The sequence below is a fragment of the Arvicola amphibius genome, chromosome 7, assembly GCF_903992535.2.
Source record: "Arvicola amphibius chromosome 7, mArvAmp1.2, whole genome shotgun sequence".
NCBI lineage: Eukaryota > Metazoa > Chordata > Mammalia > Rodentia > Cricetidae > Arvicola > Arvicola amphibius.
Genome location: NC_052053.1, coordinates 108,830,367 through 108,894,588, shown reverse-complemented (window position 1 = coordinate 108,894,588; position 64,222 = coordinate 108,830,367). Strand labels below are relative to the sequence as shown.

The 64,222-nt window shown below is 42.5% G+C and overlaps 2 protein-coding genes, 1 long non-coding RNA gene and 1 pseudogene across 3 annotated transcripts; 2 read left to right on the top strand and 2 right to left on the bottom strand.

Moving 5' to 3' along the window:
- Positions 1–8,774: 8,774 nt before the first annotated feature.
- LOC119818999 (nuclear export mediator factor Nemf-like) lies at positions 8,775–14,703 on the bottom strand. The gene is made up of 5 exons (XM_038336953.1): positions 14,633–14,703; positions 14,393–14,495; positions 12,831–12,956; positions 10,450–10,598; positions 8,775–8,845 (listed from the first exon to the last, which is right to left on the bottom strand). Exons 2-5 carry the CDS (start codon positions 14,417–14,419, stop codon positions 8,824–8,826), a joined length of 324 nt encoding a protein of 107 aa, XP_038192881.1. The 5' UTR covers positions 14,420–14,495; positions 14,633–14,703; the 3' UTR covers positions 8,775–8,823.
- Positions 14,704–21,566: 6,863 nt separating this feature from the next.
- Positions 21,567–23,813, top strand: LOC119819155. The gene is made up of 2 exons (XR_005286233.1): positions 21,567–22,254; positions 23,610–23,813. It is a non-coding gene; the product is annotated as an uncharacterized LOC119819155 (long non-coding RNA).
- An 11,255-nt stretch (positions 23,814–35,068) lies between these two features.
- LOC119819916 lies at positions 35,069–35,764 on the bottom strand (annotated as a pseudogene).
- Positions 35,765–40,169: 4,405 nt separating this feature from the next.
- Positions 40,170–44,124, top strand: Arf6 (ADP ribosylation factor 6). The gene is made up of 2 exons (XM_038337206.1): positions 40,170–40,326; positions 40,427–44,124. The coding sequence occupies exon 2, from the start codon at positions 40,896–40,898 to the stop codon at positions 41,421–41,423; it is 528 nt and encodes a 175-aa protein (XP_038193134.1). The 5' UTR covers positions 40,170–40,326; positions 40,427–40,895; the 3' UTR covers positions 41,424–44,124.
- The last annotated feature ends 20,098 nt before the right edge of the window (positions 44,125–64,222 follow it).

Here is a 64,222-nt window from a genome sequence, read left to right as displayed (position 1 = left end):
TGTTTTTTTTTTTTTTTTTTTTGGTTTTTCGAGACAGGGTTTCCCTGTAGTTTCTAGAGCCTGTCCCAGAACTAGCTCTTGTAACCAGGCTGGCCTCGAACTCAAGAGATCCGCCTGCCTCTGCCTCCCGAGTGCTGGGATTAAAGGCGTGCACCACCACCGCCCGGCTCAACTGAGTTTTTTGAGTCACAACAGAGTATTTCCTATAAAAGATAAGTATAGAAAAAAAATTACAAGAAGCAATACAAAAGCAAGAGAGACTGCCCCAGAACTAGGGTGTATAGTCCAATAGTACAGTATGAATGTGTTATGTTCAAGACTCACATAAACAAAACTAAACTAAACAAAACTATACAGACAATAAACAGATAAAAAGATATTTTATTTCTGGAAGTCCAAATAAGATCAAAATAATACAAGGCTGGTGAGACTGATCATGAGTAAAGATGTCTGTCACCATGCCTGACAAGCCTGAGTTTGATCTAGGACCCACACAATAAAAAGAAAGAGAAATAGTCCGCTCCTGCAGGTTGTCTAACCTTCTGAATGCTATGGTACCTTCCCCGGGAAACAGATACACTGTTAAACAACATACAGTAGTATTTATATGCTGCTGCTACCTTTCCACTGAAGTTGGAGGTTTTTTCATATAGTCTTCTGCCTTCTGCACGCAAACCAGTACTTTTTCAATATCTAATTGAGAAATAAAACAAGGGGGAAAGGAATGCCAATAAAGTGGAGTACCATTATTAAGTAATTATACATTATTTATTTATTTTTGTTTTATTGAGGAGGGTCTCACTATGCAGCGCCACCACACTGGCTTAATATATTATTAAAAAAAATAGCAGAAAGGTAGCTGAGTATGGTAATACAGGCCTCAAATACCAGCACTAAGGAGAGCTGAGGCAGGACAATCATCATGAGTTCAAGGCCAGCTTGGGCTATACAGTAAGACCCAATCTCAAAAAGACAAAAAACTGGGATGCTGTCAAGTCTCCAGGAAGTGGAAAGAAGACCAACTCCTAACAAGTTGTCCTCTGAACACACACACAAACTCAATAAATGTAATAATAATAAAACACACACACACACACACACACACACACACACACGCACACACACACACAAAAAAACCAAACAGGCCAATAAGATAGTTCAATAAGCCGGGCGGTGGTGGCGCACGCCTTTAATCCCAGCACTCGGGAGGCAGAGACAGGCGGATCTCTGTGAGTTCGAGGCCAGCCTGGTCTACAAGAGCTAGGTCCAGGACAGGCTCTAAAAAAGCTGCAGAGAAACCCTGTCTTGAAAAACCAAAAAAAAGAAAAAAGAAAAAAAAAAAGAAAAAAAAGAAAGATAGTTCAATAAAAGTGCTTGCTACAGAGGCCTAGAGACAGGAATTCAATCTCAAGAACCCAAAATAAAGGTGGAAAGAGAATAGACTCCCACAAAGTGGTTCTGAAATCCCACACAAATGCTATGGCATGTGTCTTTGCCTCCCCACATATCAGGCACACACATACACAACAATTTTTAAAAACTGAAAAGAAAAAGGAAAAGTATTTATGAGATAATTACCTGCTTAATAAAATGAGATCATTGTTTCATTTGTATGATTGGGCATATATGTGTGTATATTATATATGATTATATTTGGTCAGCATATTCTAAATTATCCACCTTTCTTACAAAAGGATTCTTTATTCATAAACCTAATTTCCATATATACTTGTTTGCTGGGTTCTTTGTAAATTTATCCAAAAAGTTACTATTCAATTACTACAACTCATAATAACATTGTAAACCTGTGGAAAGGTTATATATCTAACCAGAGTTGTCCCAAGCATTTCCTCCCCATGCTGTTTGTTCCATGAGAATCTTGTTCATTGAAAAAATAACAACAAAAAAACCCACTACCATATGTTGTCACTAGAGACAAGAGAAATACATGGCATTAGTTTATTTCAGAAATATCTTGATTTGTATTTCATTTGTTTTTTGAGACAGGGTTTCTCTGAATAACATTTCTGGCTGTGTAGAACTTGTTTTGTAGACCAGGTTGACCTTGAACTCACAGAAAACCGAGCTACCTCTGCCTCTTGATTGTTGGGATTGAAGGCATACATCATCACTCTGCCTGGCATTGCTTTGTTGTTTGTTTATTTATTTATTTATTATGTATACAATATTCTGTCTGTGTGTATGCCTGCAGGCCAGAAAGGGCACCAGACCCTATAACATATGGTTGTGAGCCACCATGTGGTTGCTGGGGAATTGAACTCAGGACCTTTGGAAGAGCAGGCAATGCTCTTAACCTCTGAGCATCTCTCCAGCCCCTGCTTTGGTATTTTAAACAAATAACATTTCGTTTCTAAAATGAAAATTATTGCAATACCTTAGGAAATGATTAATAACCCTCAAACACCAACACTACTGATGTTTCAAACATCATACAGGGTTAGAAAAGTTAAAGTTTTCCAAGACAAATATTCATTACATGTTGCTGTTTCTTTACTTTTTAAATAACAGCTTTAAAGATTTATTATTTTTATTGATTTATTGTGTGGTGTGTGTGTGCTTCAGTGTAGTATGTGGAGATTATGAGGACAGCTTGCAGGAGTCAGTGTGATCTTGGATCCTGGGATCAAACTCAGGTCATCAGGCTTGGGAGTAGGTACTCTTCCACTGGGCCATCTCCCCGGCCCTTTCCTTACTCATCTTATTCTGAAAAGTGAGCTTCCGTAACAACGTTAGCAGAACCTAATTGTCATCATGTAGCCACTCTACAGAACTGTAAAGATTCAAATGTGTGGTGGACATTATTTCTAGATGCACCCGTTGCTATAAGTCAGAAGCTAGTAATCCACCTAATCGAGACGTCTACTATCCCAAGCTCAGTAAAAACTAGGGTAATGAAAGAAAAGTATTAGAAAGTCCAAAGGTATGAAGACCAAAGTGGCTTATTAACAGGGGTAAATGTTCACAACGAAGGAAGAATGGAGGAAAACCCCGGATTGCAGGATACTCTGGTCAAATTTTTGTTCACTATTTATTTATTTGGTTTTTTAAGACAGGGACTCATTACGTAGTCCAGACTGTTAATTATTTCTAGAAAAAAAAAAAAAGAAAAAAAAAAAAAAAAAAAAACAAGGGCCAAAGGCTCAGCAAGTTAAAGAGCACTGGCTGTTCTTCCAGAGGACACAAGTTCAATCCCCAGCACCCACCATGGTGGCTCACAATGGGTTCTAATTCCTAGTCACAGATCTGACACCTTCTTCTGGCCTTCCAGCAGCACCAGGCAAGCATGCAACAAACAGATACAAGGAAGCAAAACACTCATGCACGTTAAAAAGGAAAGAATAGAAGAGGGAAGGACGACTAGGTGTGCTAGCACACACATGTACCTCAGCATGCAAGAGGCTGGGGAAGACTCAGAGTGCAAAGAGGACGCTGCGCTACAAGGGTAAGAGAGACATTATTTCCAAAAAAAACAATCAAAAAAAAAGAAAATAAAGTGTTTATCAGCAGTACATTTTTCTAGCACTTATGGGGTTTTAGGTTCAATTTCCAGCACAATGAAACTTCAAGAAAAAGGGCCAAAGGAAAAAGGAAACAAATTAAATCTGAACAAAATCTGAACCATACAGACATACCTTTGCTTTCAAATTTTTCATCCACTTTGACATACCAGCGAACCCGATTTTCTATAAGACAGTGTTCAATGAGAGCTGGTCCATAGCTATAAAAGCGAAGAGTATTGTTACTATTTTCCTATAAAACTTCACATTCAAAACACTATAAATTATAGTTCAGTATGAATAACCTACTCAATATAAAAGCCAGTGAAAGTAATTTTAGTTCTTTTCAAATGGTTTGAGAATTAAGATCTGAAGTAATGAAAAGGAGTCTGAAATTACAATAAGCAGAGAGTTGGTGCAATGTTACAGGTATTTAACAGTATTAAGAAACACATATAAGATTAACTAGAAATATAGTTCAGTGGCAAAGTAAGTACTTGCTGAGCACACAAAACAAACAAACAAACAACAAACAATAAAAAAACCCTAGGCTTGATCCCGAATACTACAAAGAGAATCATAAGGAAAATTATAAACCATGACCAGGAGGATTTATCACTGTAATTCAAGGTTCATTTGTTTCTAAAATTGACTAAAGTGTTCCAATTAGCAGTGTGCAAAACTTAGACACTTTTTCAAAAGATACACAATGGCCAAAGTTATGAAAAATATGTTCAACACAGGTTGAGAAATAGTTCAGCAGTTAAAGCCCAAGTGTGATTCCCAAGCACCCACATCAGGCAACTCACAACTGAACTGAACTGTAGCTCCAGGAGGAGCCGACGCCTCTGAGCTCTAAGACAATGCACATATATTCACACACCCACACTAAATAAAACAAAATAAAATAAAATTGTACAAGATCGCCGATTTTTCCACAAAATGCACACCAAAAACAATAATGAAGTATCACCCCTATAAAATGAGTTACACAGGACAACCAGCACTACATAGAGAGACTGTAATGTAAACCACACATTAATGGAATCCTGTCATGCTGTCATTTGCAGTAAGAAGAATGGGAACTGTACATTATTATGTTAAGTGAAATAAGCTAGGTATAGAAACACAAGAACTACATGATTTCACAGTATATAAAATCTAAAAATTAAACCTCAGAAACCTAGAGTGGTTATCAAGGGACTAGGCATGACAGGCTAGAGAAAAGTTGATCATGTGGTACTGAGAGTATAAAGTTCTGGTACTTTACCGCACAGTAAGGGTGACTAAACATAACACTAATGTATTGTACATATGAAAAAGCTAGGAGAAATTATTTAGAAAGTTTTTACTCTAGAGAAATGAAAAATATTTAAAGCAATAGGTAAGTAAAAACGCTGTACATGTATACTAAATCTTGTTATCCTTAATAATACATACAATTTTTATAGATACTAGATTTTAAAAAATGTTGGGCACGTTGGAACATGTGTGCTATCCTAGAAGGCTGAAACAGCAAGATCCCAAGTTAGAATCCAGGTTGTGCTACACAGTAGAGACACGTCAAAAATTTAAAAGCGGGTGTGTGGGAGGCTAAACAGAGATGGCTCAGTGGTTAAGAGAGCCCTTACTCCTCTTGCAGAGAACCTAGGTACTGTTCCCAGAACCCACAGGGTAGTTTACAACCATCTGTAAGTCCACTTCCAAGGGATTCAGTGCTCTTTTCTGACTCCATAAGCATTAGGCACGCACGCACGCGCGCACGCACATGCAAAACACTGAAGCATAAAATTAAAAAAAGAGAGAGCCCAGGATATAGCTTGGTGTAAGATGGACGATTTGATCAATACAACTCAGGCGGGGGGGGGTGTTAAATTAAAACAAACAATTGGCTAATAAGATAAAGCATATTCCCAGAACACAGTCCATATTCATAGAACCATATATTAGTGAGATGCAGAAAAGCCACCAACCAATTCCTATTAAAAAAAAAAAAAAAAAAAAACACTCGATAAGCCAGGAGGTGGTGCACACCTTTAATCCCAGCACTCAGGAGGCAGACACACATAGATCTCTGTGTAGTTTGAAGGCCAGCCTGGTCTAACGAGGGAGTTCCAGGACAGGCTCCAAAGCTACAGTGATATCCTGTCTTAATAAATACAAAAAAACACAAACAACAACAAACAAAAACCTCACAAAGGAACCAATTTCATCTGGTCAATGAATACCAATTAAAAAAATTATAGGGCTGGAGAGATGCTCAGAGGTTAAGAGGCAATGACTGCTCTTCCTGAGGTCCTGAGTTTCAATTCCCAGCAACCACATAGATGGCTCTCAACCATCTGTAATGTGATCTGGTGCCCCTCTCTGGCATGGAAATAAACAGGCAGTAGGCAACGTTGTATATACACATAAATAAATCTTTTTTAAAAAACATAAAAAAAAAACTATAGTATACCCTACTTACTAATAAAACATTAATATATTCTCTCTCAGATGAGGTAAAAGATAAGGCTATTTATGTGTTTTTTACCACAGTTATTCAGCATTGTACTAGCGATCACAGCTAGTGTAATAAAATAGAACTAACTGGGGCTGGAGAGATGGCTCAGTAGTCAAGAGCACACTTTCAGAGGCTTAAGTTCAATTCCCAGCACATACATGGTGGCTCACACCCATTTATAGTAGGAATCTGATGCCCTTTCCTTGTTTGTGGACAAAGCGCCCATATACATAAAGTATATAAATAAATTCTTAGCAGACACACATGCAGTTGAAATACCCATACACAGAAATTATTTTTAAAAAGATATAATTATTCAAAAGCATTCAGAATTAAAACAGAAAAAAGTAGCTTTATTCTCAGAGAGGATAAGACCTATATGGGAAAAATTCCTAAAAACACATACAGCACACAAGTGCGTGTGCACACACACATACACTCAATCTTCTAGACTAATGACTTTATTAGCTCTGAAGATAAAAAAAAAATCAAGTTTATATAATTATCAAAATATATAAATATCAATTGGGGGGACTAGAGAGATGGTTCAGTAATAAGAGAACTTGCTAATCTTTGAGAAGATGTTCAACAACACAACAGCTCACACCACTGTGATACCAGTTCCAGGGGGACATGACTACCTCTTTTGAACGGTGTGGACACCTAGACATACATGGGGTACACATATATACATGAAGGTACTCACACGTGTATATAAAATAAAAACAAATCTTTTAAAAATCAATTGTAAACCGGGCCGTGGTGGCGCACGCCTTTAATCCCAGCACTCGGGAGGCAGAGGCAGGTGGATCTCTGTGAGTTTCGAGGCCAGCCTGGTCTCAAGAGCTAGTTCCAGGACCAGGCTCTAGAAACTACAGGGAAACCCTGTCTCGAAAAAAACCAATAAATAAATAAATAAATAAATATCAATGTATTCTTAAACAAAAAGTGGAATTAAGAAAACAATTCCATGGACTAGTGAGATGGCTCAACAGGTATGGTTGCCACTACCAAGTCTGATGACCTGAGTTCAATCCCCAGGACCCCACATTGGAAGAAGTGACTTCGTCAAGTTGTCTTCTGACTAATATCCATCGTGCACCATGGCATGAGTGTGCCCACTCTCACAAATAAATTAACATAAAATTATTGTTTGTTTTTTATTTTGCAGACAGGATCACACGATGTCATAGCTGTCCTGGAACTCCCTACGTAAACCAGGCTAGCCTCAAGCTTTACAGGGATCTGCCTGCCTCTCTTCCAAGTGCTGGTATTAAAAGGCTTGAAGCTATCATGCTTAGTATTTTTTTAAAACTAACAACACAAAAAGAAAATTCAGGCACTTAAGAATAAAATTTATATATAAAAACTATAAATTCTGAAAATTAAATCTAAATAAGTAGTGAGAAGTTCTTTGTTCACCGAAGACTCTGTAATTAAGACTGCTGATCTTGTTCTCTCCATAGAACCAGTACAACCTCATCGGAATCCTAGCAGATTGTTGTTGTTGTAGAAAGCATAGACCCCAACCCTAAACTGTATGATGAAACTCAAAAGGACAGTCAAAGGCTTCAGGAGGAACAAAGAAAGAGCTAAGAGTATTAAACAACCTCAATTCAAAAAGCCATAAAACATGCCAAGATAAACGGTAAGCAGGAAGGATCACCGTGAGTTAAGGTTGCCTGGTCTACATAACAAGTTCACAGGCTGGCTGAGCCATGCCTGTGTCAAAACAAAACCAGCCCAAACAGACAAAAGGACAATGCAAAGCTTAAAAGCTCGGAGAGGATGAGTATCTGGCAGATGCTATCAGCCTTGAGGTCCACAAATTTTATAAGAAATAAAATAAATAAATATAAATAATTAAGTTAAGTGATTATTAAATGAGTTATTTGGAAGAAAACCAAATGATCTGAATTCTAACAATACTGAGGTACTGATAACATATTCTATATCACTTTTATTCTTTTAAAAATATGTGTTCTTTATGTGTCTTATGTTCCACGGGTTGATTTGCATCAGTACAGACCAGAGCCCATGGAGGCCAGAATAGTGTCGAAGCCCTAGGACTGAAGCTCCAGGCATCTGAAGGCACGTGTGGTGCTGGAGCTGAACTAATCCTCAGTGATCAGCCAGCACTCATCATCCACTAAGCCATCTCTGCACGCACTACAATTACGTTTCTGAGAAGAGGGCTGCTCATACATCTATCCCAAGCTGGCCATGAGCTGACTACAAAAGGGCTGACTTATACTTCTATCCTCCTGCCTCGCAAGAGTAACCGCAATTAACGGTGGTGTGTACCACCAGGCCACTTTTATTAATGCTGGGGAGTGAGCCCAGGGCTTTGTGGATGCTAAGAAGGCACCCTTACTAACTGGCTATATTCCCCAGCTCCACCTGCACTGTTTTCCAATAAGACTCAACCAACTATAAAAATCCCCCATCTTTTAGGGACAATGAGACTTAGTGGTAGATGGATGCTCATTACCAGAAAGTCATGGCTCAATGCTCAGCATCACAAACAAACAAAAAAACCTCTTCTTGAGGAAACCATACGTACTCAAAAGATCCCTTTTAACTTCTTGCTCAGAAAAATAAAACAATGCTTCTTTTTGTTTATGTGTACACGTGTGTAATGTATGCCTCATGACCCATGAAAGCCAGCAGAGGGTGTCAGCTCCTGGAACTGGAGCTGTAAGGGCTGTGACAGTGCGTACACAAACGTCTCAAACGAGCGCAGCAGTACTCACGAAGTTAGCGGATTAAGAACCTCTCTTCAGCAGTTCACCTTTAGGAGCACTAGTTAACTACTTCAGTTAATCTGTGACAAAATCGGCAGGACTTTTTATCTTACATCAATAACCTTATAGCATCATTCACATTCATATTACCTTTATATCAATTTATATAATCTTCACAAGAGTCTGAAGGTAACAGAAATTGTCCTTGTAAATACAAAAAACTAGTTCAGAAAGTAATTTATCCATGGGCTAGAGATGGCTTCAGAGGTTAAGAACACTTGCTCTTGCAAGGACAGAGTTCAGTACCCAGCACTCACAACTGGTAGACCACATACATCTTAATTCCAGCTCCAGGGGATCTAATGCCCTCTTCTGCCTCTGTGGCCACACGGATACACACAGACACAGACACACTTTGAAAGAATTTTTTTTTTAACAGCTCGAGCTGGGGTGTGGTGATATATATGCTTAATAAATGTTAGTCGGAGATAGAATTGAACACCCTGAGTTCAAGGCCAGACTAGGCCTACACAGACCCTATATCAAACACCACATAAACATGCTTATAATTTATCAACAATTAGAAGATTCTTAAATGGTAACGTGAGACTTAAATCCAGGTTTCCTATAAGAATCAGTACTTTTCAACAAAGTCATGATTGGTCTACCATCACTGTAACATGAAAAATGCATTTCTATATGAAAGTTACATGTTGTTTGTAAATCTACATACCATATCTGAACATCTGCAATAGTAAGACCTAATTAAAGATTTGCTAAGAACTCTAGCCGGGCTGTGGTGGTGCACACCCCCAGCACTCGGGAAGCAGAGACAGGTGGGTCTCTGTAAGTTTAATGCCAGCCTGGTCTACAGAGCAAGTTCCAGTACAAGCTCCAAGCTACAGAGAAACCCTGTCCTGAAAAACCAACAATAAACAAAACAAAAACAACAACAAAAAAGATTTACTAAGAACTCTTAAGGATTCTGTTTGTTTTGATGCAGCCCCAAACTAGAGAGCCTGTTATAAATAAATGCACCCTCCTGACTCGACTGAAACAGCAAAGGTGGAGCAGCTGACAGTCCAGCAAACTCCGAATGCTGAGGAATGTGGAGCTTCGAAGACAGACCACCAAGTAGACTACTAGGTAGCAAAGTCTGATAGTCAGAGATGTTATAATTAATTAATCATTACCTTATCCTTTCCTTTTTTCCTAAATAAACCAGAATGTCTACCCCATGCTGCATTCTTCCTGCCTAATGTATCTGTTTTTTCACAGAACAGTGAAGTCAGCAGCTCACTTTGCCAAGAAATCAGAGGCATTAAGTAACTCAAACTGTAGTATAGAAAGACATACACTTGAGGGCTCCCTGGGCATGGTTGTGTATGCCTTAATCCCAGCCATCTGGGGTATCTTTGTGAGTTCAAGGCCAGCTTGGTTTACATACAGAGCTCTAAGCCAGCCAGAGCTGCACAATAAGACCTTGCCTTAAAAAGGAAGAGCAAGAGGGAAGGAAAAGAAGGGGTAGAGGGAGACATTTGCTATCCACAAATAAAATTGTTTATATGAATGTTTATACAGTTCAGTATAAACTTGAATATAATAAGTATATAATTGAATTTTTCTAATTCTGAAACATAATCTAGCTTACTTTTTAGTACAATATGATTATATTAACACTTACCTTTCTAAAGTCAACAAAGGTTCAGCAGCTCTAGCATGATCAATGGGATAGCGTTCACGAACAGCAAACTTAACATCATCTGCTTCGTCAGTTCGAAACCTTAGGATATTTAAAATTAGGTACTCATAATCTGTGAGAACAATGTTCCCCTGCAATAGAGTAAAATATGATTTAATGTTTTCCAAATCAGTCTTAAAACATCTTAAAAACTGATAAAGATGTCTCAGAAGACCCATGTATAGTTACAGAAATGAAGCTGCAAAACAGAAAGCAGCAGGCACATCTAAGAAGGGCTCCTTGCACTGATCCAATAGGCTGTGAAATGAATTCTAAGAGCTCCAAGTTGGAAGCAACCTAGAGCTAACCTACAGCAAAGAACCTAGAGCAACTTTATGTTCTTTGTCTGGGTACTGCACAAGTTAACTGAAGTTTTCACTATGAAAACCTAACAGTTGAGTGCCTTTAATAAGTGTGCCAAAGCTAGGCATGATGGCACACGCCTATAATCCCAGCACTTAGAAACTGGTAGGAGATCCATGAGTATAAAGTAATTCCTGCCTAATATAGCAATTTGAGGTCAGACTCAAGTATGTGAGTCTGTCTCACAAATCAACAACAACAGTTCCAAGTTTCAAAATATTCAGGTGAAGAGAACATGAAATGCAAATGCATGGAATTATGAAATAGTGTAGTCTGTCTAAAAAAGGACAACAGTGTAGCCAGCAGTGCTGGGGCAAAATTATAATCAACACTCAGGAGGCTGAGGAAGATTCCAGATTCCAGGCCAGCCTAGGATACATAGGGAGCACTGTTTCTGAAAATAAATAAATCAATAGATTGAAAGCAGGCTGGGGAAATTGCTCAGTGCTTAAGAGTACACACTGCTATTGCATAGGACCTGAGTTCAGTCTCCAGCACTCATGGCAGGCAATTTACCACGCCTCTTACTTCAGTTCCCAGGGAATCTGAGGATTTTTTTTTCCTCTGTGGGCATTTACATTCAAATGCATGCATATATTTGCACATGTAAATACACACACAATTAAAAATGAAAAATTTTCTTTTTAAAATATCCATTTAAAAAAATTAGGAGGCTGGAGAGATGGCTCAGCATTTAAGAGAACTTGTTACTCTTCCAGAGGACTAGTGTTCAATTCCCAACACCCACATGGTGGCTCACAACCATTTGTAACTCCAGTTCCAAGAAATGGCACCTTCTTCTGACGTTTGCAGCAACTAGGCAAAGGTCTTTTTTTTTTTTAAAGACAGGGTTTCTCTGTATAGCCCTCACTGTTCTGAAACTCACTCTGTAGACCAGGCTGGCCTCCAACTCACAGAGATCCTCTGCCTCTGTCTCCTGAGTGCTGGGATTAAAGGCGTGTGCCATCACTGTCCCGCTAATGAAAATCTTTTTTACAAAATTTAAAGCACCAGTTAAATAATCCCTCCCCTGCTATGCTGTTTTCTGATTTTGTTACTTTTCTCAGAGCTGTTCCTACTAACTAAGTATAACTAAAAAAAGTTTTTAAATTGTATTATTCTGTGTGTATGTACACATATACACTATATATGCTACGTATACATTATGTATATGTATGTGTGTTGTATATATTGTGTGTGTGGTGGAGGAGGTAGCTATGAATGTGTCACAGTGTGTGTGTAAAGGTCAGAGGGCAGGTTTGTAGAGTTGGTTGTTCCTGCCTTCCACTTTTAGTGGTCCCAGGGAATGAACTCAGGTCTTTAGCTTCATGGCACTTTTAGCTGCTGAGCCATCTCCTGGCCCAAATTTTATTGTAAATTTGTATTTCTCAGTTTCTTAAGTTGATCTTGAGTTACAGTAATCCTCTTTACAACACAGTCTAATCAACCCTAAAGCATCAATCCTTCACATTTTCAGACAGGAAAGCTAGAAGTCAAATTCTGGTACACAGAAGGAAAGAGCAATTTTAATTTATTTAAATAGATTCACAATATTTAAATATATTCATTTAAATATATACTTAAGTATCAACAACTAACCTCTTACAGATACCACAATGACTAAACAAAATGTTCAAATGCATACTCTCATATATAAATTCTTAGTATTCACCCCAAAGTCATCACTACTGGGGTTTTCTTTGAGTTCAAAGCCAGTCAGGTCTACAGAGTGAGTTTTAAGACAGTCAGAGATACACAAAGAAACCCAGTCTTGGAAAAAACTAAAAAGAGAGATAGAAAAGTATTAGCAAAGATGCAGAATTAAAATAATGCTTAACATCATCAAATTAAAACAATAGTACAGAATGAACACAATGAGCACCTTAAACACAACACCGAATGGAAGTGAAAAACAAATAGAGCGTATTATTCTATTCCTTTGCTCTCTCAATTTAACTTACCCTATCATAGAGCTCAATGATTAAATGATAAGCAGCTTCATCACTTCCAAACTGGAAATCCACAATTCTATCCACACCAAGTTGTTTCGCACTGACTAATCTCCGACTCTTCAAATGTTTTCGACACTAGGAAGAAACAGAAGAAAAAAGCACTTATGCAATAAAAGTAAATTCCTAACCACTTGGTACTAGTTTATGAAAATTGTTATGTCATTGAGAATATTTAAATGGTAAATAAAACAGTATGGTCATAAAAGAAAAGCTTACAAATGATAATCAGAAGAAATTTTTTAACGTATTTATTTATTTAGGGTGAGTGGTAACACATGCATGCCACAGTGTGCATGTGCAGTCTGTAGACAACCTGCATGAAGAGTTCTCTCTGTACTGCAGAGTCAAACTCAGGCCATTAGCCTTGTAGTTTCTGTCCACTGAGTCATCCTGACAGTCCCCAGTGGGTGGGAAAGTCCTTAAGTCTTTATTCTAATAACTTCTAACTGAAGCAGCTGTATTGTATTCTATTTTTTAGAATAATGATGAGAACCAGGGAAACCATTGATTTACCATATACTGGGCACTGCCCTGCTTATTTCATACACCAGTATCTCTTTATTTATTTAATACCTTCTGCTATACTGCAAAAAAAAAATCTTATTATTTAATAGACTTAACTCAGGAGAGCCAAGAGTTTTGCTATTGCTTTCTCTTTTCTGAGGCAAATGTCACTCAGCAGCTCAGACTAACCAAACCCAACCACTCTTTAGGTGACACTGACGGCAACAGGAAGAAAGAGCGTCCCAAATCTGAGGTCAGTCTGCTCTAGGTAACACACTCCAAGCTGGGAATGGAGCCACGTGCCTTTGTTCCAGCACTCGGAGCAAGGAGGCAAGGCAGGTGGCTCTCTGAGTTTGAGACCATCCGGTCTACAACAGAGAAAACCCTGCCTGGACAACAACAACAACAACAAGGAGTAAATTCCAGGTCAAAAATGCTCTACAATATTATTCTTTGACACTGTGTGAGATATGTCACCTGTGATTGGTTATATAAAAGCTAACAGCCATAGCTAGGCAGGATTTTCAGGGCAGAGAGAATGCTGGGAAGGGAGGATGTAAAAAGCCAGACAGATGTCAAATGACTGGACCTCATAAAATGGGACAGGAGGTAAAAGCCATGAGGTAGAACACAGATTAATAAAAATATGGGTTATTTAAGTTATAAGAGCTCGTTAGGAACAAGCCTAAACCTATCGGCCAAGCGTTCATAGCAATAAAAGTCTCTGTGCGGTTATTTGGGTTATTGGTAGGCAGGACAGAGAAAGACTACTATACCAGCACGTTATGGTACATACACCAAGTCTGAAGATCTGAGTTGGATCGTAGCTCCTACCACCCTCATTTTATAGCAGGAGAACTGACTCCCCACACATTGTCCTGACATTCACTTGAGAGCCCCAACTTGTGCCTGTCTGTTGATTCCACTACATACACACATTTCCACATTAATGAAATGAATGAATGAATAATGAAGTTTAAAAATTAGCTTCAAACTTAAAATTTTACCTTCATGGCAAAACTAGACGGCATCATGTTCTTAGGGCCCTCAAATTCTGTTGTGTGAATACGTATACCAGATTCAAGTAACAATGTAGCTTTAAAATCAGGTCTGTTCAAGAGAAAACCAAATTTTCTTTAGAGATTTGCCAAGTTCACTTTCTGGGGGAAAAAAAAACTAAAACGCAGGTTAAAAAAACAACAACGTCATATCTATTTAACCAAAATAAGCCTATAAAACATTCTTACTTTTGAAGTCGAATAAGATATGTCTTGTTATCCAATCATAAAACGTTGTTTACTCTCATTCCTAGCAAGCTGTGAAGATAAAAAAGAAACATGTAACAAAATCAGGCTCTTGCTTGAAACAAAACTTTCCGTCATTTAAGGTCGAGGACCGCCTATTAAGGTTACCAACCCTCCCCCAATTAACAGGAGTCATTTAAGCATCAGGAACACCAGACAGCTTCCTTCAATTGAACCGGCCCGTTGCTGGAGAAAACAACCTAAAACGAATCTAACCTGAATTTATTACGAGGGGGATGGGAATGACCGAGCCCCACAAAAAATACGACAGAGCTCCCCAAGCTTGAGGAGATAGCCAAGTCAGAATCCGGTCCCGGTCTGCGAACCACAACTGAATGGCACTGCTCCCTCTCTTTGGGATTGAAGGTGGGAGCTCCGGAGAAGCCAAACCTTCGCTTGGGGACTCAGGCCGCCCTGGCAGGAGGCCGACGGACCAGTGCCATGGAACGGCAGCACGCGGGCACGCGTCCCCGGGACACACTGAGGGCACCGGCTCCGAGGGTCGGCCTCCAGGCCCCACCAATCCCCCGAGTGCACCGGTACGAGCGTGGGGATCCCGGGCCCGGCATCGCGGCCGCCCGCTGCTCGGCATCCTGGCGCGAGCCTGCGCACCCGCACCACCATAACCTCGCATTCAGCTCGGCGAGCACCGCGCGAAGATCAACGGTACTGAGCGCTCTTCATGGCTAGGGACGCGTCGCTACCGCAGTCCTCTCAGCTGCTGACCCGACGCCCGCCGCTCTTGGCTCCTGCGCACGCGCGCTCAGCTCGTCGCTAACTGCAGACCGGACGACCTACCAATATTCTTGAAGCGAGAGGCGTCCTGTAACTGAAACATTTTGTGAATCAGGGTTCAGCTCTTTTTTTTTTTTTTTTTCCCCCCACTGTATCAAAACAACTCGAAATAGAGCCACTACCTTCTCGAATCTGCGTTCCTCCTTCGAACACGATAGGATTAGAACCGCCCCCTTGTCTCCTTGCGTTTTGGGGATGGATCCATGTCAGCCGCCTTAGCGCCCTGGGTGCTCAGTGACAATCTTGAAGCGAGTTGAAGAAGAATTTCCTCCAGGAGGGCGCTGCGCTCCGGGTGGAAGAGCAAGGGCTCTGTTCCGAACGCGAATTTGAGCCCAGAGAAAACCGAACGGTTGGCGTGTCCGCATCCAGACAGCCCTAGAGAGGGCTCCTATTTGGTTGGCTGGAATCCGAAGTAGGCTTCTTTCTGCGGCGTACTGTTAGATACCTTGAATGTGGTGGATGCTATAACAGCCTGGGTTTCATAAATCCCTGGCACCTCAATATTCAAGAATTTCGTTAAGATGTCGGATAAAAATAAAGCGAGAGTTCCCGTGGGAGAACGAGAATAATTACTCCTCGCCCACATTCTAGCCTTCTCTGAACTTCTGATTCTGCGATTCATGATTATTCCGGGTTCAAATATACGCTAGTCTATTTTTTCTTTTTTAAAAGTTCTAGTATTAGTAATAAAGTTAAAACTAAGAACAAAAATGTATTCGTTTTGGACAGTGGAAATGGTGTGTGTGTGTGCGTGGTTGTTTTTGAGATGGGCTCTTGCTATGTAGCCCAGGCTAACCTTAGAATTCTCTCTTCTTTTGCCTCAACTGAAATTACTAACACACTTAACAAAGTGAACAAATTTTACACTAGTGAGATATGTACTTAGAAGTTAAAAGTCATAAAGCATTCAAATGAAACCCATCTGAAACAAACACCAAAAATCAGGAAAGGATTAAGGTATCTAAAGACATAAGGATTATTGTAATTACTATTTTGGGTTTTTGAGACAGAATATGTTGTATAGTCAAGACTGCTCTAAACCATATAACTCAGAGTGGCCTCAGCCTCCCTCTGTCCCCAGTCTCCTTGGTATCAAAGGTATAAACTGCCATGCCCAGATCATAAACCATTAACGCTGGCAAATGTCTTCATCTGTTTTCAAATGTTTTCATCTGCCAAAGGTTACATGATAAAGTTCACTTACTCCACAGTTTTGAGTGCTGGAAACCTGAGACTAAGTGGTCTTGCCTGTTTCAAATTTAAGGAGGGCTGTCACGGCGACATCACCGTGACAGGGCAAGGACAGGACAGGTGAGAAGGGAGCTGCAGGGAACCGGAGGCCAGGCTGCTGCTGCTGCTTCTCTCTCCTCCTCCTCCTCCTCTTGTTTTGTTTGTTTTTTTTGAAACAGGGTTTCTCTGTAGTCCTGGCTGTCCTGGAACTCACTCTGTAGACCAGGCCTGGCTCAAACTCGAAGATCTGTCTCTCTGCCTCTTGAGTGCTGAGATTAAAGGCCTGTGCACCACTGCCTGGCCAGGCATCTTTATAAACATTTTTCTCTCATGGGAAGTGAAACTGTTTTCTCCCAAGAATAGTACTGATTCTGAGACCACAGGATTCCAGTTTCTAACCACCTACCTGGTACATCTAAGCCCCAACTGTGAAAGATTCTGTCACCTCCACTCGACTCTATGGGGCATCAAGATTCCAGCACTCAAACTGTACCCATATCACAGCATTCTGTAGTGAACATTTTTTTTTCTGAACTCGGACAGTGGTGGCATGCACCTTTAAATCCCAGCACTCAGGTGACAAGCCTGGTCTACAGAGCGAGTTTCAGGACAGGCTCCAAATCTACACAGAGAAACCCTGTCTCGAAAAAAAAAAAAAACAAAAATAATTTCTGTCCTAAATACAATTAGAAGGTTAAGTGTATAGCCAAAACACATGCAGAGGTATAGACGCAGGGGAAAGAACTGACATAAAAAGTGACTGACATAGAATATTTAAAATAAAATACAGGCATGTGGCAGAAGAGAGCAACAGACACGAATCTGCTCAGCTCTCAGTTTTGCTGCATTACCCGTAGAGCTTCACTTCTGCTGTAAATGGCTTCTGTTGCTGCTACAAGACCAGCCACAAGTTGGAGAGATGTAAAGAATGCAATGCATTACGCATGCACAGGCATCCAGGATGGATCTGACTAGGGCAGTGGGGGATGAGGGAGAAGACAGACACCCCAGACAGAAAGCTGGCATCAGATGGAGGAAACTGCAGCCCCTGCCTTGAGCGCAGCATGTTTTACCTATTTATTTATTTAGTTAGTTATTTTTTATTCAGAGTTGAACAGAGAGGTAAGAGTTACTACATCCAGTTGAACAGGGAGGCTGAGTTTATGGTATACAGCTGGATCAAGGAGACAGGTTTAGCTCATCTCAGTAGGAGAAGTTTTTGTCGGGAAGCTGTCTTCAGCTGTAAACATCCAGGGAGAGAAAAATGGTGGTGGACACCTTCGGCATACAACGTCAACATCCATACTTGGACCAGATGGAAGACTGCCATGCCTCAGAACCTCGTCCTAGGGGGACGGCTTTTGCCATTCCTTCGTGGTCTCAATGGGCAATCCTTGGAGTCCTTGCCATGCTGTGCCTATATCAGCAACACATTCACGTGGGGGGCTTTTTTTACTCCTATAAGACAAGTTTATTCTCTTAGCGTTCTGGAGGGGTCAGAAGTCATAAAGGGATCTGCAGAGCTGCATTCCTCTACGTGGATGTGTCTGTGTTGAGGGGGAGGTGCTGTCTCCGGAAAATCTCTTGTATTTCTCTCACAGCTCCAAAGTAGCCATATGCCTTCATCGGTGATCCTGAATGGTTCTGCTCTCTGCTTCCGGGCTGTTATCTCCTTCCATAATTCTAGAGCTTTTATCTTTTTAAAAGGACCTTGGATTATATTTGGCCCATCGGAATAACCTTCCTACCTCATGATCCAAAGTTAATGGAATCTTTGAAGTATTCTTTTTTTCCCTACAGTGTCAAATGTTGGAAATACTGACATCTTTCGAGGAGAGAGGAATTATGCCATCTTTCATGGTTAGGTTCCATAAAGCTGAGAAGTTCTATAGGTTCTATAATGCCAGGGTTAAGAAGGTAGCTAGCTACTCTGATGTAGTGTTTACAGGCACAGCTAAGCTGCTGTGGATCAAATTCAGGGATCTACTTAGAAGAGGAGAAAAAATGGAATGAGATACTAAAAATTGTTTTGTCTCTATTTTTATAGTAGGGAGAGGGTAAGTTTGTTGTTGTTTTTAAATACTTAGCATCTCTCCTGTTTCCATCCTAGTAAAATATGTATGACTTAAATTTCTTCTGTCCTTTTGATAAGGATTTGGCGTGGCTTCCAAGTTTTTAAAGGGTGTTTCTGTATACAACATCTGCAATAAGACTTAACACAAATGAATACAGAGGCATGCATTTAAAAAAAAGCTAGAAAGACATTATAGAAATGACAGAAAAATCTCCAGCTAAGGGACTGAAGTCGGGACACAGACATAGCTAAATTTATCAGTTGCCACTTTAGAGGCACAAGTTACTTGAGAAAGTATGTTTTAATGAGACGGCAGTTTTTCTCCAACCGCTTTTAAAGAAACTAGCAACCCCTGGCTGGTTCCTTGGATAATACATCTTTTTTGTGATATGATTGACTATACTCCGGTAGGAGTCAGTAGTGAGTCGCTACGCGTCCCCTGAATAGCTTGAGCAAACCTCTTAAGTTTTAAACCCCTGTGTTGGCCAACTCCTTTGAAATAAATCTTGAAAATAATTTCTTAGCGAGACGCGGGAGGGCCGTTTAAAAGACGCAGTGGTAGGCACTAAAAAGAGACGGGGTCTCGCTATGTTGCCCAGGCTGGAGTGCAGTGGCTATTCCACAGGCGCGATCCCACTACTGATCAGCACGGGAGTTTTGACCTGCTCCGTTCCGACCTGGGCCGGTTCAACCCACCCTCCTTAGGCAACCTGGTGGTCCCCCCGCTCCCGGGAGGTCACCATATTGATGCCGACTTAGTGCGGACACCCGATCGGCATAGCGCACTACAGCCCAGAACTCCTGGACTCAAGCGATCCTCCTGTCTCAGCCTCCCGAGTAGCTGGGACTACAGGCGTGGCGCCACCGCGCCCGCGATCGGCAGCGCGGCCGGGAAGATACTAGAGGTTTGGCTGCAGTGACGTCACCGGAGGCATGGCGAAGCCTTTGGTTCAGACACGCCGCAGCGCCAGGCTGTCTAGAGGCTGAGGGGCCGCGTGATGTCACCCTAACCCCGCCTTCTTCCGCTGGAGCCTTGCGTTTTGTTCCAAATCGTGTGTTATAATTTCAAAAATTGCCCTTGTGTTTTCTTAGCCCGTATGCTGTATATTGCCGCAAGAGGGGAAGGGAGAGCCCCAATCCTGTTGCTCTGAATCGCGTTGCTTCTCAGGCCTGAAATCCCTGCTGCATCTTTTGGGAGATGCAATTTACAAGCGAGCACGACCCCTAGTGGCAGAGGTTAGGGATGTGCTAAGGTGCCAAGACTAGCCCGGTCTCAGCAGGAAGGAATGAAACCTAGAACTTCTATCACTGGTTTTCGGTTTCTCTGTTGGAGGAAAGATAGTAAGTAGACTGGGGTGGGCGTGGATTCCTTACAGTTGTGTTGTGTTTTGTAGTGTTTTAGAACAAGCATGGGTTAAGAAGGCATTTAAGGGGAGAGAAAAAATTCCGACCATAGATGGGCTTGCAGCAGACCCCTTCTGAATTTCCCCTGAGCCTCTCCCCCCCCCCCCCCCCCCCCGTCCTTGCAGCAGATAACTTCACTTTTTGGCCTTTTAGAAGGAAGAAGTCTTTTAACCCTTTCCCATTCCCCGCCTCCTCTAAGTCTAAGCTTTAGACCTTCCTGGAAGGTAAACCCTTCGTGGTCTCTAAATTCAGTAAAATCTCCTTCACCAAATGTTTCTATCTCCTTCCCCTTCTCCTTTCTCCCACTCCACCCTAAGATTTCACTTTAAAACAATTATTCCCTTCACGCCTCTTTCCAACGTAAAACAAAGCTGGGACCTGAGGAGGAGCGTGCAGTGATTTTGATTGAGAGCAACAGAGACCCAGTGTAAACTAAAGAGCTCCTCTTAAGGAATTAAATAAAAACGAGGGTGTTGCTGAAGGTTGGTTGTACCCAAAATCTCTTGCCCCTATTATTACATTAATACATTTTGGTTTGATATCCCAAACATTTCATAATTTCCTAACATTTCGCGTTCTCACCAATGGCACATAAATGAAAAGTGGTGTGATTTGTAACATTTTTAAAAATAAAAATTCCAGGGTGGCACACTCCTGGAATCCCAGCGCTAAGTATGCGACTTCGAAGGTCAAGAGCCATCTTCAGCCACACGGAATTTAAGGCGCTTCTCAGAAAACCCTTCTGTCCATTTGCTTTGCTCCAGCGCTAGAGGGCGCCAATGAAGACTAGATGCAGTGCCCCAGCTTTAACCTAGCCTGCAAATCAGGACATGGGACAGCCTTAGGAAGAAAGATACCAGGGTCTAAATATGAGTAACGTTGAGTCACTCGGCCAGCTCCGGCTTTTAAATCACTATATTTGGGGCCCTCTGTATCATCACAGTATTCTCTATCTCAGTGGTTCTCAACCTTCTGAATGCTGCAACCCTTTAATACAGTTGCTCATGTTTGGTGCCCCCCCATGATGTATTTTGTTGCTATTTCATAACTGTAATTTTGCTACTGTTATAATGTAAATTTCTGATATGCAGGATATCTAATATGTGACCCCTGTTGCTATAACTGATACAGGGACATTCACAGGAAAAAAAAACCCCTACATAACTAGAATTTGGAAAGGTGAAGAACTAGCCGGGCAGTGGTGGTGCACACCTTTAATCCCAGCACTAGGGAGGCAGAGGCAAGCGGATCTCTGTGAGTTCGAGGCCAGCCTGGTCTACAAGAGCTAGTTCCAGCTCCATAGCTACTGAGAAACCCTGTCTTGAAAAACAATAAAGAAATAAAAAACAAAAGGGTGAAGAACCAAAAGAACTCCGGCATCTACAGGACACCCGTTGGCATGTCATCCTCAACCTGTAAAAGCCAACTTTCTAGTTACTCCCGCAATTTCTATTTATGCACAGGCCATACCAACCTTATCAAATGAAAAATTATTTTCCGCCTTTCTTGTTACTATTCTTTAGTAGCAGTAAATATTTAATTTTATTAATCCTTATGGTTGTGTAGGTTGAATCACTAGCGGTTACTATAGCTACCATACACATTTAACTTGTGTTATGAATTAGTGACCGATATAATAGGGCTGTTTAGTGGACTGTACATAAGCGTAGTTGGTTGAGTTTAAAAAGGGTTTGAGGTGTTGCCCAGGTTGGTCTGGAATCCCAAATTAAAGCAATCCTACCTCTGGATCCTCAGTAGCTCAAACAGGAGGCTGTCACCGGGGACAACAGTTGTTTGCTTCTTAGTGCACCCAAAGTAGTATCTGCTGGAGTGGGGTTTTCTTCCTTTTCTTTCCTTTTTTTTAAAAAAATTAATTAATTAATTTATTTTTTAATGAAATGGGGTATCACTATGCTCCAGGAACTTCCTATGAAGGTCACGACTCACGGAGATCCGGCTGCTGCTGCCTGCTGCTGCTGCTGCTGCACGGGAGCAGCAGGACGGGATTTTTGAAATGTAACCTGTTATACTGGGGAATCCTGGGCACGGAACATTGTCGTAGGTAACACTCTCGCCGCAAATGGAATGTAGACCTGTCTACGAAGCACACCTTAGGACTCATGATGTTTCTAAATTAGTCCAAGGAAGACATCAAACCTAGAGGAGCGAGGGGTCTAATGGAAAAGCTTTCTGCAGGGTCTTGGCCGTTAGACAAAAGCAGCCACCTGGGCAGCCGCACAGGACCAGGGGGAAGCTGGACACGGAGAGGACGCTGGGGAAGGACGGCTGCAGGCAGCACAGAGGTTATAGACGAGCTTGCCACGGACGGATTCAAGGGGTTCAGTTCCCAGCCCCAACTCAAGGGACTCAGGGCCGAAGCTTGCAGGGCGAGGGGGGGGGGTCTCAGCAGAAGGGCGGGTCTGGTAACGGAAGGGCGGGGCCAGGGAGGGGCGGGTTAGGGCCCCTCCTGAACGCGAAGAGCACTGATTATTCGGCGCGAACTCGGTTGGCGCTTTTAGCTATTGTTCGTCTGTGAGCTTCGCCCTCCAAACCAAGCCCTTGCTTCCCCACCGTGGAAGTTCTGCAGTTCACCATAATGAAGTCATCTGATACTGCATATAGGATATTTATTAGAACAGACTTTATTTGCATTTTACGGATGTGTACCTTGTAATCTGGCCTTGACTCATTACATTTAATAATACTTAACGAAATAACTAGAATTACACTTTAATATAACACACGTTTGCTTAATGGCAGCACCTTGTTTGGAGGAATTCATTTTAATGGCATTAATTTTTTTTATCAAAACAAAAACTAGGCTGAGAATGTAGAGTAGTTCACTAAGTGCTTGCCCAATTTGCGTCAAACCCTGTATTCCGAGGTTAGATCCCCAGCATCCCATAATCTGATTCACAGTGGAGTGCACCTGTAATCTTAGTACCTGAGAGGATCAAAATTCAAGGTCAGCCTTAACTAAGTAGCCGACCTGTTGCCAGCTTGAGGAACTATCTCAAAAACAAAAAACCAAAAACGAAATTTTTGTATCAAGTTAACTCTCAGGCTAATTCCCAACTGTTAAAAGTTACTTAACCAAACTGGGCGGTGGTGGCGTGCTCCTTTAATCCCAGCACTCGGGAGGCTGAGGCCGTTGGAATCTCTGAATTCGAGGTCAGCCTGGTCTACAGAGTAAGTTCCAGGACAGGCTCCAAAGCTACAGAAAAAAACCCTGTCTCGAAAAACCCAAACAAACAAACAAAAAGTTACTTAGCCAGTGTCATAGTTGTTAGGCCTATTTTCTCCCACTTGAATATATTTTGATTTGCATTTGGCAACCCTGAACAAATGTTTTGATGTCTTAGAGTTTAGCAGAATTCCATTAGAGTGCAGCTGTTTTTTGTTTTTTTTTTTTTTCAGCGATTCTGATCAGATGTCCCTGATATTTAACAGAACGTATTGAGACTGCCCATTCTGCTGCTTCACAGTGGTATGGCAGAGGCTGTTGGCTATTTATTTTGAAAATCATCCTAAGACTTTCTTTCAGTCAACCAATGTTGGAAGGATTCTTCCTCGAAGATGTTCCTAAACCTAATGTCACAGTTAAAATAATTGGCATATCAATTTGCCTTTCCGGAATTTCTATTCTCAAGTCTAACTATTTGCCACAGTTAATGTATTTAGACAGGCTGAGAGTTTAAAACAGAAGAACAAAAATACCTTGTTTTTACGTCTACATCCAAAGGCTAAGCATAGCAGAGTTGTAAAAATGGAGTCCCACTTCATCCAATTCGCACGAATGCTAACGTTTACTCTTGGAACAGCCTGGGTTTGATAGAAAATCAAATTCTTCAGATTGCACATAGCTTTCACTTACCAAGGTGAGAGATGAGGATAACTCTGTCCAAACCAGTGGTTCTCAACCTGTGAGTCTTGAACCCTTCAGGGATCCAATGACGCTTTCATAGAGGTCACTTAAGGCCATCAGAAAACACAGCTGTTACAGTTCATAACTGTATCAAAACTACAATTATGAAGTAGCAACAAGAAATAATTTTATGGTTGGGGGGTCAACACAACATGAGGAACTTGTATTGGGTTACTACTGCATTGGGAAGGTTGAGAACCACTGGTCTAAACCCTTCTATCTATTCATCCAACAAATACATAACACCAAGACTCTGCTGGTCTACTGAGACTCTAAGTGTCCTGAAGTGCTAATTTGGGGGAGAAGTGTTAAGTATTGAAATTAAAACTGTAATCAAGGAATAATTTTCTCAACATGTTTCAGTCTAACCATGTATAAATTCATGTCTGTTCACCTTGAATCCCAGAGAAAGGGCATCATTACTGAGTAAGGACTGAAAATGTGTAGAGTCTTGTCAACCCTTTGTTCTTGACCATGAGTAACACAAGGACTTTCTTTCTGTGGAGGTTTTAGGGGAGTAACATCTTCCTAGAGACCTCCTCTGCTCAAGAACTGACTTAGAATATTGACACTGCAAATAGCCTCACTGGGCTGAAGTGGCAACCCACTTTCCACTTCTTTTATTGTGGAGGGGGATTTTTAAGCTTTTCTGTGTGTAGTTAGTCAACTTAATATTCTGTTTCAATTTTATGTTGTCATTATTGAGTACATAGAGTCAAGGTTCATGCTAGGGCTGCTTCCCAAATACTGAACCTAGTTCACATTGTCAATAATTAAAAATGTTGCATTACACTGTGGACTCTGTTCCAGTTTTTATGACCCCAAGGATTCAATCTTTTATAGCACAAATTCTAATTGGTATTAATAATAAAAACCCAGAATCAAATATAAGGGTGAATGCTGAAGATCAGAGAAGCAAAGTGACCACCCACTAGAGAGTTCTTTTACCTCTACCAAGGCTTAGACCAAAGGGGCGGTCCTGTCCTCAGACTGCATCTCAGACATGCATCTGTCTCCACCAAACCTCAGACTGCACTGAGCTCCTGTCTCCTCCTGCCTTATATTCCTTTCACCGCCCAGCCATATCCCTCCTGTCTCCACCTCCCCAGTGCTGGGATTAAAGGGGTGAGCCACCACTACCTGACCTCTGGTGGCTTAGTTCTGGGCTCTGATCTTCAGGCAAGCTTTATTTGTCTAAACACACACACACACACACACAATCACTATAGTCTTTCCTCAGGGGTTGGATTTAGGGCTAATGCCCCCTGCAAGCAACCCTATTTACATGTAAAATACAGAAGGCACAGGCTGCAACTGACCTCTTCCCCACTCCGCGGTACAATGGCACAGCTCTGATTCATTTTGTATTGCGGTTTATTCCCAAGGAGGAGCATAGTGGAAAAACCCACCACAGACAGACTACATTCTGTTAAGAGTCGCTGTGATGTACAGTTTATTCCCAGCACTCAGGACACAGGCAAGTCGAGGGCTGACTCAAGACCCACCTGGTTTATATAGTGAGGCCCAGGCCAACCAGTGCTACAGAGCTGAGACCTTGCCTAAAAACAAAGAAAGAGAGATGGACAATCTATTGCTGCTGCCATATACAGACAAACAATGTTGCATGTGCATATGACGGAAGGGCACGTGTATATATAATATATACTTATAGTTTTCTAAATTATAATTTATTATATTGAAAACTAATGTTAATGCTTTTATTTGTTATTAGGAAAGAAGAAATTTATCTACTCTGATGGAAAGGTTTATTAATAGCTGGGAGAAGTGGCAGATGCTTGTAATCCCATTAATGAAAGGTGGAGCCAGACTAGCTATTGAGAATCCTTTTCTACATCTGGAGTTCAAGGCCTGCCTAAGCTATAAGCATCCATAGGTCAAAAACCAGGGCAGGCAGGTGCTTCACACCTGCCACCAACTGAACAAGCTGTGGCATGCATTACCTCTAGATAAGTAAATGAAGTGTTTTTAAAACTTTAGAAAAATACTTCTGCTTTTTTCAAGAAAAGCAAAAACAAAAGTACAATAAGATGCAACTCCAAGCCCACTATGACAACTGTGATACTCTGTGTAGCCTTAGCTGTCCTGGAACTTGCTCTGTAGACCAGGCTGGCCTTCAACTGACAGAGATTCTCTCTGCCCCTTTGAGTGCTGGGACCGAAGATGTGCTGAACCCTGGTGTTCATTTGATCTTTGAGGTAGGGTCTTACTATGTAGTCAAAGCTAATCCAAAACTTATTATGCACCTTAGATTGGCCTCAAACTTCGGACTAAAGGGATGTATGCTCTTTCATGCTCAGCTTCCCATGCATGCTTTATAATGATCTTTCCTATATCTTAAAAAAAAAATCTTGCCAGGATAGCTGGATGTAGTAGTGAAACATATCTGTAATCCTAGTGTATAGGAACCTGAGGCAGGAGAATCAATTTTGGGGCTCATCTGGGCTACATAAGTTTTATGTCGCCCTGGGCTACACAGCAGGATCCTGTCTTAAAGAAACAAACGGGTAAGCAAACACTGAAAAAAAATTCTTTCCAGCATTTTTATTTTGAGACAGAATTTTATCATGCAGCCCTGGCTGGTCTGGAGCTCTCTCTGTGGACCAGGCTGGCCTTGAACTCACTCATAGAGACCTGCCTATCTCTGTCTCCCAACTGCTAGGTTAAAGGATGTGTACCACTACATCCAGTCAGGAGTTTGTTTTTTTGTTGTTGTTGTTGTTTTTGTTTTTTTTTTGGGCAGGATTTTATGTGGGTTAGGCTGGCCTTGAAATTACCTTGAAATCACTTTGCAACTGATAATGACCTTGGAATCTGGTCAAGTGTTATGTCCTTACAACATGTACCATGATGCCCACTTAGGGGGTAGTAGGGACTGAGCTCATCGTTTCGTGAATATTAGGCAAGCACTCTACCAGCTGGGCTCCTGGGATTAAAAGCATAAGTCACTACACCCAGCATCTACCTTCTTTATTTCTGCTAAGACTTTTTTTTTTGGTCAAGATTTTATATTTTTTTCAGTTCTTTGAAGTATGTTCACAATTGCTTACTACAGCATTTTTATTCTAGCTGTTGCTAAGACCTTTGTTGAATAGTCTAACATGATTTTCATCTTGGATTGACATTTATTATCTTTTTAAACAAGTCACTTTTAGTTCTTATGAAGAGTAGGTTTGGGTTGCAAGTTGAATGTTTTGAGCATTATTAAGTTTCTAGACTTATTAAGTTTACGTAGACTTCTGTTTTTAGCTGGCTTCTTCTAGTGCCCCTGTAACAGTGAAAGTGTTTCTGGAATGGCTCTGGATCACCCCCACCTCCCAGCTCCCCAGCCCTTGAGATCTCTGATAAAAGAATCAGCTGAGTAGTTGGGGATGTAACTCAGCCAGTAGAGCGTGTGCTTAGCAGGCAAGAAGCCTGTGTTTGATCCCAGCATTCTGTAAACTAGATGCGGTGGTTTGAAAGAAAATGGTCCTCAAAGGGAGTGGCACTAACGGAAGCTGTGGCCTTGTTGGAATAGGGGTGGCCTTGTTGGAGGAATTGTGTCACTGTGGGAGTGGGCTTTGAGCTACACCCAATGAGACCACTTCCTGTTGCCTGCAAGTCAAGATGTAAGACTCTCAGCTGCTTCTCCAGCACCATGTCTGCCTGCCACCTTGTTGCACTATGATTATAATGGACTAAACCTCTGAATTGTAAGCCACTCTAATTAAATGTTTTTCCATTATAAGAGTTGCTGTGGTCATGGTGTCTCTTCACAGTGATAGAAACCCTAACTAAGACACTGGGTGTGGTGGTACGTGCCTCTAATAGAGCCCGTGGGAGATAGAGGCTTTCAAGGCCAGCCTTGGTTGTACTATCACTTGAAGGCCAGTCTGGGAGAGAGGGGAGAAAGGGAGGGAGGGAGGGAGGGAGGGACGGAGGGGAGCACTTGCTGCCAAGCCCATAGACCTGAGTTCAATTCCTGGAACTCAGTGGTGGAAGGAAAGAACTGACTCTTTTAGATTGTTCTCTGATCTTTACATTCACACTGTGAGAACACACACACACACACACACACACACGCACACGCACACGCACACGCACACGCACACACATATACACACACTGCTTTAAAAACAAGTAGCACAGTGATCTCTTGCCAGTGGATTGTCCACTCTCACCCTCTGAAAGCGCTCTCATCTACTCTGCTGGAGACAGCCTATCCTCTATACTACACTGCCTGTCTCCTCTAAGTTGTTCTCTTAATTTTTTTTTTTTTTTTTTACATTATGTGTGTTCAATAGGTGTGAGATACCCTCGGAAGCCAGAAGAGGGCATCAGTTCCCTGGAGCTGGAGTTATGAGCTGTCTGATTTGAATGCTGAGACTCTGGAGAAGCAAGTGTTCTTAACCACTGGGCCATCTCCCACCCATCCTGAACTACTTCTTAGGCAGGATTTTTCCTCTTTCTGAAGTCACCAGAGGAGAGACAGCTTTTCACAAGGGGTGTTGCCCTGCCCAAGTGATTGAGAGACCCACGTGGATAGACTTTTACGGGAGGGAGAGAACCGTGGTATGTTCTTGCTCTTTACCACAAAGCCTCCAGATAGATAGTCATCTCACAAAGCTTGGGTGACTGTTTACTGAGGCCCTTGCAGGCAGTTTTGAATGTCGTGCCTCCACCCTGGCTCAGCTGTGACTCAGACCCCATTCTGTACACCGGTAGTCAGAGTTGTGTGGTTTCAGTTCTGGTTTTTACGAGCTGCGGATCATGAAGGTGCTGTTAAGCCCTAAAGACCTCCAAGCCTGCTAATATTTACTAGCTTCCTAACAACAAGGGAACCTTGCCTCTGCCAGGTAAGGCAATCAATAGTCTAGGTTTCCTACTGGGCTCTTTTGGCATGGTAAGGGGTGGAGATGCTTCTAGGCAGATGTGGGGGACACTGGTTCCCCATTAGACTTGTCTAACTGCTTTAGCTGAGAAAGGCAGTGATTTTATAACTGATCCACTTGGTTTTCACTGACATTTCATCTCAGGAGACCGTGATACTGGGGGTGAGGGTAAGAGACAAACCACTTTCCTGTTCACTCACAACATTTCTGGGATGACCAAGTTCCCCGCACGTTAAGCTGTTTAGTAAGTCTCTGGACTGAGTTCTGACAGGAGCTATCCTGAGTCAGTGCAGATCCAGCTGGCTAAGGGTTCAGCTTGGTGGTACATATCTAGAATCTCAGCAGTTGGGAGCTGGAAGCAGGAGGATCATACATACATACATACATACATACATACATACATACATACATAGAATGTTCCTGTTTCGAGTATCAGTTTCAAGCCCCAAGTATGAATTGACATTTCTAGAAAAAAGACCAACATAAGATATTCTACAAGGCTGATTGATTAGAGTGTCACGACTTTAGATAGTTGGAATGTTGCAGATCTGGAACCAAATTATCTCAGGCCACCTTTAGTCCCTTTAGTAGCCAATTATTGCAGACATCTATGTCTGATGTAACATCCTTTTGGTTATAAGGTCAGATGTATTAGCTTAGACCACTAACTAGTTTCCACTAACTCAGAAGCTGAGACTGTCATCAGATAGCATATGAGAAAACCTAAGTTTTCTCCACTCTGTTGTAATCTGCCTACCTGATGTTCCCATTGATGAATTTGGAAAGTTTAGAACTCTCCATTTAGAACTTTCTTGTTGTTGTCCTGTGAGTATATAAAAGTTCATGCAACTGTTTCCATACTGGAACGTGTCTGGGGCAACTCCACTCTGTCTTCCTAGGCCGTGGTCGCTCGTCTTTGGCTCAGAGTAAACTGTCTCTTGGTCCCTTTGAGATGGGAGCTGTGTTTTGAGCTGACAGTGGTAATTTGTATGTGGACCAACGGCCTAAAACTATGACTTCCTCCTGTGGGTTCCTAATATGCTGAAGTAGCCCACAGAACGCAGGCAGGAACTTTCCTACCACCAACTTGCTTTATACAGTGCAACACTGAAACAGCCAAAGGAGCGAGATGTCTGGCCAGGGTGTGGTGGCACAAGGCACCCAGAGCTTCCCTGTCTTTCTGTGGGTGCCGGCCTTTTGGGGGCCTTGATGTATTCACCAATCCAAAATCTCTCTGAACATTTAGGCTGCTGTAGAGGTTCCACGGTGTAAGTGAGATTGACTAGCATTGACAGTGGCTAACTCAATCCCCACACCTTCCCCCCATGAGATCTCAAAATTCCAGCCTTTTGTCACATGGTTGGTTCATCAGGCGATACCTACCTCTCAAGAGTCACCTCATTAGAATAAACATGGGTGTGTCTGGAAGCGTTTATAATGAGTAATAAGATGTTTCCTTTTCTCTGCTGATTGTCCAGAGAATTCCGAACTATAAATTGGGGACAAAGCCCAAATACAGATTACATATACAACGTCACAGCCCGGCATGGTGAGGTGCCTGGTCTCATTATGGTGTCCTGGTTCTCCACCAGGCCTCCTCTCATCACCCCAGTGGGAAAGAGTGGTCAAGTGATCAGTACTGTCAAGTGGCAATGGGTCTCCTTCTAACTCCATCCTGCAGTGATGCTGTGTGGTCCAGGTTGGCCTTGAACACATCTTTCAGTCATATCCTCCTGAGTGCTACATGACACACATGTATTACCATGCCCGGCTTGATGCAATTGTTTTGATGCTAAAATTTATTTTACCTGCGTATTTTCCCCTTGCTGTGATTTGTAAAGCTGTAACTTCTGTTTACATGTAACAGAAGCTGACTAGAGCTTGCCTTAGCAAAAAAAAAAAAAATGTCATTTGATATGAAGATATAATCTGTCTCATAAAGCTCAAGAATTGACATACAGAGCCAAGGAAGGACCTGGAACTATAGAGGAGTGGTCTGCGCCCTCCACATATCTGCTCCTTTCTTTCTCCTGGAAAAAGAAAACTTGCGTCATCACCCAGTATCCACTGACACAAAGAATAGACTTTGACACAGATCCTGCTTAGTAGCATGTGGATGTATTGAGAAGAAACAGATTACATAATCTTTCCTTGTATCTAATTCTAAATTACTGGTATTTGATTAGTGCCAAGCACGAGCCACACCTAAGATTTTAGTACTTAGCAGCAAAAGCAGGAAGATCACCAGTTTGAGGCTAGCCTGGGCAACTTAGTGAGACTGCATCTCAAAACACAAAATGTGGGGATATACTCAGTGGTCATCCTGGTAGGCAGGTTCAATCCCCAGCAGAGGGAGAGGAGAAAGGGAGGGAGGAAAGGAAGTGGGGAGGAAGAGCAGGTAATTAGAATAGTTTGTCTCCCTGTGGTCCAGGTGATGTGGCCAGAGATGTCTGTGTTGAGGGATCCTTGAAAAATGGACATCAGGACTCTGCTCTGTGTTCTGTATTGGAGGTGGTGTTCCCGAAGGCATTTGAGTGTTGGGTGTCCACGCAGCAGGACGTGTTTTATTTCTAGAATCTCAGCCAAATCTATTACGAAGTTACAGCTCAATCTTCTTACGTAACCAAGGTTACATCCTATAATCAGCATGTTAATTCATAGGACTTTTTTTTCTTGTAATGATAATAAGATATAACAAGCAGAAGAAAGATCCATTCTTACATTTGTGAATGAAGTCAAGCCTTAAAGACTGTTCCAGAGTCTCTGGAGTTTCCCTTCTGTGGCATGACTCTCTCAGACTCTGAAATCACTGCACGGGGTAACTGACCTTTTCTCACGGTAAAAGCTGCACAGAAACGGCTGCCTCAGTATCCACCAGCGAGGGTCACACACCACTGACCCTGTCCTCAGCACCACAGCCTGGGTGACAGGGCTGTTATTTGTGGACATATAATTTAGTAGGTGTCTTTCTAAATCTACTGTAGTGTAAATCCTTCTTTCTCAAAATAGAAACAGACTCAGATGCTGTTGTTAGATTGGTTACAGTGTAACATTTACCCAGGATTTTACAACCATTTCCACACTCATAAATCTTTGCCATGGTGTTCAAAACTGTATCTCAGGGTAGAATCTATTGCAGGTAATCACATACTGGTGGTTCAAAGGTTCTGAGCGGCATCAAAGCCGCTCCAGTGTTTGTCCTTGGTACACATACTATGTGTGCTTACAGAGCCAAACCTCCAAAGGCTATGGAAACAGAAAGTCTCACACAAACCTACCCGGGTATGTTTTCGGTGGCATTTCCCCTTCTCCTGACCTGCATTTCCAAGCTCTCCCTTCCTTGCAATGCTCATCTTCACCCCCTTCTTCATCCTCCTCCCTCCTTTTTATTACTCTACTTACTCTCTCTTTAAAGCAACACTGTATGGCACTAAAGTTACTTTCTTCCAAGTTCTAAATTAGTAAATTTGCTGGCTTACCAATTACTTTGTTGCAATATGGAAGGTTAGCGCTCTTTTTCTGGATTGTATGAATGGAGTGTTCTCCTAGACAAAGTGGATGTTACTACAAGTTAGACACTAGGAGGACTCACTTGAAAAGTTGACCATTATCCTATAAATTATCAAGTTAGGCAGAAAAAAAAATGCAAAATTCCATCCAGAGGCAAAAGAGCAACACAGAGCACTAAACTTGTAAAACACTTTATTGACTCTGTTTGGTACTCTGTTGGTGATGTCACCAACTAGAAGTTAGTGTTTGAAATATGTATATCATCATCATCAGTCAGTGTTTAGAGGAGAAAACAAGTAAAACCAGAACAAAGCAGGAAATCTGGATGTTGAGAAATTTTACAGTTGAAATCGCCAGAACACGTCCAATCTGCATTTATCCCAGGATAGCTATGAAGGCAGCCCAGTACATTTGAAAATGACAATATCGGATGGCAATGGCCTTTGAAGGACAAGAACAAGTCATCAGAGGCCTGGTTTCCCTTGAGTATCTCCTGAACAGCACCATCTGTACCAAGATGCCTCCAGCGTGTTACTGTATCAGACAGTACAACCAAGGAGCTGATAGTACAGGCTCAACAACTGCCACTGCAAATGCTGCATGGGGTGCTGCTTTATGACTTAATTATTAAGTTTGGAATAATATTCAGTTAATGAAGAAGCCTAAATGACTGAGCCTCTCTGTTCTTTAAAAATAACCCAAGACCATCAGCTGAGTAAAGTTTGTGCCAGTTTCTGCTGAAATAATAGTCGGTTTAGCTTAAAACTATCCTTCTGATTTTAAAAAGTCAAATTTCTGATTGAAACAGGATTTCACTATGTAGCTCTGACTGGTCTGGAACTGTAGTCTACACTATGTAGACAAGGCTAGCCTTGAACTCACCGACGTCCATCTGCCTCTGCCTCCGGAGTGCTAGGAGTAAAGGCGTGGAACTTTGGGACTTTCAGTCTCTCAAAATTCAAACCTTGGAACAACACGCTGATTGGTTAATTGGTTGAGCATAACTAACTCGCAACAATCCTACGGAACACCAAGGCAGGGTAGAGGATTTACTGGCTCATCTTCATCTCCCCTTCCTCCTAATTTGGGAATAAGGCCAAACAGGAGAGAAAGGCTCCATTCTCAGATCACACTATGCAAAGGTATGTGTAGGTGAATCACTTTAAGGATGAGGGATAGTAAATGGGATTCAAGCCTCACAGAATTTTGAATGCGAGAAGAATTTAGCACGTAGTTCTCTACCTCAGCTGCACACGAGGCTCAAACGCAGCTAAAGGATGAGTCAGGAGTGGCGGTACATGCCTGTGACCCTAGCAGTTGGGATGTTGGGGCAAACAGAATGCCATGAGTTTGAAGCCAGCCTGTGCTACGCAGAGGTTCCAGGACAAGTTGGAAACTCAAAACCGGCTAATCAATAAAACAAACAAAACCAGAATTATTTTGAAAAAGGAAAAAAAAAAAAAACCCCAAGCCCTGCCCTCAGGTATTTTGCCTTAATTGATTTGGCATGTGGTTGCGTAGCTCCTCAGGTGATTTAAATGAGCAGTCAGTGCTAAAAGCCATTGATCCAGCCATCTTCCCGAGTTCACCCATAAACACAACAATTTAGTACACAGAGAGAAAGAATGTCAGAGGTGGATTCTTTAAAAATCTTACTTTTCTTAGCACTTGGAAGGTTGAGGCAGGAAGATTTTGATTCTGAAGTCAGTCTGGGTTACATAGTAAGACCTAATTTTAAAAGTTAAATAAAAGCCATCTCTGATCGTGTATGTCCGTCACCACAACACTTGATGGAGAATCCGAGGAATTCACGATGGCTTTGTCTAGATCATGAGTTTGGGCCAGCATGATAACTACCCAGGACCTTGTCTTATCACCAGTCCTTAACAAAATAAATAAAAATAAGTCTCAATTTGAATCTGCTCTGCATCACTTACTGATTTTGTTTGTTTTTTTTTCCTGAGACAAAGATTCTCTGTGTAACCTTGGCTGTGCTGGAACTTGCTCCGTAGACCAGGCTGGCCTCGAACTCAGAGACTCACTTGTAAGGGGGGGGGGGGCGCTTGTTCGTCCTGGCTGCCCGGCTAGCTTAGCGTCCTCCTTCACCCACTTGCCTCTGCCTCCTGAGTGCTGAGAATAAAGGTGTGTGCCATCACCGCATGGCTCATTTATTAATAAGAACTTGCTCACCTTTTTCTGTGCCTCAGTTTCTTCAAGAAGACAGACTGCTTGACTCATGGAAGAGAGACTTTTTCCCCCTGACAGGATTAGAGAAACTGATAATCAATAATGAGTAAATCATCTATGCAAGCTAAGAATTTAAGGATCTAATTATGTGGACTAAGTGCCATGCCTCTATTCTCAGCACTTGGGAGGTGCAGTCAGGAGGGTAAGGGGTTCAAAGTCAGGCTGGGTTATAAGAGACCCTGCCTCAGAAAAGAATCCATTAAAAGTACCAAAGAACATTTGCACATGAAATGATTTTCTTTAATTTTTTCTCACAAAGAGGACTTTTTATTTGTCTCTACTAAAAGCCTGGATTTTGCATCAGCTCATTCATCTTTCGCAACAGTCTTGTCTCCAGAACCTTCACCATGGAGCTCCATGAGTCTTCTAACACAGACAGCGTGAAACAGATGAATGGAATAGCAAGCCTTTTCTGTATCTTTCCCCACGTTGTCTGGAAACAATTTGCTAACCACTCCCTTCAAGTCATTTGTCTGCACTTCCCAGGGCGTGATTTCCATCTTTTTCCAGATCTGGTGGACCTGGTGATACTGCACGTAGGACTTTTGTGCATCTGGTTGTTTCTGGTTTTAGTGAAACCAACACAAAGCAGGTGAAGCAAATAACCATCAGTGGTCCTGACATCAACGTGAGCTTCAGTCGTGGTCTGCACTTTTTGACCATGGAATGCGTTCTGTCCAGGGTAAGAGCCATGCCATGGAAGTAGTCAGACAGCTTTTACTGTGAACATCTTCAGTGACTACCTTCAATTTTCTAAATGCAACTTTGTTATTCTGTAGACCAGCAAAACTCACTTTAAACACACGGCCCTCGAGGCCATCAGATGCAGTTTTGCTTCCTTGAGTTCTTGTGACTTTGGATTTTCCAATGTTTTTAATAACATAACTGGAGCCATATGCCAATCATGCCAATCTCCCGTCATGCCAGTCTATCTTAGAAAATGGATCAACCTCTTTCTTCTTGCTGCCTTTTATCAGGCATTTGTTCTTGCTGACTGCCATGGTGCTCTTAGAGAACCAAAAGGACATCGATACATTGTCCAGTTCTGTGTTGAGTCTCAATTTTTACTGTTTTTGCTCATTAACAAGCCTTTTAAGTTGGGTGTATCATAATCCTGTTGCTCTAAGTCAGAGGATGGCAAGTTCATCACCACCTTAGGCAGTCCTTCCTGCCTCAGTCTCTTCAGTGCCGAGATTATGGGCATCTAGTTTCCAGATTTTCTTCAGTTTGTTTTGGTTTACTTTATATTTATTTGTTTAAAATAAATTAATAAAACAGTACCAGTAAAGAAATATAATATTTATTTCACAAACACAAATGTTATTGGGAGGAGGAGGCAGAAAGATTGCTGTAAGTTCAAGGCTGGCCTGGACAGCTATGGAAAGTCTACAGCTCAGTGTAAACTGCCAGCCTACCATGTTCTACCACAGTTCAGGGCCACGTGTTCAAGCCCCAGTCCTGCAAGAATACAAATGGCAACAACAGTAAACAGATACATGCAAGTGCTAGTTTGTTCATAAACTATTTAACTGGATGGAAATGTTATTTTCAAAGTTGAAATGCGTTTGATTTTGTTTTTTCCTGAGTGTCACTATATAGCCCTGGCTGGAACTCCGTATGTAAACCAAGCTAGCCTTGAACTCACACAGATCTGCCTCTGCTGTCTGCTGTGATGGAAGGGATGAACCATCATGCCATCATGCTGAGTCTTCTTTGTTTTGGGGACACTGTTGCCTAGACTGGCTTTGAATTTGCAGTGATCCTCCTGCCTTGCCTTCCCAAGAATGGAATAACAAGCTTTAGCCACCACTCCTGGCTTTAAATTTTACTTCAAAAACTGTTTCAATAGCTGAGTGGTGGTGGTGCTCACCTTTGATCCCAGCACTTGGGAAGCAAAGGCAGGTGGATTTCTGTGAGTTCAAGGCCAGCCTGGTCTACAGAGTGTGTTCCAGGACAGTTGGGGCTATTACACAGAAAAACCCTGTCTTGAAAACAAAACAAAACAATAACAAAAAAACAAAAAAATACACACAAAAAATCAACCAAATAAAATTTAAAAACTATTTTTTTCAATGTTCCAGGCACAGAAAAAAAAGCACCACTTCATCTCATGCTTGTAAATGTATAAAAAGTTGAGTTCATGGAAATGGAGAGAATAGTCATTACCAGGAACTGAGGAGAGTAGGAGGGACTGGGGTGGGAAGGGCTGACCCAATGACTATGTATGTTGTAGACAACAGCAAGAAGCCCTGCTGTGACGGTGTAAGACGGCAGACGGTAAGACTCAGTTGCTGAACATGCCACATATCTTCGTCACAGTACATAAGGAAATTAAACTGAAACTGGGCAGGAAGCAGCCTCCTTGCTGGCCAGTCCTTCAAGTACTAGGAGTGCTTCGGAGGGCACTGGGGGAGAGAACTGCCATCCACATGCTCACTCAGCAGAGACTCCTTTGTGCAACAGTACTGACTGACCAGGCAAGATGAGCCCACTGGTGCAGCCATGGTGGGCCTGTTAGGAGAGTAACCAGCTCTTTGATTGGAATTTATGCTTGCTCCACAGGAGGGAAATCGTGCCTGATACTGTAACCTGGCCAAAAACGTATGGAAAGCTACTGCTGGTGTCTTGTTAAATAGACCTGATGTACTTATCAAGTTGCCTTCTAAATAACTGTTTATGCTCGTAGTGTGGCACTGTCAACTTTGGTCAGAGAAGCTTGTCTCTGCATTGGGCAGCAGTGACTGCAGAGACTCATAATGACTGGGAGTGCCAAGCCATAAACAGTCCATCTATATTACCTCCTCCAAAGCTCAGAGAATATCATGGAAGAATCTAAGATACTGGGAAGGAGAGGGAAAGGATGGGACAGACTTCCAGGTACAGCGTGACCTGGCTCTTGGCACTCTAGAACTGCTCTGTCAACAGCCATGATTACTTCCCTGCAGGAGACTGGGTCTGTAAATACTCTAGCATGGAGGTGGGGAGAGCTCATGTATCTCTCCTCTTCCAAGTTTATAGGCAGTTAATGATTGAAAGGGGAGAAAGAGGCATGTTTTCAGGGTCATAGCCACTGGTAAGGTGCCCATGTTCCTGTAAACAATCCCAATGTGTCTCAAAAAATTTAAAAAAAAGGCAAGAAAGCAGAAGAGGTCCTAGTTGAAAAAAAGAAATCAGTGTAAAGGGGATTAAGAGAAGGTAACCAAGGGTGAGTACGGTTGAAAAGTATTATGTACATATTTGAAAATGTCAAAATGAGACCAACTGTTATGTACCACTAATATGATAAGAATTCAAATAAAAATTATTCTCCAGAAGGAATCAAGAAAATAAAATGCTTCATCCGTGGTATGGTTTAGTAGTTACCTAAATTGTTACCACTTAGAAGTCTTTTGATTATATTAAAATTTATTACTTAAAAAAAAAGATTCCACTATGTACTTTAGCTGTCCTGAAGTTTGATATGTAGACCAGGCTGGCCTCAGATATACATCAGCCTATGCCTCCTAAGTGCTGGGGTCAAAGAATATACCATCTTACATTTTTTTAATCTATTTATCTATCTATCATTTATTGGCTTTTCAAGATGGGGTTTCTCTGTGTTACAGCTCTGGCTGAACTGGAACTCATTTTGTGGACCAGTTGGCCTCAAACTCGCAGAGATCTGCCTGACTCTGCCTCCTGAGTGCTGGGATTACAGGTGTATGCTAGCACCACCTGGCAAACCTTTTATTTTTTAAAACTATGCTTTATTTGGTGTGTGTGTGTGTGTGTGTGTGTGTGTGACACTGTGTGCTAGTGGAGTTCAGAGAACAACTTGTAGGAGTTAGGTCTCCTTCCACCATGTGGATCTCAAGGATTGAATTCAAGTCAAGAGTGGTGGCAAGCTTTAACCACTAAACCATCTCAGCCAGACTCCAAATTGACCTATTTTTAAAAAGTGGCATGGTATACAAAGTTTAAAATTCTGTCTCAGTGACTATGTTTTGGCTATTGTTAATGGTTTTGTATTATAATTATTCTTTAATATTTTATTATTGGGGCTGGGGAGATGGCTCAGTGGATAAAAAGCACTTCACCTGTAAGTGTAAGTACCAGAGTTCGAATCTGCAGTCAGCACCCAAGCAGAAAGCCTGGTGTGGTTTCAAGTACCCTTTGTTTCATAAATTGGGCCACACCCGTAACCTTACCCTGTAAGGTGAAGGCTGAAGAATAATTTCAAGGTCATCCTGAGCTACACGGTGAATGAGGCCGGCCTGGGAATCCAGCCTGAGATAAACATTAGATGTATTACTTGACAACCAGTGATATACACTCTAGCTTAGGCCTAGGCTGACGTAGAATTTATGGCAACTCTTTGGCCTCCTCACCGTCATCAGTTCTGAGATAGGCTTGAGCCACCATGACTCGCCGGTGGCTTTCAATTTTCTTAACTTATAAAATAGAAGCAGTAAATTATCATCCGCTCTTGTAACAACTTCTAACTTCCCTGTTTTTCTCCCCTTGCGTTTATTTTTGCCCTTATTTGATATTTAAAATTTCACCCTATTCTAACCTTAACACTATCCATTTAATACAAAAAGGTTTCCAGGACCAGCAAGATGGTGATGCTTGATAACTTCTTGAGTTTAATCCCTAGGACCAGCATGGTGGAAGAGGATTGACCCTGGCAAGTTGTCCTCTGACCTTTTGCGCACACGCACACACTAAATGAAAGAGTATTTAAAACCAAAAACAAAACCCAACTAGGTTTTCTTATTATCCGTGGAGTCCAGAGGTCAATTTAAGGGAGTTTTCTCTTTTAACCATAAGGGTTCTGGGGGTGGAGCGCGGGTCCTCACCCGCGGTGCCTGGCACCGGAGCCATCTCGTCGACCCTGATCCTCTTTTCCTAAGAAATGTGGGTGGTTCTGACAAGGTTTACAAAGAGAGCGAGTTTAAACGTTCAAAAGCAGGGTCTAGGAGCAAACCCGAGACTAGAAAAAGTGCGGGCTACTTGGACTGGCGGATTCTGTGCAACACCAACCTCCCACGTGTCTTCCAGAAAACCGGAGGAAGTCGGGAGGCGACGGGGTAAAAAGGAGACACGGGCGCTGGAAGGCTCGGGGCGAGCGGAAGGGACCTCGCGGGAGGAGTCTGGGAACAAGCCTCGGCTGCGTGGGAGGGGGCGTCGGCCTCGAGGACCGAAGAAGCCCACGCCCAAGTGGTTTTGCTCCCCGGACTCCGGGTAGCGGAGGAGAAAAAACGGGGAGACGCTAGGAGAGCGACAGGTGGGCGCGCGGCCAGCCCCGCGCCGGCGGCTTCCGCGAGGCGCCTCCCCGAGTCCTGCGAGCCGCCGTAGCCCCGCCCCCCCGGCGCGTGGCGCCCGTGACGTCAGGCGCGCGGGCCACTCTCCTTCCAGAGGTCGCGCTCTTCCGAACGGTCGGCCCGAGCCGCGCAGGCGCAGTCGGGAGGGGAAGTGAGGCGGTTTCCTCGGCGCCTTTTCCGGCAGCGGCGGCGGCGGCGGCAGAGCTGGGAGGAGGAGGTGGAGGCCGGAGGGAAACCCGCGCTTGGGGCGGCGGCTGGAGGTAACCTCACGGGCCGATCCCCGGGAGGCGGGCCGCGTCGGCCTCCGCACCCACGGAGTCCCGGCGGTAACTCCCCTTCTCCCTCTCTGTGTCCCTGCAGGCGGCAGCGAGTTCCCGCGAGGATCCATGACCTGACGGGGCGCCGAACCGCGCTCCTCGTCGGGTGACCCGGGTCGGGGCCGAAGCCCGGTGCTCGCTGGCCGGCTGGAGGGTCGCGGTTGCGCCGGCCGCGTGTCGAGGCGGCAGCCGCGGCGGAGCAGGAGCTGTCGGCGGCGCTCGCGCGGCGCCCGCGGGGGGGAAGGGCAGTTCCGGGCCGGCCGCGCCTCGCTTCGCCTCGCCTCAGCAGGGCGGCGGCTCTCTCTCTCCCGGCGCAGACGCAGGGCCCCGGCGGCGGGCGATGCCCGAGTGAGCGCAGGCCGGGCCCCTGCCCCTAGCAGGCAGCTTCGCGCAGGGCCGCTGGGTGTCCTCGCGGCGGGGCGGCTCCGTTTCGATCTCGCGGAGGCGGCGGTGGTGTAGATAGAGGGGACCCGGGACACCTGAATGCCCCCGGCCCCGGCTCCTCCGACGCGATGGGGAAGGTGCTATCCAAGATCTTCGGGAACAAGGAAATGCGGATCCTCATGCTGGGCCTGGACGCGGCCGGCAAGACCACGATCCTGTACAAGTTGAAGCTGGGCCAGTCGGTGACCACCATTCCCACGGTGGGTTTCAACGTGGAGACGGTGACTTACAAAAACGTCAAGTTCAACGTGTGGGACGTGGGCGGCCAGGACAAGATCCGGCCGCTCTGGCGGCATTACTACACCGGGACCCAGGGTCTGATCTTCGTGGTGGACTGCGCCGACCGCGACCGCATCGACGAGGCCCGCCAGGAGCTGCACCGCATTATCAATGACCGGGAGATGAGGGACGCCATAATCCTCATCTTCGCCAACAAGCAGGACCTAACCGATGCCATGAAACCCCATGAGATCCAGGAGAAACTGGGCCTGACCCGGATTCGGGACAGGAACTGGTATGTGCAGCCCTCCTGTGCCACCACCGGGGACGGACTCTATGAGGGGCTCACATGGTTAACCTCTAACTACAAATCGTAATGAGCATCCTCTACCCATTCCCCCGGAAGGAGAGAAATCAAAAACCCATTCATAGGATTATCGCCACCATCATCAACCTCTTTCAATTGCCACTTTCTTTTTTGAATCTGAACTCTGGAGTTACTGTTCTACGGTTTAGTGGGGTTGGGGGTTTCTTTGTTCCCTTTTTCTTTTTTCTTTTTTTTTTTTTTTGGCTTTGCGTTAGGGTGCGCTGATCTGATCTGATCTGATATTTGACACGAATACAGTGCTAGATGCTCTTGTGACTTCCAGCAAACGGGGTGGGGTAATAGCAGCTCTTGGTAAAGTCCTTTATAATAATGGTTTGATTTTTTTCTTCGAGAGGATCTTTTTTCCCCCCAATGTATGCTTTTTTCCTTTTTGCCCCGTTTCTTATCACTTGCTGTAGATGGCTTATTTTGCATTCATGCAGACTATGTTGCAAGTCTGTTTCATCTAGTAAACTGAAAATTATTGCTTAATCAAACTGCCGTTTGTCTTTTATATTTAAGGCCTTGTCCCCCTTCCTTGTTAGCGCTAACTTTAGCAATTTCAAATGTGACCTTTTCTATCCAAGACCAGTATGGTGAATTTAGCCCATAGTGGCAAGCTAATGAGTAATACCAGTGTAATGTTCCAGTTGCACACGAGTGTGTTAAACAGGTAATGGGAGAAGTCCCTTGAAGTGTCAGCTATTAGCGTGCATGAGTAGGGCAAACTCAAGCTCCCCTACCGTAGCTAACTTTCGCTGCCTGAAACAGCTCCCCTGTTAGAGGGTGCAGATCTTTTTCACGGCAAAGTTGCTAACTTTGCTGGTTCCCTATCTTCTTACCTTTAAAAATAGACTCTTTCCAGAAAATGGAGCAATAATGGTATACGCCACACACATGAAATATTGTAGATATTTTAAGTGACTTTCGGGCAAAATCAGAATATGTTACCTTGTTTCAAATGTTTTAAGACCAGTAGCTTTAAAATTACTAAACATTTGCTTTGTTCACTAATAAAACATTGAAAAAGTCAAATTACATGCACCTTTTACCTAGCTGGGAAAACACACATTCCTGTTGTCACATTACAGCAACTGCTTAAACTGAAGATAAATGACTTTTTCTTTATAAATGAGTGATCTACATCTCCATTAATTAAAACACTGGAAAAGATGTTTTATTTTAAAAAGAAAAGTGTTTAGTTTTGCTTGATTGTAGGATTAACTCATGCATATAGATATCCTGTTGGTTCAGTCATACAGTATCTCCTTAGGAAGGAAATGTGCGGAGTGAGTGGTGCAGACTGGAGGGTGACAAAGGAGAAGTAGGACCGAGAGGAAGAACCTACAGATGACAATGAATGTAAACCTATTTTCCTTTAAGGGTAAGCGTTGTGCTCACTGGTGATAACCCAGATCTTAACAAGATGAGCTGGTTAGGACCAGTTGCTAGATTGAGACCACTATGGTAATATTTTGAACCAAATGTTAGTGTTGATTCAAAATTGTGGAGCAGCATCTGGTTCTTATGTAGCCTTAAGGATTAATGTAGTGATCGTCAAGGAGTTAAACTTAGGGAATTTCAGAAGTGTAGCCTGCAAGGGCAGTATACAGGAAAAGGTGGAATGGTTTTGTTTATGAGGGTGTCTGAAAATTAAAATCAAGCCGGATATCATGGTATAGTTGCACAGTATTGGTCCTTCATGTTTTGGCCATATTGTATAATGGAGCTTTTACCAAAGATGTATGAGAAACAGAAGGTTATACAGAAACGAGCTGTAAGGAAAACTAACTTAAAGCAGATGAGAAAAGGTGCTATGTTGTAGGCTCCTATTGGTGCAGAGGGATTTTTGAATTCAAGATGCAACTAAAGCCTAAAGTTATCAGTTTCACATTAATAAAAATATCTCTAGAAATGAGGCTGATTCACCTATTTAAGAACATATAGTTGCTTTTTAAAATTCCCAAAGCTCCACCGTAAATGTAATTCTTAGTGTTTTAAATGATTACATTTTAAGGTACATAAATATGGTTATACAAATATCAATGCTATAGTAACATCCTGAAACAAAATAAGCACAAAGGTATAAATGCCTAAACTGGAGGAAACTTGAAACCCTCATGTTGATTCTTAAATGTAGTATTCTAACTTGTGACAGATTGGTAGACAGCCATTTTTTTGTGTGTCTTAAAATAACTGGGGGCATAGTTAAAATTTTATACAAGTGATTGCTATTACTGAATGTTGCAGGTGAGATGGGTTGTTTTTAGTTTATTTGACATGTCTGAAAAGGTGGGAGGGGGGAAACATTTGAAATTTGAAAACCCTAAACCTTTCGGAAAGAAACTGTAATTTTCACTTACATTTCTCTAAGAGTATCTATAAAAGGTTTATAATTGATGTTAAATTGAACCATAACCATTGGTGATTATGAAGCAGGAAACTGAGCCTGCAGAAAAAGTTATAATGGAAGAATTAAAACAATAAGGTCCTAAAGATTTTGTTTAATTGCATCAATTTCTGTATTTGTGTGAATTTATAAACTTGCAGTAAGTTCTGAATAAGATTAATCTTGTCTGATATAAGTAAATGAGTCTGTAGACTGTGATCCCCCTCGCCCAGCTAAAAAGTGCAGTACTTGGAATTGTTCTTTATGGTTGTAGTGTTGATGAAGCACTAACATGCAGAAAATAAAGGAATTACACAGTGCAGTTTCTCACGTTATGTTACTTGGAATAGATAAGTGGGATGTACTGGTATATTGGGCCATGTTACTCTCCAAGGATATATGGTAAAATGTGAATTTGAGACTCACCTGACTTTATAAAAGATAAAAAAGATCCCCCCCAGTAGTGGCTGCTTACAGTATTTCCTGTTTTAATTTCACCAGTGTTTTGTGACAACCGAGGGGACAGGAACAGTTTAAGGTCTGAGGTCTCCCCTCCGCCGTGTAGAGACTAGGCAAGTGCTCCATCGCATGCTGCCCGCGTCCTTGACCCTTTTTGCCTTAGTTTTTATTTTGAGATAGGGACTTGCTTAGTTGCTCAGGTGGACTTTGAACTTGTGATCCTTGCTTCATCCTCCTAAATAGGGTTACAAGCCTGTGCTACCATCTCTACCTCAGGAGTCTATCCTTTGTTTTTCAAATTACAGTCTTAGCATTTTGAAAGTACAAAATTGTTTTGGTAAGGAATTGGCTTGAAGAGTTCTTTTTCTTTTTTTAGTTGTCTTAATCTTTAATAGTTGGATTTAAAAATTCTTTTTAGAGTTCAAAGTTGCTTGTTTGATAATAAGGGCAGAATTACAGCCATGTGAAAGGTAAAATTGTATGGATAGCTTGAAATCATTTAAATATTCTTGTAAGCATTCCCTATACTATCTGTCAAATTTTTTTGTAGGTTTGATTCTATAATGAATGGATGAGACATATAGTATGATTTAGATTATACATTAAGGCTAGGTTAGCCTACCTGTAATCCCAGCACTTGAGAGATGGAGGCAGGAGGATCAGAAATTTGAGGTCAGCCTGGTCTATATGAGACCTTGTAACTAACTAGCCAATAAGGCTCATAATGATACTTCTAGTATATCTATTACTGTGGCTTACTGAGATGTCCAAGGTCAGTTTTTCAGTGGTAACAGTAGAAAATATTTTCCAATGGTTTATAATGCTTTAGACAGAAATTGAGACATTGTATAGTCTGAATAGTGATATATCTTGTCTCCTCCCTCCCTCTCCCTCTCTCCCTCTCTCCCTCTCTCTCTCTCTCTCTCACTCTGTGTGTGTGTGTACAGGTTGTAGTCAGATAAGTCTTGTCTTTAGACGTGATAATTATATTTGCAAGACAGCATGTAGCAATTTGAAATATTTTTCATATCAGACTAATCACTGAGCATAGCATATTTGCAGCCTACCTGTCGGTGGAGTCTAGTATTTTGCTTGTTTAATCAAATGGTGGATGGTAGAAGTGATAGTATTCAGAAGTTTATATTGAAATAATGTGAGAAGGAGCTGGTTTAAAAAAAAAAAAGTAACTTATTGCTTTGCCAAACTTTAAAGCTGCCAAACTAGTTGAACTGGCAGGGAACACTTGTGGATAAGATCAAAGAAAGTAGATCTGTAGAGGGACTTAGGAATTATAATTGAAATTTGTTTATTATATGAGCTAAAGTAATGGTATGCTTCAAGAGAATTAGACTAAGAACCAAACTTACTTTGTGGGATGGTAAAAAGTACTTAAATTTTTATTTTGATATAGTTTTACTATAGAATCTAGATTAGTTTTGATTTTGTAGTCCTGTCTCAGACAAAATGTTTTAGCTTTTAACACCCTGTTACAAATGGCGCCCACCTATTTAAAGTGTCTTATGACTACTTGAACAGCTTTAAATTACTTGTCAGTTTTGTCTTTGAGCATTTTTTTAACCTGTTGGATTACATGAAGTACACACTTCCTCTGGTATCTGTTGTATGAGTTTGAGGGTAGATTGATGTATTGAGAGCCTAATGTTCCTGGAACTGTTTCTGTGCAGTGCAAAGCAGCCAATGTCTGCCTTCATGGACACGCATGGGAGGGTGGGGAGAGAACAGAGATTGGACGGTAAGTGTGAATATTGGTGATACACTAGCACAGTACATTATATAGAGGGGGACAGGTAAGGACATGTTCAAAAGGCTTCACCAAGGTTATGTTGGACAAACGTTTGAGGAAAGAAGGTAGTGTGTTTGGTACTGGAACAAAAAGATAGAGTGTAGAAGCTGGACTGTAGAAGTTGTGGCCTGTTTTTACAGAGATTATGCTAAGAATAGTTTTTATATTTTCAAAGGAGTTCTAAAGATTATAAGAAGTAGGGTTGGGGAGTGTAGCTCAGTGGTAGAGCACTTGCCTAGCATATGCGAAGCTCTGGGTTTGATCCATGTCACTTGGAGGAAAATGACTGTAAGAAACTGTGACACGGACAGGATATGGCCTGAAAGCTCATGATACTTGCCAGCTGGCCCTTTATGGGAAATGCTGACTCCACGTCTAAAGCCAACATTTTCAAATACTGTAAGCATATAGGAAGTCTTCAGAGAAGACAGTTGTTTAGATTAGTTGAATCAAAAGTTTGAGAAACAATGGCTTATATAATTTTCCACATTTATATTTTTAATGAGCCCTGGGGGCTTTTTGTGACTTCTGAGATAACAGGCTAACATGGAGTTTCTGTGGTTCTGTTGGTTGGTTGGTTGGTTGGTTTTTTTGATGTAGGCTGTTACTGTGTACCCCAGAGAGACCTCAGATTTGTAGTGGTCCTCTCAGCCTCCCAAGTGCTGAGATTACAAGTGTGCACCAACATAACTTGCTTTATTGACTTTTTGTTTTCTGCATGTAAATATGTGAAACCAGAGGTTTTCAGTTTTTTTTTTTTTTTTTTTTTTTTTTTTGGTTTTTTTCGAGACAGGGTTTCTCTGTGGCTTTGGAGCCTGTCCTGGAACTAGCTCTTGTAGACCAGGCTGCTCTCGAACTCACAGAGATCTGCCTGCCTCTGCCTCCCGAGTGCTGGGATTAAAGGCGTGCGCCACCGCCGCCCGGCTCAGTTTTATTTCTTGAAAAATTTGTGAATTATTTAAGATGTTTACTTTTATGGTGGCTTAATATTTGAATTTAAAAGCATTTCTCTAAAAGTGCATTTCCCTTTAGATAGCCTAGATTAATTTGGAATAGATTCAAATAACATTCAATTGTGGCCTTTATTTTCGGGATATTACTGTAATCAGTTCTGAATCCAATTTTTTATATTATGAAACTTTGCAAGAGGCAAAATTTTATTGACATGGCAACTAATATATTTTGTTTGCCCCAGTATTACCCTGTTCCGTATAAACCAGGGAAAATAATTGATTCAACATGTGGCTTTCTCTTGCCTGGAAAGTTGTTCTATATAACAGGATGTAGGAACTGAATCATATAGTTAAGAGGAATTATGGAAGTAAGGTGGTTTTAGTTTTGTTTTTCAAACAGGATCCGACCTTGACCACAGTAATCCTGCTTCAGCCATCCGAGTGCAGGGTTACAGGTATATACTGCCACACCCAGCTAGAAGTTCCAAGAAGGACAAACGAGCATTTAGCATTCTAAATCACATTTGTCATCTGTACGTGTGTGGGTGCATGAGTGCTCAGGACTACGTCGGGAAAGCTTGTACGAATTAGTTCTCTCCTACCATGTGGGACCCAAGGATAAGACTCAGGTCCTCAGCATTAGTGGCATGGACCTTTTCTAGATGAATATTTTGCTGGTAGTTTATAGGCTATATGAAACTCATTGGTGAACAAAAAGTTTTCTATTAGAGCTAATAGACTAAGGAAGAAGATCACATATTTTGGTTATAGAAGTGGGCATTTGGATATGTGAAGCTTATTAGAATATGGTAAGCAACTAGCAGAGTGCTTGCCTAGCATGGGCAAGGCCCTGGGTTTGATCCCCACCATTAAGAAGAAGTTTTATGAATAATTCTAGGTTGCAATTCTAGTTGCAAAGGGATCAAAATTAGTAAGCATTCTAATAATCATAGCATTTGCTGAATGTCTGGCACATGTTGGACATTGTTCTGAGCATGTAATACATGTAGATTCTGAATAGCCTCCCAATAGCCTTGGGCACAAGGCTCCAATTTTACAGTTGAAGAAACTGGGGCACAGAGAGGGTCATGTTAATCTCAGGGCTGAGACTTAGATTCAGGTAGCCTGTCCCATACTATGAATGCGGCTAGATGACAGTGATTATTAATTTTAATATTTTTAGTATTTTGTTTAAAAATGCTTTCAATAACTTCCCATAATTTTCTAATTGGTTGTTTTGAGTCCCTGGGGAATGATATTAGAGACGACTTAAGAGACTTCTGTAAAAATCAAATGCCGAAGCCGGGCGGTGGTGGCGCACGCCTTTAATCCCAGCACTCGGGAGGCAGAGGCAGGTGGATCTCTGTGAGTTTGAGGCCAGCCTGGTCTACAAGAGCTAGTTCCAGGACAGGCTCCAAAGCTACAGAGAAACCCTGTCTCGAAAAACAAAAAACAAAACAAAACAAAAAAAAAAATCAAATGCCGAGGCCCATGTAGTGGCTCATATATTGCAATCCTAACACTTTAGAGTCTAAGCCAGGATTGCTGCAAATTCCAATCCAACCTAGGCTAAAGACTCTGTGTAGTGGCATTTCAATTGTGTTTTAATAAATAAAACTTGCCTGAGGATCAGCAAGGCCACACTGGTCAGCCTTATAGACCAGGCAGCAATAAAACACACCTTTAATCCCTGAAGACACATTAGTTTGCCATAGAAACCAGGCGGTAGTGGTACATGCCTTTACTGCCAGCCCTAGAGAGGATTATAAAATGGGAAGGAGACAGCTCTCAGACACATCTGAGAATCTGAGATTCTCATTCTGAGGAATCACATTCTGAGATTCCTGCAGGCAGGATCTCCATTTTTGACTAACTCGAGGTAAAAGCCAGTGGCTGGCTGCTTTGCTTTTCGGATCTTGAGGTTAAACCCCAATTTCTATCCCTGAGTTTTTATTAATCGTGCTTCAACTCTAAATAAAACTAAAGTGCTGGTAAGCCTGTGTCATGACTCAGACCTTTAATCCCAGCGCTCAGGAGGCAGGGATAGGCAGATCTCTGGGTTAAAGGCTAGCCTGGTCTACAGAACTAGTTCCAGGACAGTTAGGGCTACACAGAGCCTGCTGGAAAAAAACAGCAAAATTTAAAAGTGCGGGTGGATAGCTCAGTGGGTAAAAGTGCTTGCCACCAAGCTGTGTGGTTAGGTCCCCAGTGTTGGGGCAGCTGGCCCAATCCCTGCGTTCAGGGGCGTGGCTGCTCCAGCGGGGTAGCATTGCCCTTTAAATAGGATTGGGGGCCGGAAGGCAACCCGTTCTTGGCGCTCGCCCGCGCTCTCCTTCTGCTCCGTTGGACCCTCGGTTCTGTGAGTTCCCTTATCTCCCTTTGTATTAAAATTGAGTAATTATAAAAGGACTATTTTTGGTTATTTCCAATCTTCGCCGCATCATCTGGCGCAATGGGCCAGGCAGTGTTTAAAAGAATACAGTTTCCCTGTAATTATTTTGGGTAAAGCTAGCCAGGTGGCGGGTGGCGGGACGCAGCCCCGCCGCTTCACACTACACCCCAGGACCCACATTGTGGGAAGGGAATCTCATCTGGGTCCTGAAAATTTTGTGTAAAGGGAAACAATGGATCAAGACGGCTCAGAGGAAGAATTCTTATCTAGCATTCATAGCATCCCCGGCACTATGAAATAAACGAATAACAAAGAAAAAATATTAACAGTATTTCATACAAAATCTTCATGATTTAGATGTGTTATTATGCATGTAAAGTGTGTCTCAATATGAACTAGCCACATTCCCCTGGCACAGAAGTTTCAGGTAGCTAGTGGCTACACCTGCCCATAGGTCAGCTCCAGGAGACCCCACACTTCTGGGCTCCATGGGCATCTGCACTCATATGCATGTACATTCAGAAGAGTCATACATACATACTAAAGTTTTAAATAATCTTTTTGTAGCACTGGCTGTCCTAGAACTCACTCTGTAACCCAAGTTGGCCTCACATTCATAGAGTGCTGGGATCAAAGGCATGTGTCACCACCTCCTGGCTTCTAATTCCATTCTTAAACCTTTATAAGGTGCGATGAATTTTCAAGACCACAGATTATGGCCGGTGAGCCAAAATATGTCCACTGCTTGCTTTTGTAAGAAAGAATTTATCAAAATGTACCTGCAGGCGTTTATTTCTATATTATATGTGGCTCCTTTAAAATTTCGTGTTACATTTTATTTTGTGTATGTGTTCAGAGCACATGCAAGGTCAAAAAGAACAACTTCTGGAAGTCAGTTCTCTCCTTCCACCATGTGGGTTCCAGGAATCAAACTTGGTTAGTTCATCATACTTGGCAGCAAGCACATTTACCTGCTGAGTCCAAAAGGAACCATTTAGAAATGACACTAGAGTCAGCAGGACTTTCCTTAGACAATTTTTTTTTTAAAGTGACATAGTTGGCAACTAGTTTGTAGTGAAAGAGAATGCAGGGGGTAAGTTACTAACAGAAATATTCCAAAAAGCTGGAGATGATAGGGAGTGGTAGTAGCAGACATGTGGGTGAAAGTTAGAGAGGCACTTTAGTGCACCAGCGGCTTTAGTTCTCAAGCCATTCTTTCCTTACAAGCATTGCAGGGATTGGCAGTTGGGGTGAAGTGGGAGGTGAGGAACATGAGTTCATCACAACCAGTTTCCTTGAGGTAAGGGAAAATGAGAAGAAACCATTTGGAAAATGTTACCTTTATTCCTTGTTTTTTTAAATTAATTTTTATTTTCGCTTTTGCATTGTTTAGGTCTCCTGGAGTTGTTTATGGTGACCATACCTAAACCTAAGTAATTCTAGTTCCATAATTATACATGTAAGCCTCATATCTCCTCTCAAAACTGTATAAAATAAGTTGCAGGCTGGTAGTTTGAGATTAGCGCAGCAAACCATAGCAGTGGCTACCAGTTAACACTGGACTCCAGTTTTCTGTATGTTTATCATTCAAGTAGTCGTGGTGTGCAATGGAGAAGTTACCCATGCTAATTGACTTACTCTCTCTCTCAAGACAGGATTTCCCTGTGTAGTCCTGGCTGTCCTGAAACTCACTCTATAGACCAGACTGGTCTCAAACTCATAGAGATCCACCTGCCTCTGCCTCCTGAGTGCTGGGATTAGAGGCATGCCCTACCACCTCCTGGTTTAACTTAATCTCTTAACTAATATAAAATTACTAATTAAAAAATGTTCTGCTAGCTGGTGGTGGTGTTTGCATGCCTGTGAGTTTGAGGCCAGCCTGGCCTACAGAGTGAGTTCCAGGACAGTCAAGGCTACAAAGAAACCCTGTCTTGAAAAACAATAACAACAAAAACTGTTCTACTTACATGTATATGGAGTGTGTGTGTGTGTGTGTGTGTGTGTGTGTGTGTGTGCATGGCAACACACATTTGGATCAGAGCAACATGTAGGAATTGGTTCTTCCTTCTACTCTGGGTTCTGGGAATTGAACTCAGATCATCAGAAGGGCTTGTACCTACTGAGCCATCTCAGCCCACAGTTAACAGTTTATTATATCCTTCTGTAAATTTGTTATTACATTAAACAAAATTAACATCGTGTGTGTGTGTGTGTGTGTGTTTACATGTAAGCACATGTACGTATCTGCTTGTTGAGACAGGGTTTCACTTGGAAGCCCTGGCTTGACTGGAATTAGGTATGTAGATCAGGTTGGCTGGAACTCACAGACTCTCCTGCTTCTGCCCTCCAAACACAACCATGGGGTTAAAGTTATGTGCTACTGCATTCGCCCCTCTTTCTCTTACGTTTTATATGAAGCCTCTCTTTTTTTTAGAAAAAAAAAATCTTGAAGTTATTTTATGCGTATGAATGTCTTGCCTTTGTGTATACATGTGTACCCCATGTGAGTCTGGTGTACAAAAAGTCAGAAGAGAGTTTCTGAGGGCTTAGAACTGCAGTCACAGGTTGTTGTGAGCCACCATGTGGGTGCTGAGAATTGAACCCAGATCCTTTGCAAGAACATCAAGTGCTGTGAGCTGCTGAGCTGCCACGCCATCTCTCCAGCCCCTTGGTGAAACTTCTCTCAAGATTTGCAAACTGAGACTTAACCCTTTGTTGACCTCAGTTCTGAATTGTAGACTATTTCATCCTCATCTACAGGATCAGAAAATGGAGCATATAGTTAAATAATAGCAGCTGTTGAGTAATTACTGTGTGCTTGCCAGTATGCCGTGGACTTTAAATATAACCTTCCGGACAGACCAAAGGAGGAGATGTTATCTCCCATTGTATAGATAAGGGACTTACTGCACAAAAATTTAAGCTGTTTGTCCCTGATAACACAGCTTAAGTGACAGAGTACTCAACCGAAGTCTTGTTGGCTCCTAAGCAGTAGCCTTTAGAATGGGGGCCGTCTCACAAACTGCAGGTATGTGCATGATTTTAAATATCAAATCTAGTAAGACACCGTGGCTGTAGAGCATCAGATCTGTCAGTTCACGTGGTCAGATGTGTGTGTGCTCCTGAAGACGTTGTGGAGAGGCGGCACATAGGTGAAGTACGTGAGGGAAGCACTAGTTGGGGATGTTACTACCGGACGTTGCTGTTTACGTGTTGGTGAGACACGTGTCATTGAGCCTGGCTGAGGAGAAAAGGGTTGAGGGTAAGGAACGGTGAGGAGCAAGAGAACAAAGCGAGTGGCTCTGTTCTTTGTAGCATTGATCAAGGGACTTGTTTGCATGACTAGATTCTCTTTTATTAATTTTTTTTCTATTCTTTAGTTTCATACACGTGTACAAAGTATCTTGATCACATCAACCCCAAATCTCTCTGTTGTAAGGAGGAAGCCACTTGTTTGTTCCTGGCTGCTCAGCCCAAAATAACCACGCAGAAACTGTATTAATTAAATCTCTGCTTGGCCCATTAGCTCTAGATTCTTATTGGCTAACTCTTACATCTTAATTTAGCCCATTTTTATTAATCTGTGTATCGCCACATGGCTGTGGCTTACATTCTGGCATCTGTCTCTGGTGAGGCTACATGGCTTCTCCTGACTCCACCTTCTTTCTCCCAGCATTCAGTTTAGTTTCCCCCACCCAGCTCTGTTCTGTTAAGCCACTGGCCCAAACAGCTTCTTTATTCATTAGCCAGTAAAAGCAACACATAGACAGAAGGGCCTCCCACATCATCTCCCCTCCCATTCCACCGAGATTCCCCTAAGACTTCCTCCACCTAATTTCATATCCTTTTCTTCTTTTAAATAACTTTTAAATAACCGCTGAATCAGATTAGTGACACTTGCGTATTCATGGATGTAGGACTGTGAAGTGAAGCATGGGGCAATCTACTGGTGGCCCCACCCCCAAAGAAAAATGACCCCTCCCTAGCAGCCATCAGTTGTGAATAGTTCCGCAGGTGAGGGTGGAGTCTCACGAACCCCTTTCTTGTTTGTGCTGGAATGTCAGCTATCTGAACCTCGCGTGGGTCTGGTGGAAGTCACCATAGCCCCTGTGAGTTCATGACTGCCATGGCCACGCCATGGCCACGAGACAGCATTTCACAGCACCCCTCGCCGTTCTCTGGTCCTTGCCTTTTCTATGCTCCTCTCCTACAGTATTCCCTGAGCCTTGAAGGGACTATGTGATATAAATGTCTCACTTACAGACAGGCACCCAACAGTCACTTATTTCTAGGATTTTAACCACTTATGAGTCTGCATTAACTACTGCCTGTGGAAAAGAGGCTCCCCTAACCGAGTCTGAGAGCAGCACTGGCCTATGTGTCTAAACAGAAACATCCAGAAGGCAGTGGATATGCCCATTTGACAAAGCAGCCACGGTAGTTTCCTCTTCCTGGGACCAGCAATAGGCTTTTGATCAGGTCTACAATACCATTTTTAAAAGTATTTATTTATGTGTATTTGTATATATAAATGAGGAGTTCATGTGTGTCATGTTGCATGTGTGAAGGTCAGAAAGCAGTTCTGGCCTTCCCTCTTGTTGAGGCAGGCTCCTTGTTTCTGCTGCTGTATACTGCCTGCTCCGGGATGGCTGGCCCTTTAGATCCCAGAAGATTCCCCTACCTCTGCCGCCCATCTTCCTGTAAGAGTGTTTTCATTACAGAGGCTTGCTACTGCATCTAGTTTTTACATGGGTTCCAGGGACTGAAGGCCTTTTCTTAGCTTCCTTAGACCAGTATCGATTTTATCCACGAGCCATCTCTCTCGGTCCAGAAGTTGCTCGTTTTCAACAGCAGCATTGAAACCCTGATTTCAGAACCCTTTATGGCTTTGTCGTGCCTTTGCTTGGAGAATAGCCAGGTGTACCCTTTCTCTGCTGTGCATTTGGCCAGCCGTCATGGGCATGTCGAGTCACGTCCCAGTCTGCTCATTCTTTCTTCTTTCATCAGATTTTGCGTTAAGTATACTCATGAACATGTTCATAAGGAGCTCAACATTCACGGTGTGTAATATGTGAAGAATGCATGGGGAAAAATAAGATAAAGTTCAGATTTAACTTTTAAAGGTTTGTGTAGGTTAGAAGAAAACCATACTTTTTAATAAAATCATTTTTGTGTCAAGAAAAAAATGGCTATTTTTAAGACTTGAAAAAATTTCTAAAAATGTAAACTTAGAAAAATCTGTGTAACATGTTCTAAATTTGACCCATTCTTAGCTGAATTATATAACAGGGCTTCAGTTTCAAAAATTGTATAAAAGCTTGTAGAAAGGCTTATTTTATTTACGAGGTAACCAGATGGTAACGCAGGGAAACAGCCCCGAGAGGACTGGGTCCACCCCCCTCTTCCAAGTTACAGTCGGGAGGAGGGAGTGACGAGTCAGCCGCAAGAAGTGAGTAAGCGGCTGTGAACTGGCTGACAACCTGCCTGTTATCAGTGGATTCAGAATTCATTTTTGTTTTAGAAATCTTCCAATGCCAGGATTCACTTATTCTCTCAAGAAATTTTTAGTAAAAATACAGTAATATTAAAAGTAGTAAATATATGTTTCCTGTTGAAAAAAGTGTAATTAACAGAATGAGTGATAAATCGGTGTCTCTGTGTATATATCCAGCTGTAGGTAACCCGGAGAGACTCTGTGTTTATATCCAGCTGTAGCTAACCCAGAGTGACTCTGTGTGTATATCCAGCTGTAGCTAACCCAGAGTGATTCTTAAGCCGTTTTACAAGCAAGGTTTTTTTTTTTTTTTTTTTTTTTTTTTTTTTTTTTTTTGAGGTTAGTAACTGATGACTCATTTAACAGGTTAAAACTGGAATACTGGTAGCTACTAATACATCGTATTTCTGTTTGGTACACTGCTGGTATTTTTCCCCCCTGAGCCGTAAATTATTTCTTAGGCACTCTAAGATCATAACTGAAATGAACACCCTGATAATGGCTTAATTTTGAAACTTGATGTATGTGTGTGTGTACCCAGGAATTGAACCCAGGGCCTCCTGCTCACTAGGCAAGTCCTTTACCACTGAGAACATGCCTAGCATTTTAAAAACCTGAAATCCAGCAGATAACCAGGCCTGTGAGTAGAGGTGAGCATGTAGCTGTGCCTCAAGCTAAACACGGGTGCAGTTCCATGAGAAAGTCTCAGGCTCTTGAGGCCGACTGCGACATTTCCATTTTCTTTTTGACAGAGTCTTCCCATGTAGCCCTAGTTGGTTCGGTAAGAACTATGTACCCCAGCCCAGGGTAACCTTGAACTCAAGGCAGTCCCCCTGCTTTAGGTGTTCACACCCATCACACCAAAGAAAAAGAAGTATCGTGGTAGTGTTACTTCTTCAAACCACACAAAATGTGTAACCACTAGTTCTTTGACTAAAAGAAAGGGGTGTCAAGGGGGAGCCGGAAAACTCCGGGAGAGGTTTAAGCGCTTTGGTTTGGTCCGTTGAGTCAGTGCACAGTGCAGTTTCTGTGGTAAGGCTCCTGCTGACGTCATTTTAACGTGGAGAAAGAGCAGCTGGGTCAAGAAACAGGGCCCAGACGAGCTCTCTGACATCACAGCCAGCTTTATATGTGAACTCTTTCTCTATTATTTCAGGAGAAATAAAGAGAAGTGAACGGTCCTCCTTCTGGATCTTACAACCTTCCAAGAATGAATATATACCAAGTTACAAATAGCTGGATAATCTCTACGGGCCACTTAATCACAAGCACACAGATCTTCCAGGGGTGCAGGTTGGGGAGACTGCAGCTAGTCTAACTTAAAAAAATGTCTTAATGAGTACAGCGCTTTGCCTGTACATATGTCTGTGCACCACGTGTGTGCCGACGGAAGTCAGAAGAGAGCTCCTGGTGCCTGGGAACTGGCACTACAGATGGATGGGAGCTGAATGTGGGTCCTCAACAGGATATTAACCGCTGAGCACTCTCTCCAGCTCCTCTAATGCTTTTAATTGTGTGTGTGAAGTGTGGGTGAATGTGGGGACCGAACCAGGTTCTCAGGCTACATAGCAATCACCCCGAGTCATCTCATAGTTATTCCATGCAACACTGAGGTGCAGAAGAAAACATAGATCAGTTCCCTGCATTTTAGTGATTATTTAAAGTCACATTGCTTACTGTAGGAAGTGAAAGACCTGCTTTTTAAACTTTAATTTTTATTAGTATATGTTGATTATACATAATAATGAATTTCAGTAGTACATGGCATTTCATAAATTTCTTTATTGCGTGGCATTATGAATGTCACAGTATATATAATGCTCTTTTATGACATTCACCTCCACTACCCTCTCTAGGCCTCTTCCTGCTTCAGTCTGTCCCTGTCCTCTTTCACTTCCGAGTCTTTGTTTATTGTGATGACCCATGAGTTCCCTTAGGGTTGCTTCCTGGCTCCTGGGTGAGGGATTATTTACAGGAGCATGGGCTCCTCACCAGAGGCTCCACCACTGAAGAAAACATCTCCCCTCTTTTGGGGGACCATTTAGTGCCTATAGACGTGCAGGTAAGGTGGTTCCTTACGAACCACTCCCCCAGCTACCTTTATCTAGCTGTAGGTCCCGGGTGACAGCATGTTGATAGACCTAGTTTTGCAGAGGTCAAGAGTGCAATGGAGATGTCACGTGCGGAGGGCATCACGTGCGGAGGGCATCACGTGCGGAGGGCATCACGTGCGGAGGGCATCACGTGTGAGGGCATCACGCGTGGAGGGCCTCACGTGCCCTGGAGGGCTTCACGTGGCATCACTCGAGGAGGGTATCACACGCGGAGGGTATCACGCATGGAGGACATCACGTGCCCTGGAGGGCATCACGCGCGGAGGGCATCTTTGCATTTTGTTTCACTTCTTCCTCCGGCTCTCACATTCTTACCACCCCATCTTCCATGTTCCATGTCTCCCGAGCCTTGGAGCGTGAAGATTTTCCGCTTATGGCTGACTTTTCAATTAAATATGAGTCTTATAAGATGACTGCTGCCCCCTGCAAAAAGGAGCTTCTTAGACCAAAGTTGATGGTGGCACTAACCATGGGCATAAACACAACTCTTTAGACGACCATTTGATGGGCACATTCAGTCCATTCAGCAAATACTAGCTATAGCTTTCCCCACTAGGGCCTTCCCAGCTGCAGGTGCTCAATATTTCTTAGGATGGTCTTTGCCATGGGATGTCTCTCTATATGCTGTGAATAGGTGTTGCTCTCATTGGCTGATAAATAAAGCTGCTTTGACCTTTTGCAAGGCAGGATAGAATCAGGCAGAAAATCCAAGAAGAGATACAGGAGAAGAAGAGCAGAGTTTGGGAGATGTCAGTCAGCCTCCAAGAAAATAAGACGTGAAAAATGAGGTAACACCACAGCCACGTGGCAGCACACAGGTTAATAGAAATGGATTAATTTAAATGTGAGAGCTAGTTAGTAATAAGTCTGAGTCATTGGCCAAACATTTGTAAGTAATAGTAAGTCTCTGAGTGCTTATTCTGGAACTGGCAGGCAGGAGAGAAAAATTTTACAGGCCTTAAATAAAATCAAGTGATCTTCTTGCCTTAGCCTCCCTAGAACTGGGAACTGTCAAGTGCCATCATGGCCAGCAAGATCTTTTTACAAATCCCTGCAGCTCTCAAGTGCATTCTAATGTATTTGAAAAAATTTTTTGAAGAGAGAATTACCATTGTTGCATTTAATAATTGGCAATCATAACATAGTGGATATTCTTGATCATTAAATCTATTCATTCATTTTTTTTTGGAGGCAGAGTCTTGCAATGTATAAGTTGGCCTGGAATATTTTGTTTGGTTGTTGTTGCTGCTGTTGTTTTTGAGACAAGCTAGTCTTGAGCTGCTTCCTTCTGTGCTGGGACTACAGTTTTGTACCACCACACTCAGGTTTTTTAAAAAAATGTGTACACACACACTTATATATATGTCTCTCTGTGTAGCCCTGCTTGTCCTGGAACTTACTTTGTAGTCTAGTCTGATCTCAAACTCAAAGAGATCCTCCTGCCTTTGCCTCTCAAGTGCTGGGATTAAAGGTGTGTGGCACCACTGCTGCCCAGCTACATTTACTTATTTAAAAAATATTTATTTATGTAAAGACAAGGCCTCCTATAGCCCAAGCTGACCTCAAATTCACTGATATCTAAGGATGACATTGATTTTCTGGTTCTCAGGCTCTGTCTTTGAGTGCTGCACAAATCTTTGCTATACGCACCCAATTTATGCAGGGCTAGACATGCATTTAGGCAAGTACTCTCCCAGCTACATCCAGAGCTCTTAAAAGATTTAATTTAGTTATAATTTTCTTTGTGAGACAGGGTCTCACTGTGTGGCCTTTGCTGGCCTGGAACTCACGGATATCCACCTGCCTCTATATCCTGAGCACTGGAACTAAAGTCTGGCAGAGAATTTATTATTAATAATAACAACAACAACAGATTTAGCCAGATGTGGTGACATGTGCCTGACTCCCTGCACTTTTAAGGCAGACACACACTTCTGAGTTTGGAGCCAGCCTGATCTACATAGTGAAACTGTAGCTCAAAAAAAAAAAAAAAGCAAAAAGCAAATTCATTTAGTTTTATTTTTATGTGTCTGCGTGATTTGCTTGCATGTATGGATGTGCATCACATGCATGCCTGGTGCCTGTGGAGGCCAGAGAGCGCATCTGCTCCTCTGGAACTGGAGTTTCAGGGACTAGTGAGCCACCACGTGACTGCTGGGAACTGAAGCAACACCTCTTCAGCAGCAGCCGGTGCTCCTAACCACTGACTCTTCTCTTCAGCCACAAGGTTTATTTTTAAAGAGCAAAATTAGAAACCACATGTCCAGTCAGAGAGGATGGGGGCTTCTGATTCCCTGGCCTGTCTTTAGAGAGGGATTGTCTATTTCTTGAAATTGTCTCTAAAGATTTTAAAACAGTAGATAAGTGTCCAAATGGCCTTTCATTAAAGCCTCGGTTTACAGATAATCTTTTATTAAAGCTCCGATTCAGGAATTGTGGTCACTCAGCAAGGACAACCACCACCCTAACTAGGAGCTTGCAGACTATCAGGAAGCGTAGGAGTAGAGCGCCCTGAGCGTAGCAGGTGATGGATGGTTCCATTCTAATGGTGATGGCGCTGGGAGTGAGGAGAGAAAGCCAAGCCAGGGAGGGGTGTGACCTTGAAGAGGGTGAGAATTTATTATTAACCACTCCCGTGGGTACTATGTCCTCCTGAGTTTTTTGTTTCTTTGTTTTGAGACAGGGCCCATCTACTATTCTCACCGTGTTGCCCTGGCTGCCCGGAAACTCACCTTGTAGAGCAGGCTGGCTTTGAACTCACAGGGATCCACTTGCCTTTTCTTCCTGACAGCTAGGATAAAAGGTGTGCATCATCAAGTCCAAGATGTTTTTTCTTTATTATTGCAAGAACTACTTGAAGCACGTGCAATTAGAGGCAGCTCTAGGCCCTCAGTTCAGTCCTGGAACATGGCAGCAGCACCTAATACCAAGGGACTTTGGGTGACAGTTGCATCCTGGGTTCAGTCCTAGAACATCGCAGCACCTAATACTAGGAGATTGGGCAACAGTTGCATGGGACGTTACTATATTAACTTTAAAAATACCTGAAATTGACATTTAACAGTTTTCTATTGTCTTAGAGCTTACCACAGGGAATACAATCAACAAAATCATGCAAAGTATCTCGAACAATGCTGGCGTTCAGAAGTGCTCAATAAATGCTAATCTTTGTTTTAGGAACCCTCTCATTTGAAAAATGATGGGGAACTCAGGCTAAATAATTTGTGTTATCGTTCCACACATAAGAAGTAGCTAATCTGGATTGTAAAATGCTGTTGCCAGTCAAGGAAAAAAGTTTGGCAGTTCCTTGGAATGGTATCACAGAGTTCCAATATGATCTGGCAATTAAGTCCACCCACTGGCTGCGATGGGATTTAGCAGGACATAGCTATCATGAGATGGGTCACTGGGCTTTAGAGGAAGCTTACCTTGCAGGAGAGGGTTGTCTGCCAGACCAGGACACACGATTCTTCTGTGCTCCATTCTCCTAAGTTGCTCACCTGTTTTTAGAGGGAGAACACAAGGTAAACTGACTGAAAATGTGGAATTTAGCACTGCCCCCTTTCTAGTTTTAGCAAAGGAAAATAAAAGGCTTATAACAATCGAAGCATATTGCTGTTAAAGAATTAGAACCTTTTTTGTGCTTTTTTGGATTTTTAAACTTTTTTTGATGTTGCTTTGTTTTGTTAAGTATTTGGGCATGCCTGATACTATGTAGCTAGGCCGGCCTTGGATTCTTGGCAATTTCCTTGGATTAGCTTCCCAAATGTTGGCATGACAGGTGTGTGCCTCCATATCCACCTAGAAACTTCCTTTAATAGAAGTTAAATGCTTAACTGTTGGCTATCCTACACAGATTAGCTATGAGAGGAGAGCTGCCACGGAAGAACCCAGCCCTTTTAGGCGGAGAACAATGTCAAGTGTCGGAAAGTAGGGTGGGGTTAGGCTGGTTGTGACGATGGGGCGGTGAGGAAGGGTTTGGAGAAGGGAAATGAGATAGGAAGAAGGGTGTGAGAACTACTGTTTAGCAACCTGGGTTCTGCGGAGACAGATGTACAGGCAGCGAGGGAACCATGAGCAGCTGTGAAATACCAATGAACGTGGCTAAGGCACAGCTCATGCCAACATCACCTGGTCTGACCTACAATACAATTAGAGTCAGTCACATTTGAGACGGCAGGATGACGTTCAGTGGAATATCCTGGTATGTAGATGGTGCTAGAAAACATTGTGTTTTGAGGGTTGAATTTTGGAGAAAAACATGAAGTTCTAGACAAAATTACATGCCTTTCATTTTATGCTCCCTGGGCAATCTTATTTCCTTGCAGCAGTAAAGCTGCCTCTGGTGATGGCATTAGACACCATAGTCATTTGCAAACCCTACCCTTCACTCATACCCTGTTCTCAACAGCCATCCACCCTTTGCTTAGCTCAGTGGCCTTCTTTTTTTCCCTTTGAGAAGGGAGTCTGGCTTGTAGCCCAGAATAGCCTTGAATTTTCAATTTTTGTGCTTTAGCTTCTCAAGAGCTGGGATTTCAGGCTTGATATAGTGGATGATTCTAATTCAGTATCTAAGAGACAGTTTTCATCCTTTTCCTTGCCTTGCATACTCCTTTAATTCCAACACTTAGGAGGCAGGGACAGGTGGATCTTAGTGAGTTCAAGGCCACCCTAGTTTACAAAGTGAGTTCCAGGCCAGCCAGGACTGTTACATAGAAAAAGCCTTTCTTGAAAAACGAATGCCCCCCAAATTGTGTGTATGAGTGTATGGTGTGTGTGTGTGTGTGTGTGTGTGTAAGCACCATGTGCTGACATGTGTGTGGAAGTATTCTACCACTGCTAACGATATTCCCAATTCCAGTTAAAATTTTTTTTGAGTCTTAGTATGTGTTTTATTGTGCCTTTGTGTATGCCTGTGCACCACATATATACAGTGTCTATGGGGGCCAGAAGAAGATGTTGGGTACTTTGGATCTAAAATTACACCAGATTATAAACTGACATGTGGGTGTTGGGAACTGAACTGGCGTCCTCTGGAAGATCAGCCAGTGCTCTTAACCTCTGAGCCATCTCTCCATCCTGGCCGTCTCTCTCTCTCTTATTTATTTATTTATTTATTTATTTATTTATTTATTTATTTATTGATGCCTGTGTGACAGTGCCAGATCCACTGGAACTGGGGTCACAGACAGTTGTGAGCTGCCACGTGGGTACTGGGAATTGAACCCAGGTCCTCTGGAAGAGCAACCAATGCTCTTGACTACTGAGCCAGCTCCCCAGCCCCGCTTTTTACATTTCTTAAAGGTACTGAATCATGAAGTTTCATAGTGAAGTACAAATTGATTTTAATTGGGTGAGAAGATAGAGGGAAATGCCTGTATTAGAGTTCATTGGAGACTTTCATTCCTAAGCTTTTAGCAGATTGGCGCAGTTTGGGAATCTGGGCACTTCCTGGGGGATGTCGCTGTGCATGCTCACCACTGGTCTTCTGCCCATCTTCAGCTCCGAGAGAGTGAAAGCTGGCTGTGGTGTTCAGTCCCCTCTTATGCTCGCCACAGAAACGGCACTAGTTCTAATCAGTAGCATGAACCTGGGGACCCTGCTGTAAGGATCAATTCTACTTCTAAGCTAAAGCTTGCTCGCCCTCGAAACAGCAGGGCAAGAGTCTCATGAGAAACACGCTCCAAATGTGCATTCCCAGGTGTGCATAACCCTGAGTTTTTACTTCATTCTGTGCAGTAGGAAAAGAAAATCCTTGACTCTTGTACATGGCTTTAACGCAGATCAACTACAAATTGCTGAGTAGACAATGCTGAACAGCTGGTTTTATGCTCCTCTGCTCATTCCACCTGTTCCCTGGGTGATGAGCAACTTTCTTCCTTTCTGTTGCATGTTTCAGTTTTTACTTCCCATTGGCCTTGACTGGGAGGATGCTATGACCTCCGTTCCACTTGGGTCTGTGCCATCTGTTTGGCTATTTCCTAATCCAACTTTCCAAGCAGTGGCCTCTCCAGCCGCTTCTTGCCCTAGCTTGTCTTGTGCAGACGTCTTCCTTTGATCAACTTGTAAGACCCGGTGGATCCTGGACTTCATTTAGCCTAAAGTCAGCCTTCTGAACATTTTCTTCTCTTAAAGCTTTTCATGTCTTGAATTTTCTCCTTTGAATTTACTTCCCCTAATCTTACAAAAGCTTGGAAATCGTAAAACTGAGTCATGATTCTTATGAAGAGTTATGAAAATGCAAAAACAATGAGAAACTATTTCTATCATTTAAAATGCTTTTGTTAGCATGAAGATGTATTTCGTTTGCATTACAAGCTCTATAAGCATGGTTTTGAGTAATGTTTGTTTGACCTTTAAGTTTACAATGCTATTATTTTTTGTTGCAAAGAAAAAAAAAAGAATGTTGGCACAATACCAAATTGCTTTCTAAGACCACTTAATCAATGCATGTCCTGAACGATGGTGCAGGGGTTCCAGTAGCCTTGCGTTTTTCTAGTACTGTATTTTCCTAGTATTTTCCTAGTATTGGGCTATTTCTTCCCCCAAGTTTTGAGTCAAGGTGTCACCCTGTAGCCCAGGCTGGCCCTGAACTCTGGGACAGACATGTAGGCTGATTAAATACCATTGCCATTTTTCTTTCCTTAGTTAACAGAGTTCTTGAAATACCCGCAACGAACTTCTTCGCTGCATAGCATCAGACCCTAAGCATTAAAGAGCAATGTAGAATATGTCTACTCTGGTCCCCTCATCATTCATATGAGAGAGAAATCAAGATCTTTTGTGAGCTGTCTTCCCATTGTTACAACGGTGACAGGGTTGGGCTGGGTTTAGATTTATTTCCCTATTGTGTTTCTTAACAAGTCATGGAACTGGATAGAGTCTTGTGTGCTGTATTTGTGGTGCGGGGGACTGAATTCAGGACCTTGCACTTAAGCATATGCTCTGCCGTTTAGCTCATCAAATACAGGTTTCCAGGATACATTGCCAGACTGGGAAATTTGTATAGTTGACCTTCTTTTCCTCTTTAGTTTCCAAGGATAGTTTATCAGTTAGGATATTTAACTGCAAATAAAAAAAACCCCACTCAATTAACACTTGTGTAAACTCAGCTTGCATACGAAATCCAAGATATTTGTTATATAATGTTCCATAATAACTAATCCCCAAAACTTCATGAATGGAACCATGACAGTTTCTTATC

Coding starts and splice junctions, on each gene's coding strand:
- LOC119818999 (XM_038336953.1), bottom strand. CDS start 14,419: ATGATGCCGTCTAGTTTTGCCATGAAG. Junction 12,957..14,392: donor CGTCTAGTTTTGCCATGAAG/GTAAAATTTTAA, acceptor GTTTCTTCCTAG/TGTCGAAAACATTTGAAGAG. Junction 10,599..12,830: donor TCATTGAGCTCTATGATAGG/GTAAGTTAAATT, acceptor ACTCTATTGCAG/GGGAACATTGTTCTCACAGA.
- Arf6 (XM_038337206.1), top strand. CDS start 40,896: ATGGGGAAGGTGCTATCCAAGATCTTCGGGAACAAGGAAATGCGGATC.